At 40.7% G+C, this 72,089-nt stretch overlaps 1 protein-coding gene and 1 pseudogene across 2 annotated transcripts; both read left to right on the top strand.

Moving 5' to 3' along the window:
• Positions 1–27,408: 27,408 nt before the first annotated feature.
• Positions 27,409–66,822, top strand: LOC103696637 (WD repeat-containing protein 48-like). Of its 2 annotated transcripts, XM_039122178.1 has the most exons (19): positions 27,413–27,606; positions 30,243–30,352; positions 30,508–30,666; positions 35,823–35,885; positions 35,974–36,063; positions 36,210–36,503; positions 36,702–36,799; positions 38,123–38,158; positions 38,478–38,598; positions 38,707–38,943; positions 44,832–44,927; positions 45,040–45,105; positions 45,337–45,375; positions 45,479–45,613; positions 51,839–52,203; positions 61,733–61,830; positions 62,236–62,426; positions 64,689–64,810; positions 66,252–66,822. In XM_039122178.1, exons 2-18 carry the CDS (start codon positions 30,245–30,247, stop codon positions 64,785–64,787), a joined length of 2,295 nt encoding a protein of 764 aa, XP_038978106.1. In that variant the 5' UTR covers positions 27,413–27,606; positions 30,243–30,244; the 3' UTR covers positions 64,788–64,810; positions 66,252–66,822. The 2 variants fall into 2 exon arrangements, with proteins under 2 accessions (XP_038978105.1, XP_038978106.1); XM_039122177.1 differs by lacking the exons at positions 62,236–62,426; positions 64,689–64,810; positions 66,252–66,822 and having other exon boundaries at positions 27,409–27,690; positions 61,733–61,931.
• LOC120108547 lies at positions 58,699–60,994 on the top strand (annotated as a pseudogene).
• Positions 66,823–72,089: the final 5,267 nt, after the last annotated feature.

The raw sequence follows: 72,089 nt of genomic DNA, 5'->3' as shown, positions 1-72,089 counted from the left end.
CGGATGCCAGGCTAACCCGATGATCATCCCGGGAGCAGACTAGCCTGAAGCCCCGACCGGTCGCCTTGGCTTGCGCCAGCCTTGGCCGACCAACGAGCCGGAATCTCCGAGGCTCGGCCCTCGGATGCCAGGCTAACCCGATGATCATCCCGGGAGCAGACTAGCCTGAAGCCCCGACCGGTCGCCTTGGCTTGCGCCAGCCTTGGCCGACCAACGAGCGGAATCTCCGAGGCTCGGCCCTCGGATGCCAGGCTAACCCGATGAATCACCCCGGGAGCAGACTAGCCTGAAGCCCCGACCGGTCGCCTTGGCTTGCGCCAGCCTTGGCCGACCAACGAGCGGAATCTCCCGAGGCCCGGCCTCGGATGCCAGGCTAACCCGATGACATCCCGGGAGCAGACTAGCCTGAAGCCCGACCGGTCGCCTGGCTTGCGCCAGCCTTGGCCGACCAACGAGCGGAATCTCCGAGGCTCGGTCCTCGGATGCCAGGCTAACCCGATGACCATCCCGGACCAGACTAGCCTGAAGCCCCGACCGGTCGCCTCGGCTTGCGCCAGCTTGGCCGACCAACGAGCGGAATTTCCTGAGGCCTAACCCTCGGATGCCTGGCTTAGTGCCGGAAGAATTTCCTGAGGCCTAACCCTCGGATGCCTGGCTTAGTGCCGGAAGAATTTCCTGAGGCCTAACCCTCGGATGCCTGGCTTAGCGCCGGAAGAATTTCTGAGGCTAACCTCGATCCTGGCTAGGCCGGAAGAATTTCCTGAGGCCTAACCCTCGGATGCCTGGCTTAGTGCCGGAAGAATTTCCTGAGGCCTAACCCTCGGATGCCTGGCTTAGTGCCGGAAGAATTTCTGAGGCCTAACCCTCGGACTCCAGGAGTTTCTGAGGCCTAACCTCGGATCCTGGCTTAGTCGCCGGAAGAATTTCCTGAGGCCTAACCCTCGGATGCCTGTGGCTTAGGCTGGCCGGTAAAGAATTTCCTGGTTGGTGGAGGCCGAAGACCCCTCGGATGCCTGGCTTAGTGCCGGAAGAATTTCCTGAGGCCTACCCTCGGATGCCTGGCTTAGTGCCGGAAGAATTTCCTGAGGCCTAACCCTCGGATGCCTGGCTTAGCGCCGGAAGAATTTCCTGAGGCCTAACCCTCGGATGCCTGGCTTAGGGCCGGAAGAATGACCTTCGGCTCCGGAGAATCAGGAGGTCGGCAAGACGCTGCCAAGAGTTAAAAAGAAAAAAAAGAGGAGGACGAAAGCGAGATGAAGAAACATTCGACTTGTATAATTTTCATTGTTTCAGGGCCAAGGCCCATACAATTTGGCAAAATGCCGACATACAAAAAAAGAGGACAACGAAAGGTAAAGAGGTCAGCTTGGAGGAACCCCGGGTCGGGAGTGTCGGGCTCGTCCGCAGGGGTAGGGAGGCGGTAGGAGAATCAGCAGGCGATGGCGCCGGAGAGGAGTCGAGAAGGGAAATCCCACTCAGGTCAACTTCGGGGGTACTTAGCCGACACCCTGGCCAGGCCTCCTCGAAGCCTAAGATGAAGGATTCGGACCCCGCGTCCGACGCGTCACGGACGAACTCGTCAGACTGACGATAGGCCCGTACCGCCTCCGACATATCACGGGTGAACTCGGCGGACTGACGATAAGGCCTGTACCGCCTGGCGCCCGATCTCCGCTCTCTTCTTGGCCCAGCGCCGCCTCTGCTCGCTCCGTAATCTGAGCCTTAGCCTCCAAGACCTTCGCCACAATCCGGTCTTCAGCCTCGGAGGAGACCCTCAGCAGATTAGCCTGAGCCTCCTTATGCTTCGCCTCGGCAGCAGTGCGAGCGGCCTCAGCTTCCTCCAGGCGCGAACGGAGCTCTTGGTCGTTCGCGCGGGGACCTCTCCAAGGCTGACTCCAATTCGCCCCAGTTTGGCTTCAAGAGACCGGGTTCGGTTGCGGGCGCTGTCGGCAGACCGCTGAGCCTTCTCCCACCTCTCTCGATAGTCCGCGACCTTCCGGGACTGCTTTTCAGCTCGTTCCTCCCCTTCTTACCCTGCTTTCGAGGCCCGAGGCGACCTTTGAGTTGCTCCCGAGCTTCAACAGTTGCTTCTCGAGGGCGGCGAAGGCCGAGTGCCGCGCTCTTCGGCCTCCCGGGGCCCTCGCCTCGAGGTCCCGGTCGTCCTGCCCGCCACAGCCTGGCTCCCCTTCCACTGCTTTCAGTCGTCCTCGGCCTCGCCAGAAGCCCCGCCTGTTCCTTGTAGTACTCTCTAGACGGATCATGTACTGGGCGAGCTAAGAGATAGGAAAGTGGGGCGTCAGGCGGAGAACAACAGAGCTAATAAATGGTGAAAAGCGGCCAGAAAGAACACTCACCAGACATGAGACAACACAGCTGGCAGCCCGCGACGTTAGAGACCCCCACTCCCGGACCCGCCGACGGTCCCTTTCCAGCAGCACTGTTTCGATGAGGTTTCGGGCGCCATCGGTAGGAGGCCGACCCCGATTTCTCCCCGGAGCCGGATGGTGGTTCTGCAGCCTTGCCCTTATCCATCGCCTGGGGAAGAGTCCTGCTGATTGTGCTCGGGGCGGGGGTCACTCCAGGAATTGATAGGGCCCCGCTCGGCCGGGCCTCGGCGCGTCCCTCCTCGAATCATCAGGAGCCGGCTGGGTCGAAGGTCCGGGCCGGGGACCGATCACGTCCGACCCGTCCGTCTCGAGCGGGCTCGGATGATACCTCCGGAATAGCGGCAGTCTCACCACCGGAGGGCTGATACAGCGTCAGCTGCCGGTCCGTGCCTACGGCGTCTCCCTGATCGGTGGGCCCGGACTCGTCGGTCGGCGTCGGAGGCACCTCCTTGCGGGACTTCTTCGCCGGCGGGGCCCCGCTCGGAGGAGCTCGTTTCCTCCTCCGGACCGCTTCCAGTAGGGACGACCTACCACAGCCGGTCCCTTGTCCGACCGCATGACGTCGTCAATCTCTGCAACAAGAACGAGATGGTCGAGGGCTGAGAAACCGAAGGAAAGACGAGACCAAAGAGGAGAAAAGAGTCAAAAAAGAAATGGTGGCGGGCTCACGGTCGGTGGGGACCGAGCTCAGACCGACATTCACCAAGGTATCCTCGGAAATAAGGCGGGCCACCGGGGGGAGCTGGCCCTCGGCAACCAACCCCTTCAAGGCGGCCAAGCCATCGGATTCCTCCCTCGACAGTCTCGATAGGCCGATCGGGGACTTCATCGGCGTCTCCCAGGTCGCCCTGATTTCCCAAGAGGGATCTACATCGATGAAGAAGAAACGCTCCTTCCAGCCGTGAATGGAGGAAGGAGCCCTCTTTGACGAGGCCGCACCCTCGCCGCGCCGCAAAGCACCACCACCCTTTGTCCTGGGGGTGGCCACTCAGGCTGTAGAACTCCCAAAAAACATTCAGAGTGGCGGGAAATCTCGTGCATGCGGCAGAGAACCTGGAAGACCGTCAGGGCATGCCACGAGTTCGGCACCAGCTGCGTCGGCGCAACTCTTAAACCCCGGAGTACCTGCACGACTAAGTCCGAAGGGGGAAGCAGAACCCGGCCTGGAGAATGCCCTCATTGATGGCGATCTTCCCTGGAGGAGGATGGGACATCCTCTCCTCAGGCCCCGGGAGCGTAACGTTGCAGGCCTCGGGAAGGTGGTACCGAGCCACGAGTTTGTCTAAGTCTTCGGCGACCAGCTCCGACTTAATGTGGTCTGCTCTCACTTCGCCCATTCCTAATGGCCAATAAACCTACGGTCAGGACGGGGACAAGAAGGGGGGAGAGACCGGGACAACTGGGGTACACTAGTACAAAAGGAGAAAGTATGGAGAGCCCTAAGTAGAAAAATGGGGTAACTCACCGGAAGAGAAGGAAGAACGGCTCCGAGAGCGTCAAAGGAGAAGCAAGCGAACAGTCCGACGGCAACAACGGCAGCGCAAAGGGGAAACTCGAAAATGTCTGTAAAGAGGAAGACGGACGGGGGAGGGCCCCCGGTTAAATAGCGGAAAGGCGGGTGATGCCTCGATGACGCCAGAGGACGCCTGGCCGCCGAAGGGCCGCTCGCGCCCCAAAGGCGAATCGACACCATTAAGGAAGGATGTCCGCCCGAAATCCTCAGACTGCCAGATCAGCAACAACCGCCATACGCCATAAAGAAGGCGGGGGAGCTCGAAGCGCGCGCGCCTCTCCGAGGGATGGCGGCAATCTCGAAGCATCACTCCCTTCACCCGTTCCCCTTCTGGTTCCAGGCTCGGAAGTGGGGGGGCTACTGTTACGGGGGAACTAAGCCGCCATGCTCCACGTGACCGGCACGCGCGCCCATGAAGACTACGGCTGTTCTTTGATCCAGCAATCCGACCCCGAGTCGGACATCTTCGGCTCCACAGCCCGACCTCGAGTCGGCTGCCCTTCGATTCAGCAATCCGACCCGAGTCGGACATCTTCGGCTCCACAGCCCGACCTCGAGTCGGCTGCCCTTCGATCCAGCAGTCCGGCCCCGAGTCGGACATCTTCGGCTTCGCAGCCCGACCCCGAGTCGGCTGCCCCTTAATCTAGCAATCCGACCCCAAGTCGGATGTCCTCAGCAACGCAGCCCGACCCCGAGTCGGCTGCCCCCTGATCCAGCACTCCGACCCCGAGTTGGAGATCTCTTGATAACGACAGGCTGCTTCCCAGAGGCACGCTGAGGCCTCCTGCTCCACTACTCCCTGCAACGGCTGTATCCGATGCCGTTCCACGATCTCCTGTATCAACCGTATAAAGCAGAACTCCACTACGCCCTGTCATGGCCGTACCCAGCGCTGCTCCACGACGCCCTGTAACGGCCATGTCAGTGGCCACTCCATCGCGCCCCACGATGACAAACCCCCCTGAGAGACCCCCCAGCCAGGTATATATGCGGCTGGGGGGAGAAGGGGGGGTAAGCAATATCTTCCAGAGCACTCTCTTGCTTGCTATTATCATCTCTCCTCCTCCTCCAATCTCCTCCGACTTGATCGTCGGAGGGCCCCCACTACCCCAGTGGTGGTGCGAGGCTTGCTTGCAGGTTTCCCGGTGGAAGGTGGAGCGTAACCAACACCAACCAAGGACAACTCAGACGGAACTCCGTTCACACCGCTGTGTCAATCGTTCTCGGTTTGGACCACCAGCAACAATAACCAATGTCTAGTTGTAAATGAAACTAAAGATAATGATGCTAGTTGGTTATGGCACCGTAAGTTAGGTCATGCAAGCATGGACACAATAACTAAATTAGTTAAAAGAGACTCCGTGATAGGTTTGCCAAAATTAAAATTTGAAAAGAACAAAATATGTGAAGCATGTCAATTTGGCAAACAATCTAGGAACTCTTTTAAATCCATAAAATGTGTCTCTACCTCTAGGCCTCTAGAATTATTACACATGGACCTATTTGGTCCAACTAGAACAACAAGCCTAGGTGGAAATAAATATGGTCTAGTCATAGTAGATGATTACTCTAGGTACACATGGGTCATGTTTCTAGCACATAAGGACCAAGCATTTTCAATGTTTAAAAAAGTTCCATAAGGAAGTAACAAATGCTAGAGAGTCTTCAGTCATAGCCATTAGAAGTGACCATGGTACCGAATTTGAAAATCAATTATTTGATGAATTTTGTAGTAAAAAGGGATAACCCATAATTTTTCTGCACCTAGGACACCACAACAAAATGGAGTTGTGGAAAGGAAGAATAGAACTCTAGAGGAAATGGCTAGAACGATGTTATGTGAAAGTAACCTCCCTAAGTACTTTGGGGAGAAGCCATTAATACTTCTTGCCATATATTAAATAGAGTTTTATTAAGACCCATTATAAAGAAAATACCTTATGAACTGTTGAAAAACAGAAAACCAAAAGTTAACTATTTTCATGTTTTTGGATGTAGGTGTTTTGTACATAATAATGGGAAAGATAATCTAGGGAAATTTGATCCTAAATCTGATGAAGGAATATTCCTAGGTTATTCTACAACTAGTAAAGCCTATAGAATCTTTAATAAAAGAACCCTAGTTATAGAAGAATCTATACATGTTGTTTTTGATGACTCTAGTGACATCTCATCTAGTAAGAAGGTTAATTTTGATGATGATATTGAAATACTTGAAGAAAAGATAGATGAGATGGGATTACAAGATGATAATCAAAAGTTGATTGAAGGAGAATCGTCAAACCAAGAGCCTATAGTGGATCATGGGCTAGCTAAAGCTTGGAGGTATGCTCACGGGCATCCTAAGGAACTAATTCTAGATGATCCATCACAACCGGTTAGGACTAGAGCATCCCTTAGGAATTTGAATAATCATCTAGCTTTTGTTTCACACTTTGAGCCCAAACATATAGAAGAAGCCGAAAATGATGTAAATTGGATAAATGCAATGCAAGAAGAACTAAATCAATTTACTAGAAACAAGTTTGGGATCTAGTGGAGAGACCTTCTGAATATCCAATTATAGGTACTAAATGGATATATAAAAATAAGCTAGATGAAAATGGAATTGTTATAAGGAATAAGGCTAGACTAGTAGCAAAGGGTTATGATCAAGAAGAAGGCATAGATTTTGATGAAACCTTTGCTCCCGTAGCTAGACTTGAGGCAATTAGACTTCTATTAGCATATGCATGCTCTAAGGACTTCAAACTATATCAAATGGATGTAAAGAGTGCTTTTCTAAATGGGTTTATTAATGAGGAGGTGTATGTAGAACAACCTCCTGGTTTTGAAAATCATCAATACCCTAATCATGTGTATAAACTGAACAAAACACTTTATGGACTAAAACAAGCACCTAGAGCATGGTATAAGAGACTTAGTAAATTCCTATTAGAACATGAATTCTCTAGGAGAAATGTAGATACAACATTATTTCTGAAAAAGAAAAATAAGGATATGTTATTAGTACAGATTTATGTTGATGATATCATTTTCGGTGCTACTAACAATCGCCTCTGCGAGGAATTTGCTGATTTGATGCAGAGTGAGTTTGAGATGAGCATGATGGGAGAGCTGAACTACTTCCTCGGGCTTCAAATCAAACAATCTGAAGGAGGCATCTTCATCAATCAAGCAAAATATATCAAGGAGATGCTCAAGAAGTTTGATATGGAGGGAAACAAGTCAATCAGCACCCCCATGAGTTCATCATGTAAGTTAGACCAAGATGAATCAGGTAAATCTGTAAATCAAAAACTTTATAGAGGTATGATAGGTTCTTTACTGTATCTTACTGCAAGTAGGCCTGATATTATGTTTAGTGTGTGCATGTGTGCTAGATATCAGGCTAATCCTAAAGAATCACACCTAGCTGCAGTTAAGAGAATCTTTAAATACTTAATTGGAACTAAGAACATAGAGCTGTGGTACTCTAAAGAATCTAGCCTAAACTTAATAGGGTACACAGATTCAGACTTCGCTGGATGTAAGCTTGATAGAAAAAGTACCAGCGGGTCCTGTCAATTTCTAGGAGAAAACCTAATCTCATGGTTTAGCAAGAAACAAAACTCGGTTGCATTATCCACTGCAGAAGCTGAATATGTTGCAGACGGGAGTTGTTGTGCTCAAATCTTATGGATTAAACAACAATTAGAAGATTATGGCATTAAACAAGATAAAATCCCCATTAATTGTGATAACACAAGTGCTATAAATCTCACTAAAAATCCAATTCAACACTCAAGAACTAAACACATTGAGATAAGACATCACTTCATAAGAGATCATGTATTGAATGGTGATGTGTCACTCCAATTTGTGTGTACTGATAATCAATTAGCAGACATTTTTACAAAACCCCTAAGTGAAGAGAGGTTTAGTGTGCTTAGAAGGGGATTAGGAGTGATTGATCCATCCTAGTGGGGTTTTTCACTAGATTAATTGATTTTGATGATTAGAATGAGGTTAAAATAGAGTTTCTATGCAGTGATCATCAAATCAGTCCTTAATTAGGTGATTTTCCCTCATTTGGCACGATTATGGCATGGTTTTTAGGTGCGTGCCAAGGTTAGAGACGACTCGAGTAAGTTTCAGAGCCGGCTCCTAAGGGGGAGTCGACTCGCGCATATTCTGGAGTCGACTCGAGGTCGAGTCGACTCGCGACTCAGGGGAGTCGACTCGCAGTCGGGATCCGACTTTTTAACCCTAGGTTTGTCGTTTCGCAAACACTTTTCCTCAAGCCGCCACTGTTCACAAAGCCCTAGAGCCGACTCCTAGGTCATCCCCGATCGTCTCCAAGCCCTTTTCCCGTCGATTTTTCGCCGGACATTGAGTTTCCGTCCGTTTCTAGGTCATTTCCGGTCCGTCCCGAGCTTCCTCTGTCGGTCCTTCACCGTCCTCTAGGTATTTTTCTTCCCATTTAGGTCAAGATGCCTCGTAAGACCGTCGTTAGGAAGAGGTCCCGTCCCGAGGCCGGTCCCGAGCGGCGCTCCAAGGCGCGGCACGATCCCGCGAGGCAACCACCTCCGGATCGTTCCCCGCCTAGGGTGGTTTCTCGTTAGGCCGTTGGCCGGGAAGGCCGTCACCTCCGGGAGGTTTGTCGATTTCGACTATCTCTCCCGGGAGGGGTTCACCATAGGCGATAGCTTAGAGCCCAGGGCCTAGAGTACTTCCTCACCTTGGACCTTCCCACCTATCCTGGCCTAGTTCAAGAGTTTTACAGTACCGTCCATCGGGGAGATGGAGGTATCGAGGGCACGGTAGTAGGTGTCCGTTGCGTGTCACAGAGGACCTCATTGCCCATATCCTTCACCTTCCATTAGTAGGGGTGGCTCCCGCACACCCTGAGGATAGAGTTGCGGCCCTTACGGTCGTCTTAGGGCATCCACCTCAGTCCCCCCTAGATGAGGTATCTGCTAGCTCACTTCCTATTGAAGTGAGAATCCTTTTGAGCATTCTGTCCAGGTCCATCTTCCCTAAGACAGGGAGATTTGATTTTGTGAATGAGAGGGACTTAGCTATTATGTCTTATATCCTTCAGGACACCCCGATCAACTTCCCAAAGCTCATTTATAGGTATATGTGTGAGCCCCTAGATAGACCTAGGCTCTCACTCCCATACGGGATGTTATTCACTCTTCTTTTTAGGCAGTACGAGATTTCCATTCCTGAGAGGGAACCCTCTCGTGCCTTGCGATGGACTGATCGCTTATGTACGGGGACTATGCACAGGATGGGGTTTCGGAAGAGAGAAGGGATCTGGGTTAGGAAGTCCACTCTCACTGCTCAGACCACCAGACCATCACCCAGTCCTGAGCCAGATTCAGACTATCCAGACCTTCCAGACCATCCAGACCTCCCATCCACTCCTCCTGCTCCTACCACCTCTGCCGGACCTTCCTCCTCAGTTCCACCATCTATGGAGGTCCGTATTGATACAGAGCAGCTCCGGGAGCTGCGGCAGGAGATCGTCCGAGATCTGAGGGATGAGCTGCTTCGGGAGCTCCGAGGTGCGGTGCCTGCCCCCACTCCTGCACCCGTATCTTCTCAGTTGGTCCCTTCCTTGACAGCCGTGACTGACATGACGGCTCATGTACGGGAAGAGATCTACAATGTCCGGAGTTTGGTCCAGGCCCAGTTCCACAGCATGAGTGAGGTCACGAGCTCCACTCGACAGATGCGAGAGGAGATAGGTCGTGACATGCACACCACCACCGAGGGGGCCGAGCGCTTGGCGAATGTACTCATCGACAAGCTGGACGCACTTCAGACATCGGTGACTGGGCTTCTGGCGTCGGTGACAGAGCTCTCCACTACACATAGCAGAGCCACCACGTCTATTATCACGCAGCTCGGACATGTGACAGATGCAGTCACCCTCCTCATGGAGCAGAGCCGATTGAGAGGAGGAGCACCATCCTCGAGAGGAGGTGCCACATCCTCCAGAGGAGGAGATGCATCCTCGAGAGGGGGAGCTTCATCCTCGAGGAGGACATAGATGTGTTTGAGTTGTGTTTTGTCTTGCTTTGCTTTACTTATTGTATTCTCACATGTATTCACATTCATATCAATACAATGAGTAGACATTTTATCTTCAATTATGTGCTTTGCTTTATGATTGATTGTGTGTGATTACCTCCTTTTTGGTATGATGACAAAAAGGGGGAGAAATATGTATAAAATGTGTAAAAGGGGAGAAATATGAAAAAATATGTAAAAGAAATCAATGGAAATAAATAAAAAGATAAACTCTTAAAAACACACTCAAATTTGTTCTAAGTGGATTCGGTACCTCGAGGCTCATTATCTCTCTTTTGGGGCTCCTAATGGAGTAATCTCCAGAATCTATTCAAGGGATATTCGGAGATTAGCTGAATCCTACTCAAGAACAAATTGACAGATTTTCCCTCTAAAAAGATAAAATTCAGTTCAAAAACTTCAAAGCATTAAAAGGAAATTCAGAGAATCAAAACATAGCTGAATGCATATGTTGAGGGGGAGAATCTGAATTTTAATCAAGCTAAATCATTAATGACATATAAGCCAAACAATTGATTGCATAATATGAAGGCTTATATAATTCCAAATGAAAGGGGGAGCTTTAACTCCGAAATTTAATGTTTCACTCCTTTCAAACTTGGATAAATTAAATTATCAGACATTTGAATTCATTTATGGATTTTACTTCATTGTTTTATGAGCAATTCATTTTACATATACTCAAAGTTTTGTCATCATCAAAAAGGGGGAGATTGTGGAGTGATTGATTAAAACCCCATTTGATTTTGATGAGCTCAAAGCATTTGAGTATATCTTGTGATTACTAATGAATTCAATTGAGTGTTTCAGTGAAAATCCTGTCCAAGTGTCTCTAGATTTGGTTCATAGTATTTTGGATAAGGTAAGAAGTCTGCTGAACCAAAGTCTGAGACTCGAGTCGACTCCCGAGTATCACGAGTCGACTCCAAGCGTATCAAGTTCACTGGCACGAGCTCGAGTCGACTCCAGATCAATACGAGTCGACTCCGACTGAGAACAGACAGAAGGACAGAAAGCTTCAACTCAGAAACTGTCAACGAGTCGACTCCCGAAGTGCGCGAGTCGACTCCAATGTTCAACGAGTCGACTCTAGGGTAGTAAGAGTCGACTCCAAGAGAAACACAAAGAAAAGTCAGAGAGCAGTTTTCGGGTATGAGATTCGAGTCGACTCCAGTGGAACGCGAGTCGACTCCGATGGTTGGCAGGTCGACTCCAAAGAAGGTAAGAGTCGACTCTCAGAGGAACACAAGGAAAAAGTCAGAGAACGATTTTCGGACTCTGAGATTCGAGTCGACTCCCGCAGTACGCGAGTCGACTCCGAGACTGAGCGACCATCAACAGACAGAAGACCATGTTACTGCCTCTGAGATTCGAGTCGACTCACAGACAGCTCAAGTCGACTCCGAGACAAGCTTCACGTCAAAAGGCAGAAGACCAACTTTCGAAAACTGAGAGCCGAGTCGACTCCAAGGAAGTTCGAGTCGACTCCAAGACTGGATGAGCCAAAAGACAGAGAATCGGGAGTTCGGGCTCTGAGATTCGAGTCGACTCCCAGGACAGTCGAGTCGACTCGAGTGGACAAAATTCAAAATTGGATCCACGGACTTCAGTGGATGAGCCGACTCCAAAATTGCCAGGTCAGCTCCAGAAGTTGGCGAGTCGACTCCAGGTCAAGACGAGTCGACTCCCAGTCAAGACGGCAACTTTAATTCAAATTTGGAACAGTTGCCGAGTCGACTCCGGAAAAGCGTGAGTCGACTCCTGCTACAGTCGAGTCGACTCCTGATCGCGCGAGTCGACTCCAACCCACCAACGGTCATATTGTCAGGCTGCGCAGAGTGTGCAGAACAGCCAGAAAAAGCAGAGTAACGGCTAGTTTCCGTGGGGGTTGGCTTAAATAGCCACAGAGGACTGTAGCAAGGCAGAGAACAGATATTCCACTCCAAGCATTCAAGTTTTCAAGCTCTCCAAGTGCTCTTAAACGAAAAAGGGAAGATCTGCATTTACTGCTCCAACAACTTCTTCCCAACAATCAAAGCTTCCTCCTCCTGCATTCAAGTCGACCACTCTTTCAAGAGGAGACCGGAGTTCCAGAAGCCATACCTCTTCACCAGCTTAAAAGCGTTTGAGGGCTTCTAACTCCTTTACGATTATATTGTTTTAAATCTGCTTTTTGAGAAGCTATTTTCTGTTTTCTTCTATCTCTTGTATTTACTTGATTCAATCGGGGGATTGAATCAAGGGGTTTAAGGTTGGTTGGTGAGCCAAGTTAAAACCAACGTGTGTAAGGGTTTGATTGTGAGCCCGGAAAAAACAATCGGGGTTGGTTCTAGTCGGTGAGCCTGGGAAAACCGACCGAGTTCGTTGTGAGCTCGTAAAACAACAAGTTTGGTTGTGAGCTTGCAAAACAACCGGCTGTAATCCAAGGGGGTTATAGTGAAATTCCTAAGTGAGACTTGGGGAGTGGACGTAGGAGCAAGGGTTAGCTCCGAACCACTATAAAACTTTGTGTTTGTAGTGCATTGTCTCTCATCTTCTTCCCCGCACATTACTCACAGCACTAGGCTTTAATTAAATAACTTGCTATAGTTTTTAATTAATCATCCACAAAGTTTTAATTAGCCAAATTATTTTAAAAACCCAATTCACCCCCCCCCCCCTCTTGGGTTGTCTATCTGGGCAACAGTTTCTTTTCAACCCTTTAGGTTGTGTTAAATATTGCATGAATGAAGATATCCTAATGTCTACGCTAAATTTCCATGAGATAGCAGGGTTGGAAGGTACAGATTTTTTTTTTTTTTTTAATGGAGGTGGTGGTGAGGGGTGTTTAGCGAAGGAGTAGTGAGGGTTAGCAAGGAAGTAAAAGAAACATAAAGAATGTATCCTGGAAAGTGTATTTTGTAATTTTTTTCTTCTAGTTTTACCATTTGCTCCATTTCTAAACTATAATTCTTACTATGAGTTTGGATTTTTTATAATGCATGTTTTGTACCATAAAAGACTATGTAGCTTTGAGTAGCCGCTACATCATCCATCTCAATGACGAATAGCTATCACGACTCTCCGGAGTAGAGTTGCTTGCGTTGGATGTATGGCCGCTATTTTTGGCACCAAACACAACCCACACTATTATTGAGAGTTGTGATAGCTGTCCTTCCTGGAGATGGATGTTATCATTGTAAAAGAAACAGGCAGGAGAATTGTTGAGAGAACAGAGGAAGCTTGAAGAAAACTCTCTTTATTCTCATCGAGTTCTTCTTATAGGATACACCTTATTTATAACATTACATTGACTGAATAATTGACTAACAGAGAAGGTAACGAACTAACTAAAATTAGTTAGAATAGTTAAGGCAGTTAGCAGCAGAGTTCTTGAAGTTCTTGGAGTTCTGGAAGCAACGAGAAGCTCTGGAAGTTAATGTTTCTCAATATTCCCCCTCAAGATGGAGTGTATAGATTGTGTACACCCATCTTGCGAATCAAAACATGAAACTGATTTGCTCCAAGTGCCTTCGTTAACAAATCAGCAAGCTGCAGACTTCCTGAAACATGAAAGGTTCGAATTATTCCCAGTTGAAGTTTCTCTCGCACAATGTGGCAATCAATCTCGATGTGTTTCGTTCTCTCGTGAAACACTGGATTAGCCGCAATGTGTAACGCTGCCTGATTATCACAAAACAATAGCGCTGGTTTGGTATGTTGTATATCAAAATCTTTGAGAAGATTGATTAACCACTGAATTTCACAATATGTGGAGGCCATGGAACGGTATTCTGCCTATGCAGAAGATCGAAAAATGGTGTGCTGCTTTTTTGATTTCCATGAAATGAGAGATTTACCAAGGAATATACAGAACCCTGTGACCGATCGATGCGTATCTAAGCAGGATGCCCAATCTGCATCGCAAAAAGCCTTTAGATGAAGCTCAGAATCTGATGGAAAGAACAAACCTTATCCTGGTGTAGCCTTCAAGTATTTTAGGACTCGATATGCAGCTTCCAAGAGCGGTTGTCTGGGTGATTCGAGGAACTAGCTTAAAGCCTGCACAGAGTAATTTAAATCAGGCCTTGTTATAGTAAGATATAGTAGTCTTCCCACTAATCGTCGATAAACTTGGGATCTTCAATCAACTTTCCCTCAAATCTGCTTAGTTTTAAGTTTTGTATCATAGGACATTTCGCCGGTTTAGAACCAAGGTATCCAGCATCTTCCAAGATCTCTAAAGCATACTTCCGTTGGCACACAGAGATTCCTTTAGAGCTTCTTGCTATCTCAAGGCCAAGAAAGAATTTTAAAACTCCCAGATCCTTAAGCTTGAATTCTGCATCAAGAGATTTCTTGAGATTGTCTATGTATGGACTGTCATTCCCTACAATGATTATGTCATCGACATACACAAGAACTGCAGTGTAGGAGCACTCATTTTTCCATATGAATAAGGAATAATCTACCTATGACTGAATGAAACCTTGGGATATAATGAACGAAGATAGTTTGGCGAACCACTGTCTTGAAGCCTGCTTCAGCCCATACAAAGATTTGTGTAAATGACAAACCATCTTCTTATCTTTCTCCCCCTGAAATTCATATCCCGGAGGCAAGTTCATGTACACTTCATTTAAATCCTCATGTAGAAATGCATTGTTGACATCAAGTTGGTATAAATGCCAATTTTTGATTGCAGCAATTGCTAGTAGTGTTTTGACTGTGACCATTTTAGCAACCGGGGAGAAGGTGTCATGGTAGTCTAGGCCAGCCTGCTGAGTGTAGCTCTTTGCAACTAACCTCGCTTTCTTCCTTTCCTCAGTTCCATCTGCCTTAAATTTTGTCTTGTAAACCCATTTGCAATCTACTGCTTTCTTCCCTTTGGGCAATGGAGTTATGGTCCAAGTATGATTGTCACTGAGTGCCTTTAGCTCAGTTTCCATTGCTTTACACCATTCAGGGGATGCAGATGCTTCTATATGGTTCTTTGGATTAGTTGAAGAGGAAACAGATATACTGAAAGCACGGTGTGATGAGGAGAGTCTATTGTAGTCCAGAAAAGTAGAGATATCATAGGGCTTTCTCGATTCCGCATGGGACCCTTGCTGATTTTGGAGTGATTGAAAGGGAGGAGCTGAAGATGCTAAGCTGCAATGGTACTCTTTCAAATATGCAGGGGGTTGTTTGATCCTAAGAGATCACCTAAGGTTTTGAGTAGGTGCAAAAATAGACACTAGTGTTGTCTCTAAAACCAGTGTAGGATTGAGCCTAGAGGATCTCCTAAGAGGATGATTTGGAAGGGAAACAATTGGTAGCTTTGATGTGGAGTGGGGTGAAGACAGAGGAGTGGAATGAACTTGATTATCAGGCGTGCCATTGGGTGTGCCAGAGGGCGTGCCGGTTTCAGTATTTGGTGTAGAGATGTAATTATTGGGTCTAGTTGAATGTGACTGATCATAGGAAATTACAGATGGGGAAAATATCATGTCACAAGATTGAGATGTAGAATTCAATGTAGGGGAAACATCATGGGAAGTATTATGAAAAGGAAATACAAATTCATGAAAGACAACATCCCTTGAAAACAAAACCTTTTTGGAATTAATGTCATAAAGCTTATAACCCTTTATGCCATGAGGATAACCAATGAAAATACACTGTGTGGCTCTTGGATCAAATTTGGACCTAAATCTTTTTAGAGTTGAAGCATAACATAGACAACCAAACACCCTCGAGTGATCATAAGAAGGTTTTGAGCCAAACAAGACTTCATAGGGTGATAGCCTAGATAATTTTGGAGTCGGTAATCGATTGATAAGGTAGATTGCAGTCAAGATGCATTCTTCCCAGAAATTTAAGGGTAGGTTTTGCTTGAAACCTTAATGCCCTTGCCACATTAAGGATGTGTTGGTGTTTTCTCTTAACCACCCTATTCTGTTGAGGAGTCTCTACACAACTAAGTTGATGGATGATTCCCTTTGAAGCGTAGAATTCCTTCATATCGAATTCCTTACCATTATCAAATCTAATTATCTTTATCTTAATTGAAAATTGAGTCTCGATAAAAGCATAGAAAGACTGAATGATATCCTTAGTTTGTGACTTGAATTGCATGAGGTAGACCCAAGTACTTCAACTATAGTCATCAACAATTGGGAGGAAATATCTTGAACCATCGAGTGAAGTTGTAAGAAAGGGACCCCATATGTCACAGTGAACCACTTCAAAGGCTGTACTTGAAACATGGGTGCTATGAGGAAAACTCAGCCTTTGTTGTTTGGCCAGTGGGCAAATTTTACAATGGTTATTCAAACAAATGTTCATCTTAGGTACAGATTTGTTTATCAGACAAAGTCGAGGAAAAGACAAATGGCCTAGTCTATGGTGCTAGAGATCAAATTCATGAGTACTACCAGTTGAATATGCAGAGGAACACAATGAAGGAGATAATGACAGTGAAGGAGACAATGACAGTGGAGAATTCATTGTACCAGCTGCAGCTTGCATGTTATTTACTTGAAGGTGATATAAACCATCTTCAAGTCTCCCCGATCCAATCGTCCTCCAATTCAACAGGTCCTGTATGACACAACATTTTGGCAGAAATATCAAGCAACACTTGTGTGAATTTATGAGTCTGCTGGCAGAGACAAGATTGAATGAAAACTTTGGAACACAGAGGACATTCATTAAGGTGAGCAACTCTGAGATTTTTACAATTCCCACATGTGTCGCAAAGGTTCGTTCACCGGTAGGAAGTCTGACAGTGGCATTTATACTTTCCATGATTGTGGATAGATGAGAGATGGAGCACACCATATGGTCTGTGGCTCCGGTATCTATAATCCAAGGTATATGGCATTGATTTCGAGCAAGAGTAGTCATTAGATGAGTGATTTTACCTAAAAAATTTGGAATGGATGATGCTCGGGTTCTATTGGTTGTCAGTTGTAAGTTTCCAACCTGATTCACCGAAGGCTCCGAAGCTTCTTTTGTGACAGAAGTCATCCCATAAGATTGTAGTTGGGGCTGCAAGATCGAAAGGATCTTTTGGCACTGATGCGGAGTAATGTTCAGCTTAGAGTAGTCACACGGGGAGTCTGGGGTCACAACACAACTGGAAGTTTGATTTGCTGCTAAAACTTTGCCCTTTGTGAAGTGAAACCCGGGCGGAAAACCATGAAGCTTATAACATTTATCCCTTGTATGACCCGGTTTCCCGCAATGACTGCAAATGAGTCTATCTTTCTTGCAAAATGGACCCATAGTGTTTTGCTTTTGAGCAGGTTTTTGATTGAGTGAAAGGTTGACTGACCTTTCATTGGAGTTGCTGACAAATGCAGCAGCCTCAGGACCTTGAATCATGGCAACCTCACGTTGTCTTTCTTCTTAGAGCACAAGAGCGAACACTCTGTTAACTGGGGGTAGAGGATCCATTAAGAGGATCTGTCCGCGAACATTTGAGTAAGAATCATATAATCCCATCAATAACTGGATGACCTGCTCTTCGGATTGATGCTCATTTTGCTGTCAGGGTCTATAGTTTGCCAACTCTTCTCAAAGTCCTTTTAAGCGGGTGAAGTAAGAGATCACACTTCCATAGTTCTGAGAGAGAGATAAAATTGTCTTTTGCAACTGATAAATCCTTGGACCATTGCTTTGGCTGAATCTCTCTTTCAAGTCCAGCCAGATTTTCCTTGCTATTTCCATGTAGATCACACTGGTGCTCATCTCCTTTGGGATAGAGTTTAAAATCCATGTGGAAACTATCATGTTACATCTCCTCCATGCCGCATAATGTGGGTCATTTTGTGGAGGTTGAGGAATGCTTCCATCGACAAATCCTTCCTTGTTCTTGACACTCAAGGCCATAATCATCGACCTGCTCCAAGTTGAATAGTTCTCCTCATTCAGGATCAAAGAGGTGAGCTGCAAACCTGTGCTATCACCGTAATGCAGGTAATATGGACTTGCCGGATCCTCGATTACACTCTGAGCCGGTGAAGGAGCCAAGCCGGCGTCATTGCGAGTGGAGGCAGCCATGGGAGAGTGATCTCAATGGCTCTAATACCATGTAAAAGAAACAGGCAGGAGAATTGTTGAGAGAACAGAGAAAGCTTGAAGAAAACTTTCTTTATTCTCATCGAGTTCTTCTTACAGGATACACCTTATTTATAATATTACATTGACTGAATAACCGACTAACAGAGAAGGTAACGAATTAACTAAAATCAGTTAGAATAGTTAAGGCAGTTAGCTGTCACGCCCCGAACCCAGCACCCGGGTCCGGTACGCGACCGGCCGCATGAGCCCTAGAGCAGTGCCCTAAAGATCATGCAAGGCCTAAGATGAACAAAAATCCGATAATTCCACAGTAGCACTCTGTCACGCCCCGAACCCAGCACCCGGGTCCGGTATTCGAATTAACGACCGCATGAGCCCTAGAGCAGTGCCCTAAAGATCATGCAAAGCCTAAGATGAACAAAAATCTGATAATTCCACAGTTAATCACTTAAATCAAATAGATAAATCCAACATGACCAGATAATCAAATTGGCTCATTTACAAAAAAACTTTCAATATTCATTGATATCAAGATAGACTAACTAATGACTCTGGTACTTGCACTCTATGCCCATCCCATCCAAATTTATGCATACTGCAACTCTGAAAAGAGAAAACAAAAAGAAGGGGGGGTGAGCTTTACAGCCCAGTAAGAATCCCTACACATCCACACCAACACAATAATAGTATGAATTTGAAAGCCACGATAAATTGATGCACATTTTCTGAATTCATAAATCGATTATCAAAAGGCTCAAATAATCAATATAAGTATATATGTCAAACATCAGTGAAAGTCCAGCCACACAAGAATGATATAGCATATGATAGCTCATAAATCTTCATTACTGTGTTCGATACTTTTTCTTTCCATTCTATATTAATTTGATCCGGATCAATTATCTTTCCGACTTTGGGCTACATCCCGGTCACGTTTCCGGCCCATGACGGGGCAATCGATAGTATCACATTTCCAGCCTGTGACGGGCCAATCGATAGTATCACATTTCCAGCCTGTGACGGGGCAATCAATAGTATCACATTTCCAGCCTGTGACGGGGCAATTGATAATATCACGTTTCCGGCCCATGACGGGGCAATCGATAGTATCACATTTCCAGCCTGTGATGGGGCAATCGATAGTATCACATTTCCAGCCTGTGATGGGGCAATCCATAATAACGAGATAAGCCCAAAGTTCCTGTTCATTTATGCAATTCACACACACACATCAATTCCCTTTTCCATCTTATATCCGGCCTAGACTAACCAAGATCATGTTTTCGGCCCGTGACAGGGCAATCAATATAACATGGTTAGTCCATCCACCATATCCATTAGTCCAATTATGTAAATGTAAATTATGCTCAGGATTGTATCCATCATACTATCAATTACAAACAAATATAACCAAAACTTGATTTAATACCATCATATCATAGGAACCATATTTATAAATCCAATTATGCAGGTGTAGGTTATGCGCATACATGCATCCACCATAGGACCAATCATAAGCCAACACGATCAAGATATAATTTAATATAAAACTATTTTTGCTTTGTCTGGATCATAGCATATCAAACATATATGGTGTAAAAAATATTTACATCATGCAGGATTGGCGTACAAGAATTCTTACCCTTTATTGAAAACTCAGACAACTAATCATCCGCTCTCACGGCGATCTATAAATCGGAACGTACAGAACTCTGCTCAGCATTCCTCCCGTCCAATAGATTGTTTCCCTACAGAGTCAAATCATCATTAAAATTTACTCAAGACATATGATAATCCAGGACCCCTGTTTAATCCTCTAAAGGGTTCTCTAAAATCTAGCATTTCCAAGACTATGTAGAGCCCTCAAAACAATGAACTCTCCGGATCTAAGTTTAGAGGGAGAGAGAGCCCCATCTAGAGATAAACTAGAGAGAGAGAAGAGGAAAGTAAAAACGAGTGGCTCTCCCTCTCTCTCTCTCCCTCTCCTTTCTATTCTCCTCGTGGGCATGCTCGGTGGCAGTGGCCACCTGTGGCCGGCGACACCAGCGGTCGATGGCCCCCATCGTGGTGTCAGCCATTAGCCACACCCGACGACGGCTGGCCACGCGCCACCCCCCGACGATGGCAGTCGAACGGAAGGAGAGCAAGACAACCGGGCTCCTTGTCTCCAAATCCAACGGCTCGCCGGCAGTGTTCAAGAGGCTTAGAGACCGAAGAAGAAGAAGGAACGACTCACCTTGCCTCCAGCGAGATCCTCTCGACTGGATCGACGACGATTGGTCCGATCCCTTCCGCGGCAAGCTTAGAACCCCAATCTCCCCTCTTCTTTTCTTTCTTCTTCTTGTTTTTTTTTTTTTTTGTGGAAGCCTCTCGGTTGATGCCCTAGGGAGAGGAGGAGATCTCGGCCCGATTGCTAGGATTTTTATCACCCTAAGATCCGCCTTTCTGGTGGATTCGGGAGGAGGGGAGGTATTTTCGAAACAGAGGAGGGAGGGCGTGTCAACCGGAAGGCTCCCTCCCCCTTTTCACGTGTTGGGCCGCCCTTGTTCAGAGGCCGGCCCAACTCAAACTTGGGCCTCTACATTAGCAGCAGAGTTCTTGAAGTTCTTGGAGTTCTGGAAGCAACGAGAAGCTCTGGAAGTTAATGTTTCTCAATAATCATACCTCATATCTTTTCTTTAAGGTACTCGAGATAACCCCTTTAGTTGCATTGCCTTTCTCTATCATACTAACTCAAGCCCTCCCCTCCACCTCCCAAATCATGACCTCATTGTATCCTTGTCTACCATTACAATAGGAAAAGGAGGGCGAGTAAACTCCTATTTGTCACTCCTTCACGCATCTTAATCCGCCAACCTTCTGATAATAGCAAATTGCCACCTCTCATTTCACATGTTTGAGAACTATTGGATTATTTTTTTTCTTTACTTCTATTTATCTTCTTTAATATAATCAAGAATTAAGACCCCAAAGCAAGAAAAGGACCATGGTGTTGGATAAAGGACCATGGTTTTGGATATATTGTATGTATAATAGGTGGAATTATATAACCCCAATTTTGGTTTTGGAATTTTTGATTACTAGTACAATTATAGTCGATTCTTTTTGTTTTTTGGGTAAAAAATATTGGCTCTCTCAGCTATAGTGTTGTATAACAACATACAAAGTCAGACGTATCAAAAGACAAATAGCCCCAAGTTCTTCCGGAAGCACGCTCATCGCCCAAAGCCCACAGTTCCTATATCCTAGGAGCATTGTTTGCCTTCCAATGTGCAGTCAAATCAGCCTCCAGGCAGATATGGGCAGACTAGATAACTTCAAAACCTTCATCAAGTCCTCGACATGCTTCAATGTTGACTTCTTTTGGGATCTCCTACACCGCTTAAGGATTTCAAACAAAGTAAAGATATCACTTTCTATCACAATTCCATGGAGAAGTTCCAAAGCCATAATAATAACCTTGTATAAAGCACAAACTTCTGTGACCAAAAGAGATCAAGTGTAAAAAGAAACACTTTTCACAGCAATAAGCCAACTCAAGAGGTCTTCAACTGTAATCCTTGGACCTGCAAAACCTGCTATCATTAGTTACAAATCCATTGCTATTAATTATATACCAGGAAGAGATAATGGATCCTAGTGGATTAGTTTGTAGTATGTTGCTTTTTGCTCGGCGTTGCTATACAGCAAAGTATCCTTAGTCAAAGCCCAAGCCCTTTGCTCACATGTTTATCATGAAGCCCATAAAACTATAGCATGTAGACAAACCTAAATTTTAAGCCGGCAACTCCCTACCAAAATGCCCATTCTAACGATCTCCTATTTGGAATAAGTGTGGTCCAGTTGTTACTAGCCGAGACACCCAAAGATGTAATCCATATCTCATGGAAGTTCATGCGTTCGAAAGAAAATTGTTGCATATCTTTTGCCTGTATTGGAGATTAAGTGCAATTTTCATCAGAGATATGAAGAAAGTCTTTCTCCAACTTGACCATCATCAACTCTTAGCAGAAGTTATCAGGTATATGAAGAAAGTCTTTCCCCAACCTATTTGGCACCAATATTTAGTAGAAGACTTGGATGCGAGGAGAGCATATTTTGTCTTTGCAAAGCCTCCCACTGGCATGTGATAGATCAGCAGTAAATGAATAGATAGATTCAGTTAGCTTCTTCCCTTGTAAAAATGGAGCTTAATATCATATATCATGATTATTTTGGTAGATGCAAAGGCTCAATATTTGATGAGCAATCCAAGCACCAAAAATCTCCAAAATTGGCTATTGGCAGTATCTTCATCTCAGCCCCATATCAAGAATCTATAATTCTAAAATTTTTAAATTTTTAATTCTAAATTTGAATTTTTAATTTTTGAACTTTGAATTTTGAATTTCGAATAGCATAAATTTAGGATTGATCCTAGGGATCCATTTGATATTACTTTTGATTTTTGTATTATCCTAGTTGTAATCTCTTGTACATTCTCAATTATAAATATACATGATGACTACCTCATGAGTAGGTAGAAAAGGTTTTCAACAATATTTTTTTTTCTACATATTCTTCTTTTCCACATAGTATTAAAGCCTTCAACTTTTGCTATTTTTCATGGCATCCTCTTCCAACTTCATGCCTACACCTACCACCTTGCCTTCCATTGTTGTTCAACTTAACAAGAATAATTTTATTACATAAAAGTCACGTATTCAACCTTTTTTAATAGCCACCCGACTATGGAATTTTGTTGATGGCATGACCTCACCTCCACCTCCAACGATTGTCACAACTTAACATTATGGAAGATTAGAGAAGCCAATCTATAATCTAGCCTATAAATCATGGCTTCTCCATGATCAAATCACTCTGCCATGGCTCCTTAACAACATATTCGGTTCGATGATGGTTCATGTTGTCGGGTAGCCACATGTACGAGATGTTTGGCTTGCTCTTGAACAGTTTTATGCCATCCAGACTAGTATGTATAGTACTCTTATGACAGATTTTCATGCTTTTAATAAAGGCTTGCTCTCTATGAAGGATTATCTGCAAGAGGCAAAGAGGATATCTGATAATTTGACTGCCATTAATAGACCGATATTGCCTACCGATTTATGCCATCAAATCCTGCTCGGCCTTGGTCCAAAGTACGAACACCTTGTCTCTACACTTCTTACCATAGGGATTACCGCTAGTTTTGAAGAACTACATCGTATTCTTCTCCAACATGATACCCAACTGAGACTCCAAACTTTTAGAACTCATTTGGCTATGGGTGGGATTCCACCGACTGTAAATTATCTGCAAGAACCTAGCCAAGGAGGTCCGCCACAATGTCCCCAACAGTTAGTACATAATTTCTCTAATAATGGAGCATTTATGTTTCTTCCACAGAAATCTTACCACTAGAAGAATCGTGACTTAAAACTTCTAAATACTACTAATGGCCGAACTCAAAATAAGGTACGTTGTCAAGTCTGCTATAAATATGGGCACATAGCCTTGAAGTGTTACCATCGTTTTGATCAATCTTATCAAGTAGAAGCTATTTCTTCGCAAGCAAATATTGCTGCTATGAATGATTCAACATGGTACACAGACACATATGCCTCTCATTATATGACTTCAGATTTGTTCAATCTTCATCTTAGCTCCGATTATAGTGGTCCTGACTTGTTTACTATAGGCAATGGTTCAGGTTTGGCTAAAAAAAGTATCGATCACTCTCTTTTACACAATTCTACTTGCCTTTTTCAACTTAATAATATTTTATATATCCCTCACTTCACCAAAAAAATTTTCAATGTATTTCAATTTATACTCGATAATTTCTATTATTTTGAATTTTGCCCAAACCATTTTTGTGTGAAGGACGTCACCTCCGCTCAAACCCTCCTTAAGGGTATGCTTAAGGACAGAGTTTACTGTTTCTTACCTCTTAGTGTCACCAAGAAGGCTTTTATTGCATATACTACTTCAACTAGTGTTTCTCAATCTATTTATCATCAACGTCTTGGCTATGCTTCTATACCCCTTATTTGTAGAATTCTTAATTTTACAATGCAAAATTAAATTTCTACAAACTAATTGTGCTAATGAGTTTCAAATGCAATCGTCTCAACAAGAATTAAATGATCATAAAATTAGTCATTGCTTCTCATGCCCCCACACCTTTCAACAAAAAAGGGTTGCAGAGTGCAAATATCGCCATATTGTAAAAGTAGGCCTTACTCTCTTTGTCCAATCAAATTTTCTTTCTAAATTTTTACCCACATGCACACTCCATTTTACTTCACCTTGGAAAAAATTATTTAATAAAAAGCTAAATTATGATTTTCTTCATATTTTTGGGTACTTATGTTTCCCTATCTTCATTCTTATAATAAAAATAAATTAGAATATCATTTTCTTCTATGTGTCTTTCTTGGTTTTCATACAAGTTTTCATGGGTACTGGTGCCGCTACAAAAAAAACTTGTTTCTTCCGGCGCTTTTTAAAGCCTGTACCGATACTTATAAGTCTCGGTAAATTTGGTGCCGACATTTTCTAAGGCATCGCAAATGCATCGTCTTGCGTAGGATGGAAATTTTTTTTGCCAACGCTTTGGAAAAGCGTGGGCAAATAATGGAAGCTTTGCCGATGCTTTAAAGCATATGCAATAGTTATTCCAATGATGCTTTAAAGTGTCGTTAGAGTTATTTTTTTAAAAAATAATTATTTAAAAAGCCTAATTATTTTTTTGGAAAAAATTGATCTTCTTCTTTCTCGAACGGATTTTTTGTGGCTTACTTGTCACTCCCACAGCATTCTGCCCTGCTTGCGGTTCTTTCTTGTTCTTCTCTCTGTGGCCTTCTTGATCTGCTGGTAACGAGTCTAGGTCAATGGTTCTTTTACAGATGCCTGATGTTTGTTTTACAAATTGCAAATACAATTGGATTCTGTCAAATCCCATTTCAATCTATTTTGCATTCACTGATTATTGATTAATATTGTTACAAGAGATTACTGATTGATAGAATTAGGAAAAGATTATGTAGCTTTCACACTTGCAAACCACAGATAATTCTCGGTAGCCACCATTTAACTTGATAATCATATAGCTAGATAAAGCATCGTCTAGCTTATGCTTTATTAACCACATCTTTTTTTTTGTACAAAAGAAAGAAAAGAAGAAAAAAAAAAGAGAGAAGCAAACCCCATCTCAGATTTATGCTACAGCTAAATGGATTCAACCAGGGAAGAAAATAAGAGGAAAAAATCATAAAAAAAAAGACTACAATGGTTGTGCTCAAACGACAGAGGCATCGGGCGGCGGGTGGAGGTTGAGATCGAACGGTAGAGGCAGATTGGGGCATCAGAGGCACAGGACGGTGCAGTGAAGATCGAGGTCGTCATCGTCGGGCAACAGGTGGAGGTTGAGATAGAACGGTAGAGGCAGATCGGGGCATCAGAGGTGGAGGATGGTGCAATGAAGGTCGAGGTTGTCATCTTCGGGCGGCGGATGGAGGTTGAGATCAAATGGCAAAGGTGGGTGATGGTTGACGAATGCGATGACCCCGAGATCGCTGTCCATGATGGAGGACGAGGAGCCACAGTTGCTATGCAATTTCTCCTAGACGGCGGGGACGCATGGGGGTCGTGGCGCGGCAGAGGAGCGCCGGGGCTGTTGGAAGCCGGCCACTATGGCTAGGGTTTCCTCACTTGGCCTCTTATCGAGTGGGTTTGAAGGGGGGGGGGGGGGAGTGTGGTGGAGTGGAATGGAGTGGGGTTGTGTCTGACAACGCTTTTCAGCATCGTCCGGCTTCCGACGATGCTTTTAAGCGTGGTCTGGCCCAAGTGGTCTCTAACGACATTTAAAAGCATTGTCTTAATTTAATGTTTAAAGTGATTAAAGAAAAAAATTAGTATTAAGTGGGAGTTTAGTAAGTAAGATTCCGACGATGCTTTTAAGCGTCGTCTGCTCTTTTTCGTTTTGGCCTCCAACAACCCTTAGAAGCATCGTCTTATAAATTTGGTTCCCATGACACTAACTGGCGTCGTCTTAGTTTCATCCACGCCGACGCTACTGAAAAGCGTTGGTAAATTTCGGTGCGCTCAAAAAATTGCCGACGCTTCTTTCTTGCATCGGTACACAAGAGTCGAAATATCCTATTTTTGTTGTAGTGTGCTATCATCCTTCTCTGGACGTATTTTCATATCTCGTGATGTTATCTTTAATGAGACAGTGTTCCTTTATGCTTATAACTTTTCTAGTGACACTCCTAAGTTAACTAGTGGCCCTCCTAATGCCTCTTCTTTACCATGGCTTGCACTCGAGCCCAATGATCAGTATTGACCCATATCAATCCACCCATATCTTTAGCCCTAAGTCCTCAAGCTTGGCTAGTTCTTTACAAACATATGACAAGGATCTAACCACGCTATGTGACTAACATATCAACCCTATTGTCTGATTCATCTTTTCTAATGACCAACTCACTGATATATTCACTAAAGGGCTTGCCTCCTAACACTTTCAATTGTTGCGTTCCAAGCTCTAGGTGGTACCTACTTTAGCTTGTGGGGGGAGAATTGACAATATCTTTATCTCAGCCCCATATCAAGCCACATATCAAGAACTATGATTTTAGAAATTTTGAATTTTGAATTTCGAATAGTATAAATTTATGATTGATTCTAGGGATCCATTTGTCATTACTTTTTATCTTTGCATCGTCCTAGTTGTAGTCTCTAGTGGATTCTCAACTATAAATACATATAATAACTATCTCATGTGTAGGTAAAAAAGGTTTTCTAAGATATTTTTTTTTTTCATATATCTTTCTTTCCCACACTGGCTTACCATTCCACTAGATTTATATTGATTATTCATGTCGGCAAAAGTAGGCCTTTAGAACCAGGCAGATCAAATACCCAAGGGGGATCACTATTGCTAACAATTTCAATATTAATGCTCAAGCCACTCTGAATTAGATATAAGATATTAATGATAGCCTTACAACACCAAGAAGTGTTCCTAAGGCCCAAATTATACCATGACCAAATATTCCCATATTAAAATACATTAATCAAATTTATTGCAGTTTTTTGGATAGAAACTCCTATTACAATTTCTCTCTTTGGACATCCTGCCTTATATATTTTCAGAAGGAATACAATTCCATTCCACCGAGATCTTCCATTACGAAGTACGTGCAAACCAGCTTGTTTTTGCCAGGGCATCTGCATGGGCCCGATTCCTTTCCCCCTCTGTTTTAATCAATGGCGGCCGGCGGCCCCAACTCAGGTCGGGAAAATAAAACATACAATAAATAAATAAAAACTGAGGCGTGCTAAAGTTTGGATTTGGACCAAATCCAGGGGATCAACCCGGCCCAAGCTGCAACCCAGAGCATACCGAGTTAAAAAAACAAAAGAGGGAAAAGGTCTCTATATCTGAAAAGGGAGAAGGGAAGAAAGAAGAACTGCTCTTCCTGCGGACTGCGGTGGCCCGTCGTTTCTCCGCTGTCCGTTTTCTCTTTCGTCGAGCCCTCTGCAACTGCGAACGGCAACCTCGTGTTCCATCGCCATCGCTTCGTCTCAGTGCGTCCTCTCTTCTCTCATCGCTCCCTCCCCCCTCTGTCTCACGCCCTCGACCAAAACCCTAGATTAAGTTCATCTTACAAGGTTAAGTTCTTGAGTCCATCGATCGCCATGATCTCCTTTTTAGATTCTTGTAGTCCCGGTATATTACCGTTCGGGCCTTCGATTTTTGTACTGGGTTTCGTGCAAAAAGCCGTGGATTCCTTCGCTGATTGGACTAGATTAAGAGTCCTTTCCGGATCACCATGTGGGGCATGCTGAGGAATTTACTCTTGACCTTGACGTAGCTAATTACTATATTCTCTTCTATGATAGTCTTCTAGAATTCTTTTTATGAAAAAATAAAAAAAAAACTGCAAATTGGGATCCTATTCTGAAAGTTTGGGCCCTATCAGGTGTAAATTCTTCTCAAAGACGCATTGTTTAGTGTATTTGCCTTACCAGTATGCGTTATGGAAGAAGTATCTAATATCTGGAAGCTATCAGTCAAAAAATTTAGCTTACTCGTGCTTAATATACAATCACTATCAGTTTGAAAATTGTCCTGTACTACTAATGTTTATATTCAGCTATACATAACATCTGATGATTGTTGTCTGTTAATTTACTTCAATATAGATCCTGTTAATCTAATGGTATCTTATAACTGATCTTACTTTTTGGAATAGACTTGTTACTTTAAAGCTGCATAAGATCACAGATTGTTATGCCATATTGTCACAACAAATGTTCATGTTCTCATTGTTAGGTGGGCTAAAATGACCATGAAACTGTCCAGCTTTATGCTTGATTTATGAACTAAAGAAAACAATTTAATACTTTGTGCCTTTGTTTGACAAACTGTCATTTCAAAATGCAGAAATCTCTGTACAATCTCTACAAATATAAATACAGATGCAAAGGAAATGTTTTAATTCTGATCTTGGATAACTTGGATTTTCTCTGTAGTGATATAGAGATATGTTTGAGACACTATGGTAACATTTTTAGGCAGAAGACAACACCTTCTCAAGCTCTGCTCTTGTTGTCTTCGTATTGCATGATGGCTAACATGATTAGCTGGCCATGTATTAGGTGCATGTGATTAGTTGTCCGCCCTTGCATAACCACTCAGTTGACCCCATATAATGATGTGGTAATTTCTGGATGACTCACACTGAACCATGGACATCTTAGATTATGATATGATGCAGTCATTAGTCTTTCTCATCCCATTCTGAGGATACAATTCTTGAGAAGTTTTACAAAAAGAACCTGCAGCAGGACTGTAATTTCCCCAGCTCATCAATGTGGTAGGAGAAGCATATTCATAGGTTTCGTCCTCCCAAAAATGCCCATAAGGAGTATGAGGCGTGCTATTTTACACATAATATCAAACAAACATTCCATACCCTCTTAAATTAAGTAATAGTAGCGCACATTTTTCTAAAGAAGAAATTATTATCAACAGAAATTTTTTCCCTTAATTTTCTTGATTTTTAAATTTTAGAAACCAAAGTAATTAAGTTTGTTTTTTGAGTACAAAAAAAAATGAATTGGTGAGCATGTCTGGGAGAAATTGTGTATGAGTTTTAGAAGGATATTTTAATTTGTTCATGGGATCCATTATTAGTAGGCTGATTGTTTGCAGAATATAGAATGCTAACTGAAAGACTTATCTTGAACTGATTGTCAATTTGTTAATGAATTGTAGTGTATTCATGATGGTGTTAATAGCACTATTTTAGTTATATAATAGTCATGGCCAAAATTATCATTTGCTGCTATAACATTCACAATGGACTTTTTCTTAAAATAATTTCGAAGAGATTTGCTTTCTGGCATGATTTTATTGCTGTGTTATAGCACCTAATTTGAGCCATTGTAACAGAAAACTAACAGAAAAACTAATATTATATTATATGAACAGTGATGCAATCAAAGCATGGCCACTAGTAGTCATTATGTAGAATAACGAACACTTAATTTATTTTGTTGTTACATGTATCACAATGTTGGGAGTATGTTTTAAATCTCATGGGATGGAACTGTCCCGATTTTTCCATAGTATGGGATGCACCATTGTTCCACCCTATCTTGATACTTGGGATAGGGGATATCCAAGACGTACTAATCGGGATGCTGGGACAATAGTGGGATGGTTCTGTCCCGACACTCAGGATGGTATCCCATCCCGGTGGACGTTCCGTCGGGACTTGGGACTTTGGTTGGGAGTGCCTTCATACACTTATAACATTTGCTATGATGTTATAATTACTGTTATTTAAAACCATGATTTACATTTCTTTCTGGGGCTAGGGCTTGAATAGTTCTTAAATAAAATGTGGATATATGAATGATCTTATAAAGCAAGTCAGAAGGCAACTTGCAAGAACTTTTATTTAAAGCATCGGGCTTGAAAATTTTTATTATCAAATGAAATGTTGATTTATGGATGACAGCCTGCAAATTCCTTTTTGAATGAGAGATTGTGTTAACTGCATGTGATTTGTTGATTGTTTGCAGACCTATATCACTGTTTTACTGTATTGTTATTGCTCAATAATTCTTGCTGTTAATTTAACCCATTTCATATATTTAAAAAGTAAACAATATAAAGGTGGTTTGTTTGACAGTATTGATGTCATTTGTTTTAGGCATGCTTGCAATGCATCGTGTGGGCAGTGCTGGTAACACATCAAATTCATCACGCCCTCGAAAAGAAAAACGCTTAACGTATGTGCTGAATGATGCAGATGACACAAAGGTATGGTGCACTTCTCTCCCTTCATGTGATTCTCTTTGTTATGCTTTCTAGTACCACCTTGCTGTAAAATGATCATGGCTTTTGGTTTCACGATTAAGCTATGCTTGGAGGTATTGGACATGTTGTTCCATTTCAAATGTTGTCTTTCCCTGCAGCATTGTGCAGGTGTTAACTGCCTGGCTGTTTTAAAATCTCTGCCTCCTAATGGCTGTGATTATCTTTTCACTGGGAGCCGTGATGGGACATTGAAGAGATGGGCTTTGACTGATAATGATGCTACCTTCTCGGCGACATTTGAGTCACATGTTGACTGGGTATATATTCCTACACCATGCCATGGATTCTTTTCTACATGTATAATGAAAAATCATCTTTTCTATTTATGCGTGGTATGTTGTTATTGTTATCGGATTGTTATTCTTTATCACTTTACATTGTCTATTCTTTTGTGAAACTGGATCTCTTAATCAGATAATGAAATAATTTCTACTGCTCTGCCACTTGCATCCTTTATCCAAAGTGATTGCTACTTGTCTTCCAAATACTAGTTTGAAATAAAAATCATTTGACTGGGTATATATTCCTACACCATGCCATGGATTCTTTTCTACATGTATAATGAAAAATCATCTTTTCTATTTATGCGTGGTATGTTGTTATTGTTATCGGATTGTTATTCTTTATCACTTTACATTGTCTATTCTTTTGTGAAACTGGATCTCTTAATCAGATAATGAAATAATTTCTACTGCTCTGCCACTTGCATCCTTTATCCAAAGTGATTGCTACTTGTCTTCCAAATACTAGTTTGAAATAAAAATCATTATTTATTTATGCCATAAATAACAAGTTTGTCCATGTTTTTGAAATTTATTTAATTTTTATTTTCTAAATAGACCAATAATCGTCTTAGGTGACTCAATTACTTGATAGGAGACTCTTAATTACTTGGTAAATTTGTTACATTCTTAGACCATTGTTTAGTTTTGGTTTAGCTAGTTATACACAAACTTGTGGTTCAAACTTTTATGTAACACAGTGCGTCACGTGTATTACTTGACCCATTTTAAATCTAACCTAATTTTCTATCTAAGGGCTTCCAACCAGTCTCACCCTTATTTCAGTAGCTTTTAACCAAGCCACCATATATATAACACACATTTTCTAAGCCAACTGATGCAAATGCAATATGTGTCCTATAAACTATAAACTTTCCTTACAATCTTGCTTGAGCCAGCAGTACTTGACCAATCTTACATGACCTAACTGAATTTGTTTGCGGGTTTCAAGTTTTGGACTTTAGTTGGGCTCCAGTTAGTTATTTAAGTTAAGTGATGGATCAGATGGAGTTAAGGTTGGGTAATTTGTTGGTTGGTTTGGGCTTGGTTGGCCCAAATTTGATGCAAACGCAAATTTCATCCAAGTAGGAAGAGGTGCAGGTTCGAGTAGGAGGAATGTGTTTCTTCTTTTTGCATTTGGCTTTTCTCCAAATTTTGAGTGAGGGTGGTTTCTTTCTGCTCTTTGTTTGACATATATAAATGTGAATAGTATCCATGGGCATGATATGCAGTCTCCCATGCTGGCCAAAAGAAAAAGAAAATAAAAAATATGAATTATGAAGACAAAAGAAACATCTACTCTATTTTGTCACTTGTTTGTGGACCCATTTTTGTGATACATGACCAAGGTCAAAATATTTAATATCTTTTTTTTTTTTGGTGTAACGGCGTCTCACTACATACGGCTGTCAGGACGCCTTGAATGGTCACAGTGCAAAATACGCTCTAGTGCCAATGACACATGCTCTAATGCCCCTCATGTGAAGGCGCCCGTGTGATGTGCTGCGAAGGAGGCGACCTAGTCTGCCGCACTGTTCGCCTTCCGAAAGACATGCATAGCACTGAAAGAATCGCACTCCTCCAGCAGACGACAAATGTCATGGATCAGAGGATGCAGATCTGTCCTGACTTGCCCGCTCTGAATCCAATCGATCACTATAGCTGAATCACCCTCAAGAAAGATCCGCCTCACACCCAGATGCACTCTAGCATGGACAAGGCCCTCCCATGCCGCATACAGCTCCACCGTTGGGACTGACTCATCAAAAATGCGCCGACCACCGACAGCAATCATCTTGGAGTCGTGATCTCTAATTACAAAATCCACTCCATATCTGCTGCTGCCCTCTGAGATACTATCATCGAAATTCACCTTGAGAGAACCAGGAGGTGGGGGCTCCGAGGATACCATCGGTATCATCATGTACCTGGGCGCTGTGGAAGCTCAAAGAGAACCCCAGATGTCCCTATCTCCTCCAGATGAACGCTGAGCATAGAGCTAACTAGCTCAGCTGCATGAGTGAGTGCTCTGGTAGCCACTGATCTCGGGCAGAAGCCTCCGCTATAAAAAATTCTCGCATTCTTGTCCAACCATATATGATATGCCACATATACCCATACTACTCCCCTCTCTGGCCCGCCAGGATGCCGAGCTGCATCTCTCACCTGGCTTAGAAACAACTCCGAAGAAGTGAAGCTCTGTCGGTGGCCCAAGGCGAAGCCCTAAACCTGAGTCGCTCGCGGACAAGTAAACAACACATGGCTAATAGTCTCTTCCTCCCCCGGGCATCCCTCACCATTATTATTTAACATCTTCACCGTGGAAGCTTGTGCAAGGACAAGCCATATTTTGGACGAGATACTCAACAGAGTGTTTGATGTTGTTGCATGGTCCAACTAGGTAGAGAAAATAATAATGGGACTATGATAGCAGTCAAAACCTATCATAACAAAGGTCCATATTCTAATGCAAGTAGACCGTCGTATTTGATTTTAAGTGTTTCAATTTTTTTTTCTATCTTCTGTTTTTATCATCTAACTTTATCATGTGAGTCAACTTTATAAGCCTCAGCCCTAAACTTAACCTGGAAGTGTCACCATCTATAAAGGTTGGCTTTATGGGTCCTATAGTGGTCCTTTAAAGTTTAGTTGCCATCCTAGTTTCATTTTTTTCAAGAAATCTTGGTTTGTTGAGACTTGCCTTAGAACTTGTGCCAGTTATTCTGGGAAGACAACATTTGGAGTTTTACTTCGGGACATTCTTTTCTACATTCATCCTTCTATCTGGATGCATGGGCCATGTTCTTTGCTTTAACTAGCTGAAATTGGCTATATCAAAAGCCTAATGACACAGTTAGTGGTATGATGATTTACATAATTCTCTAAAACACTAAGGGTTTTAAATGACTTCCTTCTCTCTTAGGCCTCTTTCGGAGGAAAGCCTCGGAAAAGGGACTCTGCCCATGCCATTTGAAAGAGGGTAGCCTCTATAATTCAGTCATGAAGCCTATTTAAACCATCCCTCTTCTATCTGTAGAGAATGAATCGAGACTCCTCCTGTTACTTGTTTTTTAGCACCACCTAAGTTGGAAAAAAGGGTACCACATGAAGTTTTGGGAGGAAGAAAAGAAAGGAGAAGATTGACAATAGGCGTTCGCTAACTATACCCAAAACCTCATTCTTGTCTCTCAAATATGCAAGTTGGTCTCAATGGTTCTTTTGATCACTTCTTTTCTTTCTATTTATATTAAAAAACTATAGCTTTATGCAACGGACTCCCCCCTCCACAAAAAATGCGATCAACTCCATTCCTAAAGAGTTGTAACGAAGAAAAAAGAATCCAATGTTAAATTGGAACGGATGGAAGCTATTTGTCACCAACAATGTCCTATAATTCAACCAGGCAGTCTATTGGTTGCTTCACTAAGCATAGTTTAAAGATGGCCATTGCTCTTAATTCTCTCAACTCATCCTTCCAACCCTAATCCTGGGCAGCCAACCTCTGATTTGGTCCCTGAAACAAGAGAGTGGAAGTGTATGGATGGTCATATATCTGGGTCTGCTTAAATAGGGCTGGTTTCCTTTGTGTTGCCTTCCCATTCCCACCACTGCTCTTCATACTTGGTCATGGCCGCTCATCCCCCTTATGCTGGTATCTACAGAGGATCTGAAGCTCTAGATTCCACCTCTCCACTGCTTTTCATGCCTAACTGGTTAATCTGGTAAGGCAAGTAATTTATGAAATTATTCTTTCTTGCTTGGACGGTTAGGGCTAAATTTTATTTTATATTTCTAATAACATGTACCAATGAAGAGTCTCATTTCTTAACATATACATGGTTTAACTTCTGCAACATGGGGCAGCCTGCTAGATATTCTTTAAACTTGGAAATAGTCTAAACGAAGGATTTGAAGGGTTGATGTATGAGACTACATTCATCTTAAGTTAGGGCTGCAGTTAGGTTGCCTAGTCTCAATTCTAACTTGTATCCAACCTTAGACCTAGTCCATACTCCAACGGTCCAGCATGGTTCTCAAATAAGTACTTGACGTCTAATTTTTAGAGTATGGATCTTCCAGAATTGGAAATGACCCAAATGGACTTGATTCGACCTAACAAAAGTCAACTTAAAAACCTAGACCTAACCTTTCAAACTTTGATCCAATCGAAACTGACCTAGAAGAAGATTGGAACTAATCCAGGCTTGCCCGGTGATATTTTTTTTCTTTGAGCTTTAATGTTTGACATGAAGCTAATTTTGGTTGGGACTAGTTTAAATTGGACCCATACCCGACTTGACACATTTGCAACCATGGTTCGCCATACCAGCTCGAACTGGATGATATGGGGCGTACCATACCGTTTTGTTACCGGTACCCGATACGGATGACGTATTAGTATTTGGTACGTCGAAAAGATCCTGTACGGTACCGTACCGACATAGTACTAGTGTGACATCGGTATGGGATCTGGTACTGAGACGGCGAACTTTGCTTATAGCCTCTCTCAAATATATACACTTGATCAGATAATCCCAACATAGTTATTACGATAAATGTTTTCACTTTTCTCCTTCATTATTCCTCTTAAGAGGAGGCATCATCAATTAAATTCCAAGTTTTGATATGATTGCACCAACTATCTTTCATTTCCATATTCTTTTGAAACGGTGCTTTATAGGTCCATATCCTATGGATCATACATAGCATGCTGTGGTAGTTTGTATCACTCTATCTTGTGTTCTTGCCTGTGCTGGTTATTGCTGATCGAAATGACTGTCATTAGTGCTTGTTGTCTGAAATGGGCCCCTGGTACATGATAGGCAGGTGGATGTTACGGTAAATACTCCAGCACAGACGCTTGACAGGTTGGGTTATGAGATGTATAACGCAACTTTTATTCTAACTACCTTTGAAATTCAAATCTGATGAAAACATATATTAAATAGGAATTAAGATTCATTGATAAATTCTATGCATTGGTTTTGCTGTCATTAATATGCATATCTGCAGATAATTCTTCTTTTAGTTCATCTAGAATTTGACAATTAATTCTGTCATCATCATCATCTTTCAAGAAGTCTAGTTTCACATATCTTTTTGTTGTCTTATATTTCACATTTATTATGCAGGTCAATGATGCAGTTCTGGCTGGGAACTCTCTTGTTTCATGTTCTTCTGACACCACTGTGAAGGTACTTTTCCTCCAGTAATTTCTTTCCATTTTGCAATCAATATATTATCATTAACTCTATCAATCTGTGTATATATATGTTTTTCCAGATATGGAATTGCTTGTCTGATGGTGCTTGTACAAGAACACTCCGTCAACATTCTGACTATGTTATTTGTCTTGCTGCAGCTGAAAAAAATGTAATCTTCCTAGGCATGCAATTTAATATCTGCCAATATTTTTTTTTTTAAATTTTCCATGAGTAAACAATTTCTTATTCTCATTCTTCACGTTGTACCATATATGTCTTGATTTCTGATTCTTTTTTTAACACCATGCATTTTAGAGCAATATTGTTGCCTCTGGGGGTCTTGGTGGGGAGGTCTTTATATGGGACATTGAGGCAGCTCTTCTTCCAATTGTTAAGTCTGTTGATGCAACAGAAGATGAAATTTCAAATGGAAACACTGGGATTCCTATGACAAATTTACGCTGTATCAATGCAAGCAATAGCCTATCTGTGCATAACGCACAATCACATGGATATAGTCCAATTGCTGCAAAAGGCCATAAGGAGTCAGTTTATGCCCTTGCAATGAATGATAGTGGAACCTTACTTGTTTCAGGTGGAACTGAAAAGGTATGATTCAGTTTCTTCTTTCTTATTGTGTTAGCTTCCATTGTACTTGGATGACCTGAGAAACTGCAAGTTTTCTATCCTTTTTTTTTTCTGTAGTTTTATTATTGCATCTTCTTTGACGCTGATATTGAAAACCATTATTTAAAGTTTAACCTTTCTGCCGAATATGCTTCTTAAACTATTAATGATTCTTTGTAGGTTGTTCGTGTTTGGGATCCAAGAACTGGTGCAAAGAATATGAAGCTAAGAGGGCACACTGATAACATCAGGGCATTGCTTCTTGATTCAACTGGAAGGTTAGTGTTTGTGCTTTGATTCTGCTGGCTTTCTTAACTCATCATATTTGATTTGCATTGTTTTAATTTCATAACCATATAAGTTAATCAGAATTCTAGTCTCGGTATTCGCCAACTAAAGAACTATTTGGGGCCTGTTTGGAAAATCCAGCAGGATTGGGGCTGGAATTCATGCTGGATTCATGGATTGGGCAGCCATTTGGTTAGGGACCATATCAACCCAGCCCGAGTCCTGTAGGATAAGAAAAAGACCTTAATGTGCCTTTTTTTTTCCTCCTTCCTGCAGATCAACAGACCTACAAATTGGGATTTAGGATAAGACTTGGGCGGACCTTTAGAAGATAGCGGGCTGGGCAAGCTAATAGGCCTGATTCCTGCAGGATATTCCTGTTGGAATATCCAAATAGGCTCTTAATATTTTGGAAATTCTGGTTGGATATGATTCAAACTTGTTATTCTAATCCAAGAGGCTTGCTTCATAGAACCTGCAGGCTACTAAATCTCGATGGGCCTTGATCATTATCTAGTCAACTCATCAAAGTTCAGCCCCCTTGTAAAAGACTTTTTTGTTTTGAAGCTTATAAGATTTTATTATTTTTCGCAAACTTTATGATTCTTCTCAGGTAATCAACCTTAAAACTTACTGGCTTATTTCGTCTAGAAATATTTAGTAGTGAGTCAACAGCAAAGCAACGGGCATCAATCTTGTACAGGTTGTTCCAAAGAATCAGTTTGCCTGGTTTTGCCTGCACTATTGAAATGCATTACCTCGATAAATTGGGTGGGAGCGAGAAAACCACTCTTGTTATCTCAAGAAAAAAAGTTTTTCCTACTCCTCCCTGCCACCCTCCGACCCTCTTCTTATTGTCTCTACAATGTCATGACATTTTTTATTTGTACTTTAGTAATAACTCATACAATGCATTTTGGAGTCCAGTAAAGACACATGTATGCAAGGTTATAATACACACGAGGTTCCATTGTAGAGTTGCACAATGCCTCATGGGATGAGCCTAAAGTTGGGAGGGTGTTCTAACAATTTTACCAATGCATTAATTGCACTTGAGGAGTTGGGCATATGGCTAGTGATGAGATCCTAGTTTAATGATAATAGTACCTATATACCCTGCTTCTCTATAAATTTATTGGAACAAGACTAGGGATAATGTGTAATTTTACACATGTACAAACCTCCCCAACGGCTTTTATAACCTTGCCCTACAAAAGCACAGAATTATGTTGTGTTTGCTGTTTCTATGATATTGCTGCAAGCACATGGAATTTATTAGAATTGCTAACATATTTATTAATCTCTGTTTTCAGGTTTTGCTTATCGGGGTCATCTGACTCAATGATTCGGTAACAAATTCTACTCTCTTTCTCTCTCTCTCTATTTCTCTTCCCTCTCTTTTCTATCTCTTTCATGTTCCATGGGTTTTGACTGAATTACATTTAATTTTAGATGACTGTTGGCCATCTTTTCCCAAATGATCCTTATTTTCTATCTAAAACCTTTTTATTAAGATACTGTTGGACACTTGGTTCTCTGTTATTTATAGTTGAAGATGAAAATGATGAAAACTGATCCTTATTCTATCAACTTCTTTTCTTAGTGCTTTTGAAGAACTTGCTTCTGGATTTTTACTTGATACAATCCACATCTTGTTGTTTCATGCAGTCTATGGGATCTTGGCCAGCAGCGTTGTGTACATTCATATGCTGTGCATACAGACTCCGTCTGGGCACTTGCCAGCACTCCATCTTTCACACATGTTTACAGTGGTGGAAGGGACCTTTCTGTAAGTAAATTTTTTCCACTGGTTATTATGGAAGAGGTTTCTCTAGCAAGTATTACAGCTAATCTGTGCCATATCCGTTTCTTCTCTGCTTGACTCTGGATGCATCAGCTGTACCTGACAGACTTATCAACAAGAGAGAGCATTTTGCTTTGCATGAAAGAACATCCAATTCTACAAATGGCCTTACAAGATGACAGTATGTGGGTTGCAACAACAGATTCTTCTGTAAATAAATGGCCAGCTGAAGGGCGTCATCCTCAGAAGGTTTTTCAAAGAGGTGGTTCATTCTTAGCTGGGAATTTGTCTTTCACAAGGGCAAGGGCTTCTTTAGAAGGATCTGCTCCTGTAAGCTTGCTTTGCTATAAGATTTTTATTGCATGGGATATCATTTCAAGAGCAGACTCATTTCTCCAATTTGGCCACTGGCATTGCTCACATTTAATTTATATTATGTCATTTTGTTTTAATGCTGTACTTGAATCCATTAAAATATGTTTGGGAAGATTCTAACCAGTACCCTTGCCAGTTAAGTCTTTTTTGGATAAAACTCTTTGCCTTTTCTAATTTATTCTATTTAAAACCATGAATCTAAGACCTAGTTTGACCTGATCGATCTCGACCATCCTAGATCAGAATAAAGAGAGACTGGGTCGTGGGAAGGGGGAAGGGACCTGAAGTCTCTCTAGATGGGGTCGTCCTAGTTTGACTCGGTCTATCTTGGCCAGGATGGACTAGGGATGGTGCATCCTAAGACATGGTATGCCCTAGCATCTTAGTATTTCATTGGGACGCCATTTTTTTAATTTATTTTTGTCTTTTATTTTTCCTCTTCCTTTCTATTTTAATGGTTAAAGTCTTTCTTGTTAAGTGGTGTTTCTTTCAAATTTATTATTATTTTTCTTAATTTTTTCGATCTACTGGTGCGGGTATTTTTACCTTCACTATCAAGGTTGGTAGAACCGTCCCGAACCGGGCGGTTCCAGCCGTTTCGGTGGCTCACCGGTACGGTTCCGTCAACGGAAACGAGACTCGTTGCCAAAGCCGGAGAAGAAGAAGAAAAGAGAGCGAGCGGAGGAGGGAGAGGTTGGAACGTCGGCGGAGGCTGGCGGAGGCCGTAGGGGGTCGGCGGAGGCTGCGGCAGGCGAGGCTGCGGCCGGTTCCCTTGTTTCGAACAAAACAGAGGTTCGGGCCTCCGCCGGCCTCCCTCCCTCTCTCCTCTCTCTCTCTCTCTTTTCTTTCTCCCACGGTACTGTGCCCTCTTTGGTATAGGTCCGACATGGCCCGTATCGACTCGTGCTGCCGGAGAACCGGTACGGTGCTCGGTACTGGTTCCTCCGACCTTGTTCACCGTTAACCTAATCATCAGTTTTTTTAAAAAATTTATGCAAAACCGTTCATTTTGACAATCAACTCCTAAAATCTTCCACACAATTGGGAAAAAAAGAAGAAAAGTAGTGTTCCAGTGAATCACCAGGAGACCAACCCATCCCAAGAGTTGGTAGGGGAGTGCCCCAGGCTTCTAGTGGCATCTCACCTTGGCCCATGACCAGCATGAATCCTGAGATTGGGTTTTAAACCCTTGTTTAAATCTGTTTTATAATACATGAGCCAAGTATTTATACTTGAAGGGATTTTAGTAGATACCCCTTGAATAAAACTTCAGTATTAGATAGATAGACACCCACTTTCTGGTAGTTACATATACACCATTAGCATGTCAGACTGTTTGCAAAGAACTATGCTGATAACTGGAGTTGTCTGCAAAGGCAAAAATGATGCAGAAAGCTGTCAACTGACACTGTGGATCATAAGTAGTGTTTCAGTGCATACTGACCAGAATATCTTAGCAGTCTGAACAATGGAATATTAAAACACGAAGGGTCTTGGATTAGCTACATTCCATAACCCCCCAGGGGTGGGTGGCGGAGCGAGAGAGAATAGTGCCAGGGTGGATGCTGAGATTGCCTATCTTGAAATTTCAGGGATACAAGATTCTATTTAAGATGTGATTTCCTGTTCCCTTAAATTTTGAAGTTGGATGCTTACTGAATTTTGCAGCTCCCTGCTCTCCCAGTCTATATGCCTTTCTTGAAAAACCATCTGGTGAAAATATTCTGCTGATGCAATGTAAACATCCAACCAGGTCTGAAAAGGTCAAGGGAAAAGTTGTCATTCATAAGCTTTGACTATCTGTATCTGGATACGTGAGATAAATATCCACAAGGTATTCCTTTCTTAGTGGAATTAAAAATTGGTGTAAATTTATCTATTACACTGAAATTTTAAGTGGGCTAGATGCAAAAATCCTTTGAACAATCTGCAATGTCATGAGGCTGTGGGTCCACTATCTTTTGCCATACATGTCTGAGGCCTGAAACTTCAATGCAAGTGGGTTTTTTTATATATCTTCATAAACATCTTACAGCTGATTTCCTTCTGAAGATAGGATGAGTTAATTTATATTTCAGGCCTTTGTGTGAGAAATCTGACAATGATGACAAGTCATTTTCATGAACTTTCATCAAATTTCATGTTTTATGCTGTAGGTTGATTCAATACATTCATAATGGGTAATTGTTGTCCAGAAGATCATGAACAAATAAGATTACATGGATAGAAGGTGGACATGGATGCCACATGTGACCAAAGTTCAGATCTTCGGATAGAGTGCATTTGTGATTGATGATATAGGGAATTGATAGTCAAGTGCATTCACTTGATCAAGAGACAGTTACATGGGCAACTTCGGCTAGAAACACTAGCATGTAACTGTAAAGTAACAAGTGTCATACACCCCTCCACCCCCCACCACCTACCTTTGCCTTAGAATAGGCCTCACAGTAATCAGAATAGGCCTTCACAGTAATCAGTTACATAGTTTGAGGCCTGGAAAATATCCGAGACAATTAAAGTACCTGGCTATGATCCTTTTGCTGTCTATTTTATTTTCACATATTTGCAATCTGGATTCTTGTGCTGGCTCAATACTTTGTATCTGGATCAGACTCCTAATATCATTTGTTTACTATTCCACAGGATTTTATTTGGAGGTAAAAGGATCGGTTATATTACTGACTATTTGTAAGGATCAGCTATGTCTATGGTGTGACGATGGGGTTGCTGATATGAGATCAAATTTCCTTTTCTAATAAAGAAATACTAAATTAGGTTCCATGATATTGTGATACTCTTTGATAGATAACTTTACGAACCTTATATTTTGCATGATGGTCAAGTAGAACTCTTTCTTTTGGTTCTTATCCTCTCTTATTCTTGCTTGATGAAAAGCTCATGCAGAAGCCATGATATTTGAGATATTTTCTTAAGGACAATTGATACATGTGAGACAATTTATTGCCAAACTATACAATACTTAACAAAGTCCACCGAATCGGTACTGAGACTTGTACTGGTCAGCGCTTGATATGGTTCGGTACCTGTTTGGTACCGTACCAAACTGGTACGGGTAGGGCATGCCGGTCCATGGACTAGCATGCCCAATTTGTTTTAGAGTTTTTTTAAAAAAATTAATTGGTAATCACTTTTTTTGAACTTTTTCAATGAATTTAAGTCTAATTTGATTTTTTTTTTGATATTTTTTGATGTTTCTATGATCCCGGTTTAATCTAAATGATGTATCTTATTGCTTTAAAATGATACAAATCATAAAATGAATAACATAAAATATTCTGAAATCAAGTAGTGACGTAAAAATTAAAAAATAATACAATCAATTACATACAGTTAAAATCCAACATACATACCGATATCTAAAATCGGATTGAATGACGATCCCTTTCGTAGATATTTGGATCATCATCAAAGTCAGGAGGCACATCTGCCCATCCTTCTAATCAAGCGACATTGTAGTCCTGTATGTTCATCCCATATGAAACGCGTGCCGAGTTATAAGCACTTTCGGATTTTTCGTTGAAGCTCTGCCTTTGAGAGATGTCCTCTGGTGATAATACGGCTGTGAAGGGGCTCATCTGAATATGCCGGCAGCAAAATTCGATCCGTAAGATGCTTCGAACTATGTAGAGTAGTAGACACCGGAAGATACTTCAGATGCACCATATCCGTATCTGTATGGGTCATAGGCTATCTGTGGCTGTGGGTAATATGATACAGTATATGATTTAGAATCTGATACATCTATGGATCCTACTCCACGTGCGAGGTCATTTGCAGCTGCATCACATACTCCTGAATGACCTTGGGGAGCCCGTCTCCTATAGTGCTATAATGCTAGAATTTTTGGAACCGAGTTGACTCGGTGCAAACCGGCCGGTTCGCACCGAGTCCACCGAACCGACCACTTACCGGATGGTACGGGTGGGAACCGAATGTAACAGGCGAACCTACCCGATTTTGCACCATTAATAAAGTTTGGTAAAAAGTTTCTTCTTTTCTCCTGTCCGATATCCTACTTGGCATTTGCATCTTATTGTTTTGTTAAGTTTGCAACTTTAGTCTTGAAGTTTTAAATATCTTAAATTGGTACCAATTAATTGAAACTTGAGTAAATCTATTAGCCATTTAATAATATATTGTCTCAATATGTGAAATATTTCTCCAAGCCCATTTAGAAGCAACATTTAGGTAGTGGAGTTTAAAATCTTGTTATTTGTGGTATGATGCAACTGGATTTTAAAATTTTTGGGTCGACCTTTGCCTTTTGGAATAGGTAGCTTGTGACAACAAGAAGTGAAAGACATGTTTGGCGTCACTTCTACACCTCTTCCTCTTTTCTCTTTTAACAATACAAAATGGAGAAACTGAGACAAAATTCATGTTTGGTATTATTATCCTATTTTTTATTTCTAAAAAGTAAAAACTATTCTCATGATTACTGAACTATGTGAAAGCAAGAAAATCTTATTTCATTATTTTTTAAATGAAAACAGAATTTTTCAAGTGGACTTCTGAACTATGTGAAAGCAAGAAAATCTTGTTTCTTTTTTTTTATTAAACGAAAACTGAAGTTTTCAAGTGGACTTCCCCTTCCTTGATATCCTTTCCACCATAACCATGATCTCCACTACTGCCTTTGCCACCAGCATCGCCGCCATGGCTGTCGCTGTCACTGCCGTCTCCACCATTGTCACCACCATTGTTCTTGCACCACCACCATTATTGTCACTGTCACTGCTTTCCGACCGCCTCCACCACTGTAACCACCTCAATTGCCGTTGCCGCCTCTATTACTGCCTTCCCATTCAGCTTCACCACCACAATTGCTGCTATCACTATTGACGCCACTATTGCTGTCACTTGCATTGCCACCATCGCCACCATTGCCACCACTCTTGCTGCTGCTACTGCTGTCATCCTTGTTGCCAGTGGCAAAGGATGGAAGAGGGGTTGGTTTTTGATTTTTTAATGTAAAAAGTAAAAATACTAGACTATATCAAATATGTTTGTGCTGTTTAAAAATTTAAAATAAAGTAAAAGCAAAATTTTCATTTTCTACTTTTATAAAAAGAAAATGTGAAAGTGATGAAGAATGCCTTCATAATTTGGCAAAATCTTGTAAATGGGTGTAGTATAGGAATTTACTAATCTTTAAATTAACATAAGCAAGGTTCGCCGTCTTGGTATTAGACGCTGTACTGGTACTATCCTATTCCATTGTTGGTATGCGGTATGGTTCAAGATGAGGAGGCATATTAAGTGTTGGTACGGTATGAAATTGCATATCGGTATGGTACGTATGATACTCATGGTACCGACTGGTACGACAAACTGTAATAATTGATTTTTTCATCCACTTTTTTTTTGCAGTATTCTTGTAGAGTTAGGTTGCTGCCTCATTGTTGGAGGATGCTTAATTCCAAACAGTGCATTATAACTCCTTAGCATTGTAAGAAAAATGTAAGGTGGTTTCTGCCATATAGGCATGGGTGAATTCATATGCATTTAAGTTTATTATAGTGTAAAACAGGGTAGAACTGACATCTTTGAATGTCAGATAGTTCCTTTTAAGCAGCATTTGGTATACCTTCTGCAAAAGTTATCTGTACGCCTAAGAATTAAAAGGATAGTCCTTCAGAAATTGCTTCTAGTTTCAATTGTTCTTGTTTTTATTTTGTTATATTTATAATTTTATGCATTTAGTATGGTGATACTTGTTTCTTCCTTTTCTCTCTTATGGTAATACAATCTTCATCTGGGAAAGTTGGGTATCAACGGTCAAATGCTTGACCTTTTTGTTCCCTTTTCTCCTATTACAGGTTCCTGTATACCAAGAACCATCTTTCACTATACCTGGAACTCCAGGAATTGTACAACATGAAATCTTGAATGATAGAAGGCATGTCTTGACTAAGGTGATTATGAAGTTTACTTTTTGTATACTCGCTAGATATATTGGTAGTTTTGACTACAATGCGCAAATGTAGCTCTTTGTATTTTAATATGACCTTGATGCATCTTTTGCAGGACACAGCAGGTTTGGTTAAGCTGTGGGAGATTACCAGGGGAGTTGTAACTGAGAATTATGGCAAGGTTCTGTTCATGCTTTTAAGTACTATTTTTGTAATATATCTTGAATTTTCTCTTCTGCATTACTGGAACGACAAAAGAAGAAATAAATTGCTCCAGTTTAACCTTTTGAGTTAATATTATTTGAATTTGTTATTAATGATCTGGACCTGTGAATCTACAGCAGGGGATCCAGCTTACATTTCAATAAGGATCTGAACTGTATAGTCTAAAGCTATTCATTAATGTTTGCAGGTTTCTTTTGAGAAAAAGAAGGAAGAACTATTTGAAATGGTGCTGTATCACATACGATCAATATTGCTGTGTTAAATCTGTCATAAACCTTGGTATAAAAAAAAAACCTTTTTGGTAAATTCATGTATTTTTCTTTTTCCAGGTGAGTGTACCTGCATGGTTTACGATGGACACTCGGCTTGGAAGCTTGTCTGTCCACTTGGATACTCCTCAATGCTTTTCTGCGGAGATGTATGCTGTGGACTTGAATATATTAGGCGCACCTGAAGATCTCAAGGTAAATATACTATGTTCTTTTATTTTTTCAATTTACACGATTTAACTTCCCAAACACCTAAAATAGGAGGTGGAGAATATATCTGTTACTTGTTTAGAAAAAATGTTTATGAACATGAGAATTTGGAATGAGTGTCAAAAATGTTATGTTGGACATCTTCCATGATTGTGCACCTATAACAAGAATTTTGCTGAGGCATTTGGTTCATGATCTACTTTTGGAGGTCATACTGTACGTCCAGCTAATTAACTTTTGATGATTTCCCTAAATGAAGGAATTTGCTTCATTAGATACATCTTTAAAATTCAATTATCAACTGAGATAGTGGAATATCATTATGTAGTTGAAACTTCATAAATTATTGCTTGGTGGAATCAAAAGGAAACTATATTTATTTTGTGAACCTTCTTTGTTCTTATCATTGCTTTGCAAATATGGGCAAGTTTGCTGCATTTTGTCATCATGATCTGTAATTCTGTATCATATATGTGCTGGTGGCATTCACCTAAAAGTCCAGGGATAACATTAACTAACAAAATTGAACAAATGATTTTTGCAAAGTGAGAGTGGTTCTTTGATCTTCATCAATTCACAGCAAGGTTTGTCTCTTTGAGTTGATAACTTCTTGAAAGAAGAGTATTGAATGAAGAAAATATATTTGCTGTGAAAAAATGATTAAATGATCAAGGATATGAAGAAAACATATTCCTGTTAAAATAACTTGCTAGGATACCTATTTTAAATATTTATAACCAGTTATATTAAATTAGAACATTTAAATGAGTTGGTCCAATGTGCTATATCTGTCAGGATGTACAACTATTCTCATTTTTGTAAGGATTTAATCCATGTTTGAAAAATCAGCCACTACGGCTTCTATAGTGGCTAGTATTATGGTTTTAGCCTAAAACCATTGTGGTAAGAATCATAGCGGTTCTATATATGAAAAAGCTGATATGTTGAGAGGTAACCCAGTATAGCAGCTACTATGCAACGAGTTCAAAGTGGGTTAGACTTGTTTCCGATTGCACCGATCCAACAATTAGTGAGCCTAAGAGGTACACAAGGAGGAGAGCTAGACCTAAAGATGGTATGGGTCTGGTATTAGAGGGCATAGTGACTGGCGACTGGTTCGGCTTGGTATGGGTCTGTACATGTTCTGGGGCATACCAAAAATAGCGTGGGAGGGGGAGAGGGAGAAAAGGAGAAAGGGAGGAAGAAAGAGGGGGGAAAGAAGGGGGAGGGGCACTCTAAACCCTAACCCTAATCCTAAGAGAGAGAGAGAGAGAGAGAGAGAGAGAGAGAGAGAGAGAGGGAAGAAGGGAGAGGGTCGAGGGCTTACTGGTGATGGCCGAGAGGGAGCGAGTCTACTTCCATCGAACAGTCGAATGGTTGCGAGCGGCAGTGGGCATATGCCCTCGAACACCAATCATCGCAACCCTCGAATGGTTGCAAGCAACGAAGGGACAAAATGCTTTTGAATGCTAGCGATCGCAACCCTTGAATGGGGGGAAGTGGTGGTGGAGAAACGTTTGATCATGAGAAGGGGGGGGGAGAGCAAGGCTTAAACCATCATAGGGGTGGGGTTGGGGGGGTTGAAAAACTGAATCGAGGGGTTGGGGAGGGTATTAATCGTGGTGAACCGGGAGTGGGGGGGGGCATTATAATCAAACCGCCTGACGTGGCTGAAGCGTTCCGACTAGCCATTTGTTCGGGATGGGTTGAACCATCCAGTTCAGGTTGGTTCAGCATATTATGGCTGGAGCTGCTAAATTTCCATAGTAAAAGAAACTAAAGAATCATTATATAAACATTGATAAAGTTGCATCATCAGAGTTAGGTGAAGAGGAGGAGAAAGAGGAGGCATATGTTGAGATGGATGACTTGGACAACTTTAGTTTTAATGCTCATGGCGCAAACGTTGAAGAAGTGGTAGATAATGATTAATCATTGAGATAATCAATTATCAATTTGTCATTTATTTTTATATGCACTCTAAAGGTGTTTATTATCTAATAATGATTATGTGTTTTTAGGTTGTAAATATATTATATGCTTATGGATATGTTATATGCTTGTAGACATCTTCTTTCTTGATTAATGTTATGTGATTCTGGATATCTTTATTTTATGGATTGTGTGATCATGGACATTTTTATCTTCCAACTGATGTTATTACATTGAGTGGATAATGATATTTGTCATTAGATTGTGAGCCTTTAAAATATATAGAATTTGACATGATTTTACGATATCAGGCGGATGATATATTATAGCTTTCTCCTTGATTTTTTTTTCCTTTTTTCTTCACATAACGTTTACCGGAAGTATTGATTTTTGATACTTAGCAAGAAAAAATATTGATATGTTTTAGCAGCCTGTGTAGGGTATGTAGCGCTCATCATCCATTAACCCCCTTTTCGCTATGTGCCCTCTATTCACTTTTTTAATACATTGGTTTAATGTAGTTTCTGTGTCTATGCGAGGCATTTCATTCTCAAGCACTACAAACTTAGCTAAGTTAGTTACACTTACTCCTTCATATGCTTCCAACTTTTTGGTTGTTACATCACCAAATCATCATTCTAACCTGTCCCTATCAACTTTGGAGTCTTGTTGTATTAGGTCTACTAATTGATCACTAAATTACCTCTTCTCCATCTCTGTGCTCTGTCGAGTAGACCAGAAATTTGGCCATCAAGCACTGCCAAACCACTTGAAAACAAATAGAACATTTTGTAACAGTAGCAGTTTAGTTTTGTGTCACAAAAGGAACCTTTCTGGTTACATATCCATTGTTATTTTTTTTTCCTACCATTGTTAGGATTGTTGGGGCCCTAAGTCTCCTCTGCAAATAAAGTTGTATTTGCTTTCATAAATTTTGGGATGTCTAGTGATATTGTGCTAAAGCGTGGTTCAGATCTTTTTGACCCTTTTGTCTTTGTTCATGTTGATCTCCCAATTTTGAAAGGATAAGGGGCTTGAATTCTATAAATATAACAAAATGCAGCACAAACTCTCATATAGGATTTGTTGATAGATGAGAAGGTTAAGATAGACACAAAACTTTGTGTTTGAAATTGTTGAACGGAGATTATATGGAACATTTATCTACCTGCCAGGTATTTCTTAATTCAATTCAAATATTTGATTGCGAAGATTAAAGAAAGATGCAAAATATTGTTGCTGGATGAAATGCCAATTGAGTATGGATAATTACGGGAAGTTGATTACTTTGGTTAATTATCTTACACATTTGATAAGAATCAGAAATATGCCAAATGACTAGAGAAGTATCATGGCCCCATCTATAAAAATAAATCAATGCACATCATTTTACCAACCATCAAAGGATATGTACTTATGATATTTTATTTATTAGCCACACCATGAAGTTATGGATTAGGGTAATAGAAAAAAATGGTTGAAACTCCGAAAAAAAATGAAATTTATGCTAGAAATGCCTACAATGGAGGTGATTTTCTTGTTTATATCAATAGAGAAAAAAGAAGTCAAAGAAAGGAAGAGAACCGAGACATGGTCTTCATCGACTTGTTGAGACATATGACACTATCATGACACTAGGTGTTGGAAGAAAGATGTTGATAAATGGTAGTCCTATATATTGACATGTATGTCGGGCTAGAGACAAGGATAAAAGTAGTTGTGGTAGGACTGCCTTGGCTGTGACACTTGCCAAGGTGGAAGGCAATGTCACAGAAAGTCTGCCTTGATAGCCTTCATTCTTCATCATCCTTGGATCTGTCAGGACAACCTACAGGTTTGGTGCCAGTGGGCAATACATGGTATCTGCTGAAAATCTCCTGGAAGTCTTCTCACCTTGTTGAACGAAAACAAATGATTCACCTGCATCCTCACAATTCTTTGACGGTGGTTCCTATCTAGTTATTGATGCTGGATTTCATAACATTGACATGCTCATCTAGCCCATTTTCAGCAGATGTTAGTCACAAGCAATCTCAAGACATGATTTTATATTACCATAATATCTGTTCCACATGCTAGCTGGTTGTCTTGATATTGAAAAGTAGGGATGTAAGCAAGGTTTGCTGTATTAGTCGGCACTAGTGCGTACGACTGTACCATACCATATTGGAATGCGGTATGGGGGGCATACCTACACTTGGTATGCCAAATCGGCCTCCGTACTGGCGTACTGACACTGTAATAAGATGGTATCGATATAGGGTCTGATACCAAGATGGCAAACTTTGGATGCTAGTGATTTGAGTCGACTGCGCTTTTAGGTGTTTGAACTCAGCTTAGTCTATTGAAAGGGGCATTCAAACTTGACTCAAGCTCTGTTATGAATATCTTAGCTTGGCTAGTTAGACACTTGAGTAAGCCTTGACCTTGAGTTCATCACAGCTATGAATATTCAGGCAGAATGCTTTTGTGGTTCGCCGCTCGAGCCAGTTGGTTTTCGAGTTAAACGCTGAGCTTGAGTATGAATTTTCATGCTTGGGTTGCTTGTCACTTGAACAGTTGAATATGTTCAATCTTGGCTTGTTAGCCACTTGAATAAGGTTGTTCTTGCGCTGATATTTTTGTTGTCCAGGGGTGTTTTGGGCTCCAACAATTTTTAAGCAAGATTTAAAGGTAGCTTGGGCTAGGCTTTTTACCATGCAACAAGCCTGAACAAGTCTATACCAGTCTGAGCTTGAGCTGTTCATGAATATCTCTGTCAATGAAGCCACTTGAGCCTTTTACTTCGCTTGTAACATATGAAACCACTCTCCACATAGAATTTCCATGCCAACCACGTTAGGAAACGTATAAATATATGCATATTACTTTCAGAAAATCATCAGAATGCCTAAGATGGAAAATTTTCATTTTGTATCATTAGATATAGGTAATGGGATAAAGTGCCACAGTGACTACTAGAGTAATTGGATTACATAAATAAGTCATACAGACATTCCATATAATTGATTATTGTTCTTAGGTTTCAACGATTACAATACTGCCTATTTAGCTCTTGCTATTAATATTGTCACTTAAACAATATTTAACACAAACATGGTATTTGATGACTTTTCAAATGATTGGTGATCCTAGGACACTTCAATTCTTAGGAATATTGAAGTGCTGACTCTTGGATAGTGGTCATGATGACATGACATTCCTTGGTACTCCCTCAATGCAGTAATGTGCTTCAGTTACCCCAAAGGTTGACACTAGCCACAAAATTTTTGAGTGCCTTGTCAAGCAGCACATTGATGCAAGTGCGTACACTTCATCTTTGTTGTGTGCCAAATAAGATTGAGGTTGAGTATTTGGACAACTAGAATTTTTGTTTTCCTATGATAAAGTAAAAAAGAAGTGAAAATGGTGTTTTGATTACCAATGGCTGGTCAGCTGAGCAGGTTTCCCATCTCACATTTTTATTTAGAGACCCGGGGTGGTCATTGGTTTTTGTTAGATACAATCAACTGTAACTATGTTGTTGCTCATGTTCTTCTTGATTATTTTGATAATCCGGGTGGTGCAGATGCTTGATGCCATTTATTTATTCAATATTTTATAGTATAATATTTTATCCAGATCCTATTTTGGAATCTTTTCCAGGAAATGCTGTATGAGAGAAAGGACAGCAGTGCTATAATCTTTACTTGTTAATAATGTTTTGGTGGAATGTTGAGTCCATCTTTTGGAAGATATTAAATTTTTGAGTGCCTTGTCAAGCAGCACATTGATGCAAGTGCGTACACTTCATCTTTGCTGTGTGCCAAAGAAGATTGAGGTTGAGTATTTGGACAACTAGAATTTTTGTTTTCCCATAATAGAGTAAAAAAAAAGAAAATGGTGTTTTGAGTACCAATGGCTGGTCAGCTGAGCAGGTTTCCCATCTCAGATTTTTGTTTAGAGACCTGGGGTGGTCATTGGTTTTTGTTAGATACAATCAACTGTAACTATGTTGTTGCTCATGTTCTTCTAGATTATCTTGATAATCTGGGTGGTGCAGATGCTTGATGCCATTTATTTATTCAATATTTTATAGTATAATATTTTATCCAGATCCTATTTTGGAATCTTTTCCAGGAAATGCTGTATAAGAGAAAGGACAGCAGAGCTATAATCTTTACTTGTTAATAATGTTTTGGTGGAATGCTGAGTTCATCTTTTTGGAAGATATTAAATTTATTCTTTTCTATGATTAATCAGTGATGAAGTTTTGAATTAATTTCATAATGTTTTCAGATTAATATAGGCCAAGAGACTCTTCGCGGTTTATTGGCTCACTGGTTGGCTAAGAGAAGGCAGAGGTCTGGATCACAGGTTTCATCTAATGGTGATGTTCCATTAGGGAAGGATGTCTCTGTTAGAAATCTCTCCTATTCAAGAGTTGAGGTTGACGATGGAGCTGAAAACCCTACTGCGATTGTGCTCCCTTCTTTTGAGTTTTCAACATCTTCGTCTCCTTCAATTATTACCGAGGGCTCCCATGGAGGTCCTTGGAGAAAGAAAATTACTGATTTAGATGGGACAGAAGATGAGAAGGATCTTCCATGGTGGTGTATAGATTGTGTCTTGAATAGTCGATTACCTCCAAGAGAAAATACAAAGTAATTCCTGACTCTTCTGCATTCATTTGCCTGCAACATCTTATTTATTTAGTTATTTTCCTTGCACATCCTTTCATAAGTTTATTCCCATGTTTGTACAAGCTCTAGTTGTCATATGTGATTTAATTTTCTTGATTTTTTATTGCAAGTATGAATGCAGAAGGCAGTGGACTTGTTTAACTAACAAATGGCAACAATTTAGAAAATTTAGTGGCAAAGAGATTTCAGAAAAAGCACCTTTGTATCATTTTAACACCTTGTTTTTGTTATTCTATTTATTTCAAATTGCATTTAGCATCATGAGCAAGTGGAGAGTGCGGAATACTTCTAAAATTTGATATACTAAGCATGTGATGATTTTTTAAGTGGCGTAAACATCCGTATTAAAACTTCTATTCCTCAAAAATAATTGGAAACTAAATAGTATTACTGTATCTATGTTCTAATAGCTTATTGTTCGAATCATAATAGTTTGGCTGACTGACACTTAGTAGCTTAGTAGACATCTCTGTCTGTTCAAATCATAATAGTGTTGCACAGAATGAATGCTTTTCTGTTTTTTCAAATCATTTTTAGTTCTTATCTTAGATTATTTTGTGTTTCTTGCATTCCATTCTGCTCTTTTGTGCTGTTTCATAGAAAAGGAAGGTATCACTCCTATAGTGTGTAACTTCCTGGGATATTTTGGATTATTATTATTTGTTATTAAAAGGTTGTAACTGCCATTGCTGATGTTCATAAATTTTGTCTTACTAATATTCTTAGATAACTACGAACATGAGGGGAACAATTTGAAAATTGTGAATGCTGAATGTATTCATATGTTTTGTTAGCTGTTGCTTTTCTATTTTATCAACATGAAAAGATGCTTAAAGATGTGGTCTTCATGGCATAGCTAACTGGTATGTTAAATATTTATGATGCCTTTATGTCATAGATGCAGAAAGTTTTCAAAAAGCATTTTCATTTATCAGGATTTCCAAGAACTAATGATGCTTGCAATATCGTGACATTAATGCTGGCCTGTTCCAACTGTGCCATGTTGTGACAGGCTGGTGCCGGCATTGGACATGCATGGGTGCCATGAAACCCTGTACTTAGGGTATTGACCTGTTCCAGCTTGTGCCCGCTCGTATCAAAAGTGTGACATAGTGAGCATGCTTGTTTAAAACATGACATCTTAAGGAATTTGTCTGCCGCCTATTTTCCTTTCTCAGTCAAGATTTTCATTGCATCTTCATTGCATTGTTTTGATTTGGTCTACATACTTCCAGTATGCAATTATTGTCTGATATAATTCTTTACTGTTACCTAATTTATATAAATGCTTAATATGCACAAAATAGTCTGGTGTGGTTATCAAATAGATTGCTTTTGTCCCTCTGATTTTAGGAGTGAAAAATCATAGTATGAAAGAGTTCAAGGTGACAATTGAATTGATTCAGAATGTAAACATCATAAATGCCTTTCTGAAAGTAGAAATTGGTTTGGACCTCATTTCTCTATGCAATGCCTTTTTTAGCCCTAGTTCACCTCCGCAAACTTGCTTACTCTTTCTTTCCTAGTCCTACGTGCATTACTTTCCTACCATTCTACACCTTTACTGAAACATTCTTCCTAGTTATTCCTGATTGATGTACTGATGTTTCCTAGCTTGAGGAGGAAGCATGCTCTAGACCAAGGTACGCCATACCATGTCGAACTGGGCGGTACAGGATGTACTATATCATAGTGGTTCGGTACTTGTATGCAGTACAGGGGGTGTACCAATATTCAGTATACCGAATTGGGCCCCATAGGCGTACCGACACTATAACAGGGTCGCACCGATAAAAGGCTTGGTACCGAGATGGCGTACCTTGTTCTAGACCGTTGTTTGAAAAATATAGCCCAATATTATGTATTGATATGTTCACAGTCAGGTGCTTAACATGATAAATCTATTAAAATATTTACATAAACAAAGATAAGGGAAGAGTTCTTTTACATTTTATAAATAGTATATTAGGAGCCTAGTTCTTCTTGTTGTATAGCAGGTTTGACATAATCCTTCTATTCAAAACATGCTGATGCAGCAACACACCCACATATCCGGACTTGTCAATTGGTTTTTTCTTAGTATGTCATACAAGAAATTATTGTTAATCATTCTAAAAGGCCTATGTTTTATCCTCCATAATTCAACATTCAACTTGATCATGGGTTCCTTTTTCTAACTTTTTTATTTCTTCTTTTAATTTTAGTTTGTTAATGGCTAGTCACCTGACATGGATGGAAATTATAATTTTCATTAGAAGTACGTCTAAGGGTCTCCTTGCCTTGTGTAATTTGAATTCAATGCTTCAGTTGTGATGGTAATGTTATTGGCAAGGTTCAATGGGAGGGATTTGAATGCTTTACCTATCCTGGGATAAACCTAGGTTTGCCCCCTAGTCTACTTTCTTATGCTCAATCCTCTAGGTGGTTCCCAGATGCGGCATGACCACCTTATATGTGCTCAAGAGACTTGACAGGCTTAGCTAGCTTTGGCAAGTTTTTCCTTTTGGTGTGTGTGTGTGTGTGTGTGTGTGTTGGTTTTGAGTTGTCCTTGTTGGGGAGGTGGAGGGCAGGGGTTATGTGGGCTAAGTTGGGATATTAGGGGGGTCTCCTTTGTCTGACTCACTAGTGCCTTGACACCTTAACAGTTTCAATTAAAAAATTCACTAATTTTGACTACTTATTTCCACCCTCTATATTGTTTATTTATCATTTTGGAGAGCTGCTTATCACGTTACATATATAATATTGAGCATTTTTTCAACTAACATCATTTTATAAAAATTATTAATCATAATCCTCCTACTTTTTGTTTTACTTTTAGTTTTTTTGTTATCCTGTTTTATAAACTTATTGATTTCTAATATTTTTTTGAATATTATCTAACTATTATGTGCCTTGACATCCACCTAAGCATCGTTCTCTTTTGCCTAAACATAGTACAATCCCATGGCCATCTATGTACATCGCTTGTTGTTTAGAACACTTATACCAACATGCATGCATGCTTTACATTCCAAATTCACCTACAAAAATGCATCTGGTCTTCATTCCTCCATCGCAATCCTCCAAGCTTTACTACTTTTATTCTTCACCTCTGCCTGCCTAAAGCTTCCCCTTATTATAACTGCTGTAGACATGTTTCTTGTCTTAGAGAGAGAGAAGCAAGACTTGTAGTTATTTTATTTTTTCGAGACTAGAATGATGTAAGTTAATATATATATATATATATATAGAGAGAGAGAGAGAGAGAAGCTTAGTTTGACTTGGTTTACACTCATCTCAACTCAGATATGGTCATGTCTCGATGTTGAGTGTTCCACATCGCTGTTCCGAGCCATTGGATTTGATCTACTACATATAAACTACTTACACACCAAAAACCATATGCTTTGAAGACCCTTAGCTTATGCATCAAGTGGTTGTGCTATTTAAACTGTCCAATTTTTTGATCACTTGATGCATAGGCTAGGGGTCTCCAAATCACTAGCCAAGTCAAGCGCTCTCTCTGTCTCTATATATAATGTGGCTGACAAGCCTGAGCGGAGTTTTTTCACAAAAATGTATAAGAATCTAATTTTCATTTATATGTGCAGCTTTGACACGGGTGCTTAAGGAGAGTTCTTTTCAAACGGAAGAGCCAAAAAAAAATTATCTATGGCAATTTTGACACGGGTGCTTAAGGAGAGTCCTTTTCAACTAATAGTGCCAAATTTTTTTTTTTTATGGAAATCTATTTTTGGTTTGTGCCTAAAAAAAGGGCAAATTTTGGAACGCCTATTTATGGCGTTTTTTACTTTGTCCCCAAGTTTAGGATGCTTTTGTTCATTTTTGGTTAATGATCTTTTTTCTTATGATGATTTTTTTTCTTCTCATGTTTAGGATTATTGATTGTAATTGCTTGAAAAGCATTCCAAAACATGCCTATATAAAGGCATGCACGATGTTTTATTTTCAGAGAATTAATTTCGAGTTTGAGTGAATTAAGGAATTAAGCATTTGGCTTGTTTTTCTTCTTTTGGGTGTTTTGTATCTCTAGGCTTTTCTTTGAGTGGTGAATGTGTTCTTGCTCTGTATCTCAGAAAGATTGTCTGTGAGTGGTGATCACTAGAACTCTGTATCCCTAGGATGGATTTGTTTGGGTGATGAGTTTTCTTTTCCATCAAACTCTGTATTCTTTGGGTGAATTCCTTTGAGTGGTGAGTTTTTTATCTATTCGTTCTTGTTCTTAGGGATTTTGAGTTTACCACTGTGCTCAAATTCCTAGTTGGAGTGTTCGTTGTCTTTTCCCTCTATTTTTTGGGCATTAGATTTAGTATCAGAGTGTCCCAGGTTGTCATGGCTACTCGAGGTCGTGGTTGGAGAGGGCAAAAAAGTTGAAGGACCAAACCGCGAGTGGGATCTTCGCGATGCTACGAATGAAGAATTGTGGAGAGAAGTGCAGCAACTTCAACAAAATTTGGCACGCCTTCAAACTTTGAGACATATTCCAAATCATGAATCAGAGGAAGAAGATTCACATGATGAGGAAGAAGAGACCAATCCTTTTCATCGTGATCATATCCCGACATCTAATCGTTTTCGAAGGAGTTTGCGAGTTTCAATGAGAGTTCGGCATCAAAGTTGATATTTTTGATTTTGACGGAAGGGTGCATCCTGATGAGTTCATTGATAGGTTACATAAGGTGAAGTGCGTCTTTGAATACAAAGATGTACTAGAAGATCGCAAGGTAAAAATTGAAGAAATATGCCTCTCGTTGGAGTATCTTAAGAAGCAGCAGGCACGTGAAGGAAAAGGCGAATTGTGATATGGGAAAAATGAGAAAGGTGCTAAAACAGAAATTTCTTTCAGTTAATTATAGGCAAGATGCTTTTCTCAAGTTTCATAATTTTAAAGCATAAAGATTTATCTATGGAAGATTATACTGCTGAGTTTGAGTATCTCATGTTGCGGTGTGATGTTGAGGAGCTTGAGGAGCAAACCATAGTCCGTTATCTTGGCAGATAACATGGTAAAATTAGTGATGCGGTACAATTGCAACTTTATTGGACTTTTAATGATGTGTGCAAGCGTGCAGCTAAGGTAGAGAAGCAATTGGAGGAGCCTCGTAGGGAGTTTTTCGCTCACTACAAGTTGTGACACTCCTTTTAATCAGAGGAGTGTCAGACCTTCCAAGGTTAATTCCACCAAGGTGTTCTTGTCGAAAATTCCTCCAAAAGTAGAAAGTCCAGCAGCTGGTTCTAATCATTCCCTACCTCCTACTGGTCGTCGATGCTTCAAATGCTAAGGCATAGGCGATATTGCATCTGATTGTCCTAACCAAGGTGTGCCGAACCGGTACTGGTCAGCGTACCAGTCGGCTACCGGGCTGGTTCGGTATGGGTTCGGATCGAATCGAACCGGTACCTTGGTTTGCTCGGCCACAGTGCACCACAACACGCCCGCGCGTGCCATAAAGGCCACGGTGCGTCCGCGCTGTGGCTGCTCCGCATGGCCAAAAAGCCACAGCGCGGAGCACTGTGGTCAAATCAGGCCACAACACAGAGCGTTGTGGCTGCTCCGCGTGGCCAAAAAGTGACAACATCGAGCATTGTGGCCACTCCGAGTGGCCCAAAAGCCACAGCACATCCGCGATGCAGTCAAATCAGGCCACAACATGGAGTTCTGTGGCCGCTCCGTGTGTTCAAAAAGCCATAGCGTAGAGCGCTGTGGTTAAATCCGCCACAACGCGTGCGCTGTGGAAAAAAATGGGTACAAACCGACCGGGTACCGGCAGTTTCGGGCCGGTATGTCTCAAAGTACTTGGGCCCGGTTCCGGGTCGCGTTACAGACCGGTTTTCGGGCTTCATAAGGCCGGAACCCCGTTTTTCCACCGCCTGAATCGTTACCAGTCAGAAACTGGGACCCGGTTCGGTACGGGCTGAACTGTGCTGGGTACGCGGCCGGTTCAATATTCCTTTCGGTCCTAAACCGGTAAAATTATCTCTTGTGGAGGAAGAAGGTGAAAAAGCCGGGGAGAAAAGATTTGGGTTTGAGGCCAACTTTATCAATGAGGAGGTAGAAGAAGAGGAAGCTGGTTCCTATGCTAATTTAAGGGACATCTCTGATGGTTTGTAGGAGCTTGAGAGTTAGCACATGTAGGAAGATGATGAGTTGGCCTTCGCAACATCTTCCATGCCACGATGTACTTCTCATTGGCAAAGCGTGTGGACGTGCACATTGACGGGGGGAGCATTGTGAGATGGTCATTGCAGCAACAATGGTGGAGGAAATTGAAGCTCAAAATGGAAGATCATCCTCAACCATACAAGCTTTCTTGGCTTCGCAGGGGAATGAGGATCACTCTTCAAAACTTTCCTGCCAAAATGAAAATGTGTGGTAGAAGCCCAAAGCAGCTCTAAATATGAGCAAGGCAACTTTCAGATGGCATCCAAAAGAAGCATGTAGACCTATCATTGATGAAGCCTCCTACATTCTATCCAAGTGAAGATACACTTGGAGTTCGAAGATACCACTTGGAGTTCAAAGATACACTTGGATACATTGCAAAAATACGACTGAAAGCAGAACAATATGGTATATGCTGCATATACCCACCCCCTTCTTGGACAATGCCTTGCCCGCTTCGAGAGAACTTTTGGGAAACATGCAAAGTTTACTACACGAGTACAGCTAGTTAACCAAGCATCAAAATAGAGAGCCAACAAAATTTTTTTTTGGAACTGTTATCATAAGAGAAGAAAGAGAAGTGGTTGAGATTTTGGAATGACTCGTAGAATGCAATAGCTTAAATGGTTGTGATGCCAGATGGACTGTGTTGGATCAGATACTGATGAAAAAGTTTGGTTTTCAATCTGGTTTAGACTTTACTCTTGAAACCTTCCAGATATATGCTGATGAATTCAGAAGGGCATTACTTTGGGATGAAAGATGCTAATGAAAATGTGATTTCCAGTAGCGAGGATCATGAGAAGAGTTGGCAACCCTCGGTGGAGGAAATTGAAGGATAATATTGGTGGATAGTTGAGGAACCAACTGAAGAAGTTGAGGTGCATTATGGTGCTGATTTGGATACTGGCACATTGGCAGTGGATTTCCTAAAGCACCATCTTCACCTAAAAATGACTCAGATCCATGCGAGCTATCAGGTTGGAACTTAAATAATTTGCCACGACTTTCCGGTTCTTTTCTGTCATTTGAAAGAGAAGATATCTCTGGGGTATTAGTCCCATGGCTTTATGTAGGAATGTGCTTTTCATCGTTTTGTTGGCATGTGGAAGACCATCACCTTTACTCTCTGAATTATATGCATTTTGGTGATCCAAAAGTATGGCATGGAGTTCCTGGCAGAGAGGCTGTGAAATTGGAGGATGCAATGAGAAAGCATTTACCTAAGTTGTTTGAAGAACAACCTGATCTGCTACATGAATTGGTTACACAATTGTCTCCTGTCCTTAAATCCGAGATAGTGCCTGTTTACCGTGCCATTCAGAATTCTGGGGAGTTTATTCTTAAATTTCCAAGAGCATATCATTCTGGTTTCAATTGTGGCTTCAATTGTGCAGAAGCAGTAAATGTTGCTCCTGTGGGTTGGCTGCGACATGGGCAATGTGCTGTCAAGCTCTACAATGAGCAACATCGTAAAACATCCTTATTCCACGACAAGTTACTACTTGCTGCTGCACAGGAAGCTGTTAGAGAGCTTTGGCAGCAGTTTGTATTGCAAAGGAATGACTTGGGAATCTTAAGACGGCAAAGTGTTTGTGGAAAGAATGGAGTACTTATTGAAGCCATTAAGGTGCGAGTCGGGATGGAACAGAAAAGAAGGGAATCTCTTTGTAGTATATCAAAAGCTAGAAAAATGGACAAGGACTTTGAGTCATCGAGTGCGAGAGAATGCTTACAAGCAGGGTATGCCGTACCGGCCGGTATGGGCCGGTATGAACCGGTCCGGGCTGGAACCGGTAACGGATCAGCATGGGATCCGGTACCGGGAGCTTTTTATTTGAAAAACCAGCCGGTACGACTATCGTACCGGTAGGGGACCGGTACGGACCGATACAGGACCGATATGTACCAGTTCGAGACGCCACCGGTACGCCGACCGGTACCGGTATGGCAGGACCTTGCTTACAAGGTTGAACTCTTAGAAGATTATGGTGTTCAGCTACATTCAATGTATCTGACTTGCCCCTTATCATGGAGATGAAGATAAAGCTGGTCTAGACTCGAGGACGAGTCTTTTTCAATCGGGGGAGCATGACATGGGTGCTTAGGAGAGTCCCTTTCAAATGGGAGAGCCAAAAAGGAATTTTGTCTAAGGTGATTTTGACACGGGTGCTTAAGAAGAGTCCTTTCAATCGAGGGAGCCAAAAAGAATTTTTTTAATGGCAATTTATTTTTGGTTTATGCCTAAAAAAAGGCAAATTTTGGAATGCCTATTTATGGTGTTTTTTTTTTCCAAGTTTAGGATGTTTTTCCTCACATTTGTGGTTATGGTCTTTTTTCTTGTGGTGTATTTTCTTTTTCTCACGTTTAGGATTATTGATTGTAATTGCTTGAAAAGCATTCCAAACATGCCTATATAAAGGCACGCCCTATGTTTTGTTTTTAGAGAATTAATTTTGAGTTTGAGTGAATTAAGAAATTAAGCCTTTGGCTTATTGTTCTTCTTTTGGGTGTTCTGTATCTCTGCGCATTTTTTTGAGTGGGTGAGCGTGTTCTTGCTCTGCATCTCAGGGAGATTGTCTGTGAGTGATGATTACCAGAATTTTGTATCTCTAGGTTGGATTTTTTTGGATCGTGAGTTTTCTTTTCCGTCAAACTCTGTATCCCTTGGTTGGATTCCTTTGGGTGGTGAGTTTTGATCTATTCATTGTTCTTGTTCTTGGGGATTTTGAGTTTACCACTATTCTCAAATTCTTAATTGGTGTTGGAGTGTTCGTTGTTGTCTTTACCTCTATTTTTCCGGCATCAAGCTTGATCTATCTCATCCTTTTATATCATCATGTTATATCCAATTTCAGTTTCCTTAATCTAGGATGCACTTAATTCAATTATTAGACATTCTACAGGATGGATATCTTACAACATGTTGCGAAGATAGATATAAGCTTTTCAGAAAAATATAAAGGAACCTTCCTTTTGTAAACCACATTTCTAGCTCTATAGTTTCTAGTTAGTTCCTTAGTCCAGTATGCACTTATTTTAGTTATTAAGTGGTACTGTTTGGCTTCAGCCTCCATGATTCTACATCCTAGGCTGCTGCTTTCTTTTTAACTTTTTGGTCTCACTTGAGATTTTTTGGTTATGACTCTGCTTTACATTGTTGAGGATAATGATAGTAATCTTCATTAAAGGTATCATCCAATTACCAAGAACAACAAATAAAAAGAAAGGTTACATTGAACTGTTTTTGCCAGTGTTATCTTGACCGACTCTTCAGTAATCTTGACAATGTTATCAGCTTCATGCTGTTTCTCTCCACTGCAGGTGTAGCTTTTATTTGCAACCTTGTGAGGGTTCAAATGTGCAAATCCACACGCAGGGGAAATTGAGTGCTCCGCGGATATTGCGCATACACAAAGTAAGTACCAGTTGGTTTTCTTGGTTGTTAACACCGATGTTGACTACAATTCTCATAAGATCTGTTGCCCAAGTTATTTATCCATTGTAATTTCCTAATGCAAACTTGTTTGGAAAAATTATTTGTTGAGACTGGAGTATATAAACTTGTTCAATCAAGAATTAGAATTTCTTTGCAATAGTTCATAGTGGATTTAAAAGCATTTGTAATTCTTGTGTTTGTTTCACACATACTATCAGCTTCTCATTGTTGTAAAATTTGAAAATATGTTTAATGTAATCTTAATTTCTTTTTCCCCTTCTATGAGAATCCCCTTTCCCCCCACTTTCCAATATGTTTATTTTGCATATTAACTTCCTGTGCATTGCTTAGTTTTGTAATTGACAGGTGCCTTTTCTTTACTCTATAGGTGGTAACTATGTGATCGAGAAAATGGTTCTTGACAAACCAATTGATGGTGGTAGCTCTGATGGATCATTTGGCTTGGGATTGAGTTCTGGACTATCACAGCATTCATCAACTGTAGATGGCTCCTTACGGGCAGGGATAAAGCCACGGCAAAAGCTAAAACCATCTGTAGAGATCTTGTGCAATAATCAGGCAAGTCAATGAAACTGTCCAGAATGAAATCTTGAAGGCTTCCTTTTCTCTTCTATAACTGAACGTCATGAGATTATTTGCTGCAAACATGATAGTAATTGGCTTCTTGAGGTTTCTCTATTTTAAAATTGAACTGTGAGATGGCCATGAGCATGATGCTTATTATTTTTTCGGTAAACAGCACCATAAATAGGATGCATAACTCCAGCCGAATCTGGATATGTATCAGAATTGGGTTGAATATGGATAAGAACTCAAGTGCCAAACCCAGATTCAGAAACAGATCGGATCAGAGGCCTTGTAGAATTCCTGGATTCAGATGCACAACTAAATCTAAGGGTCTTTCCTGGTCTAGATCTGGATATCTTATTGAGAACATAGTTTTATGGAATATTAAATAACAAAACAATCTATATGTCTTGCCCGATCTCGGCCTTTCCTCTTCTGCATCTCAACTTCTTCCCTCTGCCGTAGGTTCCATGCTTATCATCTCCTACCTCCACCCACAGCCTCTATCTGTGGCCTCCGCCCATGCTTTTCTCCGACCTTAATCTAAAGGTCCGAACGCTTAGCTTTGCTTCCACCTTGACCTTGATCAGCAGGAGAGTGATTCCTTCCTCTCTCCTGTCCTTTCTGTCTATCCCTTGCCACCCGTGAGGATGAAGGTCTGGAAAAAGGATTACAACAGTAAAATGCTGTTACCAAAAGAGCACTGGTGTTATATTAATGCGAAGGGAGAGGGTTTTTGACTTGAAGTAGGTTTTTAGCAATAGCATTACCAGTATTATTAAATTATTTATAAGAGAACTTTTGGTAGTGTGCAAAGACAAGAAAATTATTTGTAAGAGAATCATTGGAAAGCGGATGCTAGATTTTTTTGGCTTGAAATGAGGGGTCGGGGTCTGAAAGTTTTGTAAGAGGATCAGAATGAAGGGAACTCAAGATGGAGAACTTAGGCACAAAACTCGTCATTTGCATGAAGTTGATGTGTGTGGCCTTGATTGTTTTTGACTTTTTAGAGATTTTTTAAATACTGTCGTGGATAAGTTGATACAGCAAGTTATGTTCTTAGAAGTGCAATTTTTAGTATGTGAAGGATTCAATGCTATGTAACGTGTTTGACTTGTTTTTAAGAGTCAAATAGATGTAATTTTTGCTCTGGAACAATGCTACAGACTCTTAGTCGAGTGTTTCGATTGAAAGAGATCTCCTTACACCTCTATATGGCTGTTCGAAAGCAGGTAGAGATTTTCATGAAAGTTCCAGGGATGAGATCAATGCATGAGAGAATTGGGATTACATTGGTGAAAATTTTAATTTTGCCCTCTGTTCACAAATGTATTCAGTTTTCAACTTTTATGGGAATCTATAACTTTGGCATATCTTGATTCCTGATGAAGAATCTACCATTGATGCAAATATAATGACACTAGCAAGATGATACTACTCAGGTTGCTGTTTGCTGTTCACAATTAACAATAGCCTACTTCCATACGTGTGTAACTAGTATATGAATCATATCTGCATTTATTTGATGGAATATGGACATGACTGATATTCAATTCATTGGTACCATAACCATATCTGTTTCTCACATATAAAAATATGACTGCTATGTGATTTTATATCTGTATTGGATCCATTTTTGGCTCTAATTGAACTCCTTAAGTGCTTCTGCTACCGATGTTTGCAGGACCTATAGTTTGCTCTGTTCTGTGTTGACTTTTTTTTCACCCTTCATTCATTTTTCATTTCACATGTTTGATTTCTATTTTATATTATGATTATATTGTTAATGTTGAGTTAGCATAAGGAATCATAAGCATTACTATATCATGTTTTATGTATCATTATCTGTTGAGGCATTTGGAGAACACACCCACAATAGTTTGTTCTTTTAACGTTGGGAATTTTGGGATATGGCTTTGAAGTTCGTTGATCATTCATTCTTCAAAAGCTAGAACATAAACATGCTGCAGATTATGGTCTGAATTGGTTTTGTGAATTGGGGCTTACCCCAATGGTTACATCCAGAGGTTCTGGGTTTTCTTCTTGGGTAGTCTTTTCCTAAAATTCTGGACCTGGGTAATTAAGTGCAGGTGGTCTCCCTCCCTTTCTCTCAAATATCTGTTGTGAAGGTGCAGGTTTAAATTCTCTTCTAAAATTAGTGCAGTTTTAAATTCTCTGTTCGCTGTCATAGTTTTTTATTTTTTATTTTTTCTGGTTTCGCCTCTAGTTCTAATGCAGTTCCATGTGATGCAGGTCTTGTCACCAGAAATGAGTTTGGCCACGGTTAGAGCTTACATATGGAAGAAGCCTGAAGATTTGGTGCTCAATTACAGAGTGGTGCAGGCCAGATGATTACGGACATCCGTTTCAGAAAGGTTAGCGCCTTTCAAATCTGCTGTCATTGTTGTCAAAGCCAGTTTGGCTAACAATGTCTTATCCATTTGATGTTTCCCCTACGAGTGGCAAAGTGTGGAGAAAACGTGGAAAGAGGTAGTTAGAAATGAGGTGGGAGGCCAGAGATCCCAGTCTTCTAAGATTTTTCATGATTCTTTAAATCAACATTTTAGCCATAATACGTAAGGTTGCATATGGGTCAGGTTGACCCGTGACCTGACCCAATGCGACCCGACAAGGTTAGAGCCGACCCAACTTGTTCTTTAATACCTGTGGGATCGGGTCAGATTTAAATATTAGACCAGTTCCGTATTTTGGGTCAGTTCTGGATTTGATAAAAACTAGATCTGACCTAACCCAACCCATTATTGAAGATCCGTGTGGCTGGGCCAAGTTCAAATATTAGACCCATTCTGTATTTCGGTTTGGGTCTGGATATAAGCTTTGACCTGACCTGATGCAACCTGAATTACCCCGATGAAAGTATTCCAAGTCATTTTTTTTCTTTGAAGAGATAAGTGCTTAAACTAATTTCACTACATTAAGAAAGGCTAGCCGTTGAGGTTATTAACCTCTTGAAGTAGATGGAAATTCTAAGTAAATATTAGTTTATGAAGTTTTGATCATGTTAGCAAACAATTTTGTGGCTGTCAAGATAATATGATTGAGAAGCACAAAATCTTCTTCATGAAATATTTTGGTGGGTTTACGTCATACATAACCCTGTCCCGTTCCGAACGAGTTGTTGAGTTAAAAATATTTTCCATGGATTTGACCCGACCCGACCTGATTATCTATTCATTGGGTCTAGGTCTGGGTCCAATATCAAGACCCGTACATGAAACCTTGTTGGGTCAAAGTCAAGCATATCTCAGTCTGACCCAACCCGTTTGCAACCCTAATAATATGGTAACCAAAAACCTTGGTTTGGGGAACAATCGCCTTCATCAATAACTTCCGACCTCTCTTCCTTCGTTTGCTTGGCAATTGTTGTGTGCACAAGAAATATTTCATGAACATGGTGATAAGGTATCCAAACAAGAAATATTTCATGAACGTGGTGATGAGGTATCCGAACATGTCCCAGATTGGTGAATTAGACATGGTCTTTCCTGCCATTCGCATGGTGCTGCATGATACATACCATGCCAGCATTACTGGCACATGGTATTGGCAGGGTATTAGTTGCATGCCAATACTTGGCATGCTGTGATGCCAGTGTGTATGTGGCAACCAATGGCATGGCTCGGCATGGTATGCGCCCTTGCAAATGCAAGGTTAGCACACCACCAGTACATGGTCTATCGATCCTGGAATCACATGGTTTTTAAATCATATGTTATCAGGAAGTCCATGCCTTGCTGCCTAACTTCTTTTTACACCTGACATTCTTGATATTGCTCTTATTTGCTGTTTGTGTAGTTGCTTGTGGAGCTAGGGATGTCCAGCTAGCAATGGAGAACCTGCTGCTTGAATGTATCATACCTAGTATAATCATCCTTCAGTGTGCTTGCTGGTTGCAACCAAACTGATTTTTTATGTAAATATTGTAAAGCCCTTGGATGAAGCTTATTATTCTTTACTAATTATAATTGCAATTCTGACATTCTAGTAATAGGCTTGGTTGCTGGCCTTCGCCTGTGGAAAATCTTAGAAGCCGAACAACCCGGAAGCTTCAATCATGGAGGGACCGGAGCACTGTGAGTGAACAAGGGTATGGGTTGACAACAAATTGTTCAAATCTCTTAATAGAGACTAGCGATGATGTCGAAAGTTACCTAGTTGTGAACGAAGGTTTCAAAACAGGCAGATGATGTATGTAATTCCTTTGTAATAAATAGCTCTTAAATGCTTCTTGTGTTTCCAAGCTTGTAAAGTTGCAAAAGAATTTTGATGAGGTTAGTCTTACTTTGGGGTGCTCCATAGTGCTCTTTTGTATAAATTCAGGCTGTACATCTTGAGATACTTTCTTTTACACGGTTTGCCTTTGAGATGCACTCCCTCTTACCATTGGATTGCTTTATGGTGGACCGTCTCGTCTAGTCTATTGGACTGAGCTCAGTTTTATTTACTAATGTAGACCATACAAAGTTTTTATTCTTTGTAACAGAGGGGTTTAGTGTTCCAATACATGCTTGGGAAGAGAATATGTGATTGGCCATTTTGATAGGTCTTGCTACTACCAATTTGTGATCTAGCCAACTTGGGTCTTCGTATCGTTATTCTAACAATTCCACTGGATGCAACAACTTATAAGGTATCTAACTATAATTGGATGGAAGATCTATCATACTCTTCCTTAAGTTGGAGTCCTGAGATTTTCTAAAAGTATAGGACATCTAGCTTTTCTTTCCCTAAAGTCATTAAAGCACGCCCAATAACCTAAGTACTAAAAAGGTAGATAGAGTTCTCACATATTCAAAATGCGCAATCCATCGATTGCTTCTTCCTCACACCATTGTCATTCACTTGTACGCAAGCAGTTGGAAATGGAACATCGGCATGGTAATGGAGGGGAATGGTGGATGATGCCTGCATGTTTCCATCCTATCCTTAAAGCAGTTTTCTTTGAACTACTATTCCTTGTCATATAATGACACTGAATTTTTCTATGTATGAACCGATAGTCGCTGTTCCTTGTAGAGGTACTTTGGGTTCTGATTCCCCCTCCCTGCCCCGAGCGAAGGACTTGGGTTGTATCCATCATGCAAAAGGATTTCTCTTCTTCTCGCGGATCCACCATTGGATCATCCACTGGTCGCTTTGAGTTCTATGCAAGCAGATGAATGATGGAGTCCAGAGCTCTTTGAGATCTGTATAATGGATGATAATGGTGTATTCGTGCAAAAGAAGGTGTATCCTTCTTTTGTGCAAAACATACAACCTGATTCCCCGAGTGAAAGGGAAAAAAAAATAGTAATTTTGTGCTTGTCCAAATATATTCCATCATATACCAGGTTTAAAACTAGGGTTTTTTGCATGGATATTCTTCTAAATATAGAATTTTGCATGAATACCCTTCCAAAATTGATATTTGCATATATACCCTCGTAAAACTCTGTTATTATACAAATACCCTTAATATAACGGTTGTTCTAATGATGTTTAAAAAAATCATATTTATATTAATTAAAAATAAAATTAAAATTTAAAATGGCGTTATTAGTCTCACCCTTCTCACACCCCCCATCTCCACTCCCCCCTCCCCCCCCCCCCCCCACCGCCGCCGCCGCCTGCCCGCCCGTCTAGTTTCCCCCCGACCCCGCGCCCCCCCCCCCCCCCCCCCCCCCGCCCCGACCCTGCACCACCGCAGCGCTCGGCTTCCCACACCCACCCATCGCGCGGCGCCCGGCTTCCCCCCCCTATCCGCCCCCGCGTATTGGGATCGCGATCGCGATGGCGAGGGCGATGGGGAGCGAGATCAAGATCTCGCAGGCCATGGGGAGCGAGGTCGGCCCAAAAACGCGATGCAGCTCGCTGGCGATCTCCTTCCTCCTTCCTCCCTGTTCTCCTTCCTCATTGGCTGGCATTTCCCATGCCTTTAGAGAATAACAAGGCCATGGGAGCAAGCTAACAAGCTCCTAAGAAACCCATATCTCCTTCCTGTCTGCCTTGAAAACCCACCATAAATTCACTTAAAAAGGACCAATAGTACCACCACCCACACACACAAAAAAGAAGCGACTCTCTTGCTTGTTATCACAAAGCAAACTCATTTCTCTGAGCTTTTGCTGGATTTTAGGTGGCTTTGTGCAGCCTTTATCTTGATTTTGTTTCTCTTTTTCTGTTTCCATTACCACCAACTCGATCAGTGCTGTCAAAGCCACCTACTTAGCATCATTTCTGGTCCTTAGACAAGCCACTTTCTTTCCAACTCAAACCAGCAGTCTCCTCTCTCTCCTTCTCTCTCTCTCTCTCTCTCTTCTGGGCCCAAGAGATTCTGAAGCAGAGCACAGCTGTGTGGAGCTCTTATCTTCTTCTTCTTCTGGCACAAGAACAGCTGTCTTCTGAAGCCGAGCACCACCGCGGGTTAAGAGGTAATAACATCATTTTAAATTTTTATTTTATTTTTAATTAATATAAATATATTTTTTTAACACCGTTACAAGAATCGTTATATTAGGGATATTTGTACAATAACAGAGTTTTACAAGGATATATATGCAATTTGAAAGAATATTCACGGAAAATTCGATATTTAGAAGGATATTCATGAAAAAAAACTCTTAAAACTACCATCACTATTATTTTATGGGCTGTTAAATGCTTTTGTGGCCCTCCTCTTATATTGTTTACGTAACTGTTCTTTTATCTGTTGATACAAAGAATTGAAAATTTTCAAAAAAAGTATTTCTTCTCTAATGTCAATCGTTAATATCAAGTGTTATTCTCACTGTATAACAGTAGAGCAAAAGGAGCAACCAGCAGAGGAACTCTCTCTAGTGGTCAGCAAGATTTGGCCGGTCATCGTATCTTCCTTTCCCCTCTCTCTCTCCTTTCCTCCTTTTCTCTCTCTCTTCATCCCCCTCTTCTCCTTTTCTTTCCTCCTTCTCCCCTGGCTTTCAATATTATGGCCGATCAGATCTAGAACTATCCAAACGCTAGACCCCTTTTTTTCAGTGCTCAAAGCAAAGGTGAGGTAGAGACATGTCCCTAATCTTATCTTATGGGGAAGAAAGAAGTCCAGCAGAGCGAAGCAATCGAGTAAATCTGCGTCAGTCAGCCATGTTGTATTGTGATCTGGTGGGAAGGGGGATTACCATTTGAATTTTGAAATTTGAATTTCAAAATTAGAATGATGGTTAATGATTGGATGTAGGGGGTTTTAAAACTTTTTGAATTTTATATTCTATGTTGAATGGAGTAAAGTAATTTTTTTTATTTTTTGTATTTTTTTTTCTCTTTTATACTTTTCTTTATCTTAATAAAGTATAGGGTGGGTCCCCCTTTGCTTTTCAATACTTAATTTTTTATCATGACAATAATGTGGTATTTGGTGTCCTAAATGGGATGACCAAGATGATCTTAGATAACTGGTGATCCTCGTCTTGAGATTATCTGATCTCGATGATCTAAGATCACCATATTGGCAAACTATATTCCAGTAATTAAATATCCATGTATCTACGAGTTAGTTGTTTGGTATATTATGGGAATCCAAGATTGCTAATCATATAATACAAAAACTACTTCTAATATATTTCATGAAATATATTTAGAAATCATTAAAATATATTATATAAAATATTAATATATTTATTAATATATTAATTATTAATATATTCTATGAAAATATATTTATTAGTTCTATAAATTATTAGTTTTGTAAAGATATATTTATTTTTATTATACAATTAATATTTTATTTATACTTAAATATATTTTTATGATACTAATATTTATTTTTATTTGAAAAATAAGATAAATGAAGTAATATATTAAATAATTTCATTATATAGATAGAAAGTACAATAGTATATTTCATCTATAATTTAAAATTATCATTGGATAATAATATGACAATAATATAATTAAAAATATATTATAATATATATATATATCATAAATACAATTTATAATATAATATATAATATTGATATACAAATTTTTTTTTTGCTGGATTGAGTGAGAATGATTTAGGATTACTGTCATCTAGGATCACGATGATACAACTAAATATGGTGATCTCATCACCTTCACCCATATCAACCTTGATCTTCAAATGGTCACCTCATACTAAACACCTTCTAAAAAAAATTAAGCTACATCCATAGTTAGCCAACCAACCTTGATAACTAGTTGCTTCTTAAAAAATAAATAAATAAATAAATAAATAAACTTGATAAGTAATTTGGAATTGTACCACACATATAAACTTTTTAACAGTCAATAATGATAAATCACCAACTCTTAGACCTACCATACCAGAAGATGGAAGTCTTATTGACAGTGGTAGTGGCCTACGTTTTGCAGTGTTGTGCCCCCTTGCGAGAGTGAGGGAGCAGTGATCTTAAGGTGGAGGATAATGCTATCAAGGAGGAGACTAATCTCGAGGATCAAATTTGTATGCATTGGAAAAGGACACAAATTCTTGTTAGGAGGTTACTCTATTAGAGAGAGATTGATATGAAGAGAAGGTTAGGTCCGCACCCGTCTCCAATGGGCTCAAAAAAGGGCAAAAAAAGAGAGCTTATAGGCATCACAAGTAGGGTTAATGAGTTGATGATCTAATCAAGGCCCATATTAGTAGGGTTAAGCATATGCCCAGTCTAACTACCTTATCTGACCTATTAAACCTCACTATCATCGACAAATCATTTGAAATGGATGAGCTCCCTTCGAGGCAAGTAATTAGCTCCAAATCTAAGAAGTTCTACTCATAGTTTTGGAGATGTAAACCCTAACCCCTAGTGGGGCAATCTTAAGCCTTCTCACCATCACATACACTGGATAATCAAGCTAGCTGCCTATTCTCCACATGGAAGCAAGACCCGAGATGATATTGCACCCCACATGCAATGAATATAAGAAGGGTGGCAATGATTTCATTGGACCTTTTCCTTAGCCAAACAATATATGTACTTACAGATGGTAATAAGGGCTAATAACCTGCTAGCTTGACTATAACTTGACTCAAAATCAACTTGGGTTCAAAAAATGAAAACCTATGGGCTTTGAAATTGAAAAGCAAAATATTATTTGGTTGGATCGAGAATTAGGCCAATGCATTTCCAAAATCCTAAAACTGATCGAATAGTTTTTAACATTTCTAGTTGATCTATGATTAACCAACAATGAATTCGGATAGTTCAGAATAGAATATAAAATATATTAACAAATAATAGTTCTGAATTTGGAGAATATTCAATTCTTGCTGCACCTATCATTTTTCTACCAAAGTTGGCCTTCCAACTTTTTTATAATATACAACTGTTCCTATTTAAAATTCTAATTCTTATTTAAATAATTCTAATTGTTTACTTTTTGCTAATTTGACAAAGATACTAAATAATCATAGCTCTTGAAAAAGAAGAGAAAAAAAAGTGAATTCTAATTCCTATTTTTTTGAAAGGGGAGCTTTTGGTACCCTCTCTTCCTTTCTCAATGAAATTCATACTGCTATAGAAAGGACCTAGATGGGTGGTTGGGATTTTACTTAGGAGGTGGGAGAGATGCGGTAGAATATATTTATCAGTTTTGAATTTAAGGAAGAAGATACCGAGGAAGGTTTGAGATGCATGATTCTAAGTTTTTGGGATT

Source organism: Phoenix dactylifera, unplaced genomic scaffold, assembly GCF_009389715.1.
Source record: "Phoenix dactylifera cultivar Barhee BC4 unplaced genomic scaffold, palm_55x_up_171113_PBpolish2nd_filt_p 001389F, whole genome shotgun sequence".
NCBI classification, from domain to species: domain Eukaryota; kingdom Viridiplantae; phylum Streptophyta; class Magnoliopsida; order Arecales; family Arecaceae; genus Phoenix; species Phoenix dactylifera.
This window is presented reverse-complemented; position numbering and strand designations above follow the sequence as displayed.

What these genes read in the sequence shown, in the direction of transcription:
- LOC103696637 (XM_039122178.1), top strand. Translation starts at nt 30,245, where the DNA reads ATGCTTGCAATGCATCGTGTGGGCAGTGCTGGTAACACATCAAATTCA. An exon ending in GAAGGCATGTCTTGACTAAG is followed by an intron (nt 44,928 to 45,039) that starts GTGATTATGAAG and finishes CATCTTTTGCAG; the next exon opens with GACACAGCAGGTTTGGTTAA. An exon ending in ATTGCGCATACACAAAGTAA is followed by an intron (nt 61,831 to 62,235) that starts GTACCAGTTGGT and finishes TTTACTCTATAG; the next exon opens with GTGGTAACTATGTGATCGAG.